A 72,089-nucleotide genomic window follows, 5' to 3' on the forward strand; every position below is an offset into this window, starting at 1 on the left:
TAGTATAATGATTGGCACATATAAGGTACTTAATAAATTCTAGTTGACTTAAAAATATGCTTAGTGGCTTAGTTTCATAGTTTTGAGGTAGATTTGACCCATGATTTCTACAAATTCTTTCTCCAAAGATTGATTATATGTTCCTGGTTCAGAAATTAATTACTGCTCCCATGTTGTTTAACCACTGTTTCCCAGATCAGATTTTTTCTTACTCTGAAAAGATTCTGAGAAATCTTCCCCAAATCTGTTTGGTTTTGACTCTATAAATGATGGGGTTCACCACGGGTGGAGCAAGGACATATATATATAAGCCACAAGGATATGGCTATGAGGAGAAATTTGGTGGCCAAATCTGTGATTGAGAAAAGAAGAGCATAATAAGTATATACATATATACACACATTTATATAAGTCTAAGAAATTAATATGACTCATACATGGGAGTCACAGGTGCATGGTGTCTTGAGTCTGACATCATTGGAGGCTAGGCAAAATGTAGTACAGAGAATGAGAACATAGAAACAGATAATTATTATGAAGTCAAGTCCTGCTGTTATAAAAGCAACAAATAGGTTGCAATCTCTGTGGATATGGTTAGGGGCATGGACCAACTTGATCAGTGACATGAACTCACAACAAGTATGGGGAATTATTTTATTTCTGTAGTAGGGAAGTCACCTAATTATGAAAGGGTGAACACCAAGTAACACAAATCCATGAAGGACAATGACCAAACCTAGTCTCCAGATTACTGCATTGGTCAATATAGTCAAGTGTTTAAATGTGTTGCAGATGCCCATAAAAAAAATAAATAAGTAAGGCCATGTCCAAGATGATCCCAGAGGCCACATTAGATAGTGAATGAATGAGAAATACCTTAATGAGATAGTCTTCAAAGTATATTTTCCTATCATTGAAACAGAGAAGGCTGGAAATCTTGGGCATAGTGCTGGTGGTAAAGATCAAGTCTGCCAAAAAGAGCATGGATAGGAATTTTGTGCTTCTATGTGTCAGTTTTGATAATGAAAAGGGCACAGTTCCCCAGTACAGTGAAGAAATACACCAGGAAAAAAGTGATGTATATTCATATTTGGGCATCTTCTAATCCTGAAATGTCAAGAAGGAAGAAGCTGGCAGGATATACTTTTGTTTCATTACTAACTAACATTTTGAGGAATTTGAATCTTGGTCATATTTTCCCCAACAGAAGCCCCAAATGCATTAAATTCTTACAATCCCAAAATATCTTCATTGTGATGAGTTTTGATTATGGTACTAATCCAATGTTTGAACTATACAAGTAGCCCTGGCTGTAAAATATAGTGTGTAGTATATCAGAAAGGTGATCAACACTGTCTTATATAGAACAAAAGCAAAATGTTCCTGCTTTAGCAAGGAGAAAAGACTAGAGTTTTGGGTGTATTAGAATTGTTAAGGGGAGTTTGTGATTTGGTTAATGTTATTTTTTTAAGGTTAAACCTGTGTTGCTGTTAAGAATTAGAATATAATATTACATATTTGGATCTTCAGCAGTCATCTAATTCAATCTAAGACCATGAAGTATCTCATCTATAATATCTTTGACAATCAGTAATTTGCATTTTGTTTACAGCATTGTTACTTTCCAAGAAACAATGCAAATCCAAGCATTCACTTTTTGTTGTCAGAATGTGGAGAAAAGATAGTAACATTTCTTGACCCTAAGATTTAATTCTGTGTCTCTCTGAACATCTTAGTCCTATCCATGAAAGTTTCCTCATTTTGTGTGGAGTCAAAATTCTTCGTGTAGAAAAAATAATGCTGTATCTTTGGATTCCTGGGGGTTGATGTCTTCTTATCCAGCATGCATTACAAGGCTTAAAATAGTAATACACAATGCATTCTTTTCTTCAGAAACCTGAAAAAACAAAAGTTTTTTCATTAGTCATTCTTCTACAGAAGCAGCTTTTTTTTTTTTAACACTGAAACAATCCTTTATAATTCATTTGTTTCTACCCTTAAAGATGCTCTCAATTCTCTTTGAGAGCCTCATCTCAGGAAGAAATTTGGAAAATGATATTATTCTTAGAGAGACTTTGTGAGAAAAATAATCAACAGGACAAGGTCTTGGATGATACTGCTAGGAACAGCTCTAAACATGAAACCATTGTCTGAACTTCAATTTCCTCAGGTGTAATTAGCTCATTCACCAATCTTCAATAAATAGTAAGCACTCCCTGCCCCCTCTGTCAGTCTGTCTGTCTCTGTCTCTCTCTATCTCTGTCTCTGTCTGACTCTCTCATTTCCTTCACTATTGCTTACAAATATGTAACATGTTTCTCATATTCTTTAAAAAAAGTGTTACCTGCTCCTACCATCCTTGCTGGTCATCTTACTACATCACTCCTTTTTTTTGTCAATTAAATGTTATGTTTATTTTTAGTTTACATCATTCATTTCCACAAGATTTTGTGTTAAAAATATTCTCTACATTTTCCCCTACCCACTACACCAAAATAATAATCCCACTGAATATCTTCTCACCCAATCTGCTCTCTCTCATATCTTTCCCCACAACCCCTCATGGTTTCTGGTAGGGCATGGTGGATCTCTATGCCCCAGTGCCTGTATATCTTATTTCCCAGTTACATGTAAAATAATTATATATATATATATATATATATATATATATGTATATATATATAAACATTTGATTTTAAAACTTTGAATTCCAGATTCTTTCCTTCCTCCCTCTTCACCCACACTTACTGGGAAGATAAGCAATTAAATATAGGTTATACATGTGTAGCTATGCAAAACATTTCCATAGTGGATGTATTTTGAAAGACTGACTATATTTCCCTTTCCCACCCTCAACTTGTTCTATTCTTCACTTTGATCCTGTCTCTTTTCAAAAGTGAGGGCTTCCAACTTCCCTCCCTCCCAGCCTGCTCTCCCTTCCATCACCCCCTCCCCTCATTCCCTTCCCTCCTACTCTCTTGTAGGGTGAGATACGCTTCTTAGTGTGTATGTCATTCCCTCCCTAAGACAAATTCAAAGAGAATAAAGTTGACTCATTCCCTTTTGCTTTGCTTTTCTTTCCCTCCATTGTAACAGTTTTCCCTTGCCTCTTCTATATGAAATAATTTATCCCATTCTGTCTCTCCCCAGCTCCTCTCATTATATTCCTCTCTCACTTCCTAATTTCACTTTTTGAGTATCATTCCTTCCTATTAATGTGGTCCTGTGCCCTCTGTCTATGTATACCTATAGACATATATACACACACTCACATATGTATTCACACACCCATATGCCCTCCTACATTGACATATATATGTATACACACATATGTATACATTTCTATTCTCTTCAACTATTCTCATACTGAAAAAAGTTTCATAAGTTACAATTATCATTTTTCCAAGTAGGAGTGTTAATAGTTCAACTTTGATAAGTTTCTTTTGATTTCTTTTCCCTGTTTACCTTCTCATGCTTCTCTTGCTTCTTGTATCTGAATGTCAATTTTTCTATACAACTCTTTTTTTTTTCCTCAAGAATGCTTGAAAGTCCTCTATTCCATTGAATGACAATATTTTCTCCTGAACCATTATACTCGGTTTTGCTGGGTAGGTGATTCTTGGTTTTAATCCCAGCTCATTTTACCTCCAGAATATCATATTTCAAGCCCTTCAATCCCCCAGTGTAGAAGCTGCCAGCTCCTGTGTTATCCTGATTGTGTTTGCACAATACTGAAATTATTTCTTCCTGGCTGCTTGTAATATTTTCTCCTTGATCTGGGAACTCCAGAACCTAGCTATAATATTACTAGGAGTTTTCTTTTTGGGATCTTTTTTAGGAGGTGATTGGTGGATTCTTTCAACCTCTATTTTGCCCTCTGGTTCTAAACATCAGGGCAATGATCCTTGAGAATTCCTTGAAGGATGATTTCTAGGTTCTTTTTTTGATCATGACTTTCAGGTAGTCCAATAATTTTTAAATTATCTCTCCTAGATTGCATCTCTAAGTTTTCAAAACGCTCTTTTCTCCTGTTTCTCCTCCTTAGCCATCTTTTTATTCCTCATTCTCTGTGGGGGTCCTATTGGGGAAAAGTTATAAAATACAGTAATAAGTGAAAAGCCATGCAACTTAAACTCTATGAAAGGTAGAAGCCTGGACATAATAGCCTATTAAAAATCATAACATATACTGAATCATAACTGTTAGAAACATAAACACAATTGATTCCAAAATTTGGGTATCAAAGGAAATTTTCTGAGGAGAAGTTCAGACGAATTAGACACCCCTGTCCAGAAGCAGACCCTACCCTTTGTCAGGAAGGAGGAGTCCAGAAAACAAAAACAGGAAGTGCTTTATACTGTTAGCATGGGAACCTTCCTTCTGAAGACAGATTGGTCCCTTCTCTTCAGGGTTTCAATTTCCCCCCTATGCCGAATGACCCCCTCCCTTCATCATACTCCTTATCCTGGTCTGAAGATCTCTCAAGGCTTTTGTCTGCCTTCTGATTGGTCAGGTCCACCTGCTCTGATAACTCCCTTAACTTACTTCAGTAATGGCTAGCAATTCAATGGAAACTTAACTCCTTACTGTTTACTCACAATTTATTATCAGTAGTTTTACTACAGTCATTTTTAGCAGTTCTGTGGAAATGTAACTCTTTGTTTACTCTCGCATAATTTAGATACTATGACCTATGAAAGCCATAACAAGAATATCATCACATATATGTTACTGGTACATGGTCAGTACATAAACTTACATTTGGGCATAACATTGGCTTAATGAACAAGCTCATTGTTTAGCAGAAAACCAAAAAATACACTAATCAGTAGTGATGCACTCTGTAACTCCTGCTTCCTTTGTCAGTTTTCTATAATAATCACTTAACTTTTCTGGGGCAGAAGGGGGGAGAGAATGTACCTTTTACTTTTTTAAAATGGTACATTAAAAAGTCAATGAGAAACTGGTGTAGATCATGGTGCATATGCAACTATAACTATACATTTATTACACATTCACACATAAATGTTACCATTTTAAAAAAGTAAAAGGTACATTCTCTACAGTCTGAAATGCAATGGCTATAACCATCAAAATCTCAAAAACCTGTCCAGAAATAGAGGTTCAACAAGTTGACCAGTAAATGATGAAAGATGACTGACAAGCACAGTAAGGCCTGGATTAAAGGTGGTGAGAATTGCCTCTGCAGGGGCAGGCCTCAAGACTGCAGTGCACATTGTGACTCGAAGAAAGTGCATCAGCGCCTCTCAACCACTGGCTAGGAAGAAAGCACTCCTTTGTAGGCTAGGGGTGGGGGGCTACTAGGACCTGACCCCTCCCCAAGTCAGTCCTTCCTGGCTCAGAGAGTTCTCTATAACTTATCCACAGTCACTGACTTATCCAAGTCCCAGAGCCTTGGTTCCCAAGGCATCCTGAGCCAGCTTTTCTAGAAAGATTCCATCGTGTTCTAATGTTTCTCAGTTCAAATTTTAGTAGAGAAGATATTTAAATACACAATTTAAAATCAGTCCATGGTACAGAATGAAAAATTTCTTTTCATTAAAAGATTAGCTCTGATCAGTAATTAAATCACACATCATAACTGCTTGCAATGAAAAGTCTGTTTCAAAACACTTGTTGTGGCTTGCTTTTTTAAGTATTAGCTTACAAATGTCATTGATTTATGCCTACTTCCTGGGTAATAGGGCACTTTTTACAAATGTAGTAAAATCCTCATTGCTCTCAGGATTATTATTTTTAAAAATGGGGGGGGGGGAGCCAAGATGGCAAAGTAGAAACACGACCTTCTGGCTTCCATCTTCCCCAATCCATGTAAAAAGGGGACTCTAAACAAACTTTGGAGCTGCAGAACCCACAAAATGACACAGAGAATCTAACCTCCCACTGAGGACAGCCCAGCAGTCCAGCAGAAATCGTCCAGCACAGCGCTCTGGGAGCCGAGCCCAGCCCCACGCTGAGGCTTTAGTCCCAGGGCAGGCCTGACTCCAGATCATCAGCAGCTGTGGCCTTTCCAGATTTATCAACAAATAGTGTGAAGAAGAAAGTGAGAGGTCAGTGCAGTTTGGACTCTGGGACCCAGAAAGTGGGAGTGCATGGCTTTCCCCCCTGAGGGGTAATCGCTCTTGCTTTAGCCTTCTTGGATCTGGATTGCAGTCTAGAGTAGAGTTCCTGGGGTGTGTGTCCAGCTTGCCAGAGCTGTGGAGACCTCAGAGAGGGCACGTATCTAATACCTCTGGAAGCTGAGAAAACCCCAGCGTTTGGGACGAAAGCTCCCCTGTCTGGTGGCAGAGTCATACTGTGGCAAAAAGCCCAGGGGTCAAGTGACATGACCAGGCAAAGGAAACAAAGCAGACATAAGATTCCAACATTACACCCCTATTTTGCGGACAAGAAGGAGCAAGGCATGGAACAGGAGGAAGACAGTGAAGTCAGAATTCCTGCACCAAAAGCTTCAAAGGAAAATACAAGCTGGTTATAGGCCATGGAGGACCTTAAGAAGCAGATAAGAGAAGTGGAGGAAAAATTGGGAAGAGAAATGGGAACTATATAGGAAAATTATGAAATGAGGGTCAACAGCCTGACTGAGGAAAATACTACCTTAAAAAAACTGACTGACTTCAAATGGCAAAGGAGACTCAAAAAGGCAATGAGGAGAAGAATGCCTTCAAAAGCCAAATTTGCCAGATGGAAAAAGAATCTCAAAAGCTCAATGAGGAGAATCACTCCTTCAGAACTAGATTGGAGCAAATGGAAGCTAATGACTTTATGAGAAATCAAGATGCTGTTAAACAGATCCAAACAAATGAAAGAATAGAAGGCAATGTGAAATATCTCATGGGAAAAACAAACTGACCTGGAAAATAGACCCAGGAGAGATAATTTAAAAATTACTGGACTGCCTGAAAGCCATGACCAAAGTAAGAACCTAGAAATCATCCTCCAGGAAGTTCTCAAAGAAATCGGACCTGATGTTTTAGTACCAGGGGGCAAAATAGAGGTTGAAAGAATCCACCGATCGCCTCCTGAAAAAGATCCCAAAAAGAAAGCTCCTAGGAATATTATAGCCAGGTTCTGGAATTCCCAGATTAAAGAGAGAATATTACAAGCAGCCAGGAAGAAACAATTTGAATATTGTGGAAACACAATCAGGATAACCCAGGATCTAGCAGCTTCTACACAGAGGGATTGAAGGGCTTGGAATATGATATTCTGGAGGTCAAAGGAGCTGGGATTAAAACCAAGAGTCACCTACCCAGCAAAACTGAGCATCATGTTTCAGGGGAAAATATGGTCATTCAGTGGAAAAGAGGACTTCCAAGCATTCTTGCTGAAAAAAAATACAGAGTTGAATAGATAATTTGACATTCAGATACAAGAAGCAAGCAAACCATGAGAAAGTAAACAGGGAAAAGAAATCATAAGGAACTTATCAAAATTGAACTATTTACATTCCTACATGGAAAAACAGTAATTGTAACTTATGAAACTTTTCTCAGTAGTTGAAGGGGATAGAAATATATATATATATATATATATATATATATATATATATGTTTGTGTGTTTGTATGTGTGTATATGTATATAAATATTTCTTTATATATATGTCTATATATGAGGGTATATGGGCATATGAATACATGTTAATATGTGTAGATATGTTTATAGGTATACATAGATAGAGGGCACAGGACCAATTTAACAGGAAGGGATTATACGTAAAAGGTGAAATTAAGAGGTGAGAGGAATATAATGAGAGGAGATGGGGAAAGACCGATTGGGGTAAACTATCTCATATAGAAGAGGCAAGGGAAAATGGTTACAATGGAGGGGAAGAATAGGAAGGCAAAAGGGAATGGGTCAATCTTATTCTCATTTTATTTGGCTTGGGGAGGGAATTAAATACACACCAAATAGGGTATCTCATCCTATAGAAGAGTAGGGGGGAAGGGAATGAGAGAGGGGATGATGGAAAGGAGGGCAAGCTGGGGGGGGGAGGGAAGTTGGAAGCACCCACTTTTGAAAAGGGATGGGGTCAAAGTGGAGAATATAACAAATGGGAGGTGGGATAGGAGGGAGGAAATATTGTCAGTCTTTTACACTATATCTACTATGTTATTGTTTTGCATTAGCCACACATGTACAACCTATACTGAACTGCTTATATTCCCAGTAAGGGTGGGTGACAAGGAAGGAAGGGAATGAATCTGGAATTGAAAGTTTTAAAATCAAATATATATATATATATATATATATATATACATACTATTATTAATACCATCTTACATGTCATTGGGAAATAATATATACGGGCACTGAGGCATAGAGATTCACTGGAAAAGTTGATAGGGGTATGGGAGAAAATATGGGAGAGAGCAGATTGGAGGAGGGGATATCCTGTGGGACTGCTATTTTGGGGTGGTGGTTAGGGGAAAAAGGGGGAGAAAATTTGTAACTCAAAATCTGGTTGTAATGAATGATGTAAATCAGAAGTTAATAAAGCATTAAAAAATTAAAAAATGATAATTACATCAACTGCATAATTTACAAAAAGCCCTATTTTCTCATAGGATTTATACTTACAAGTATTACAGTACATTCAGTTGACTACCTAATTAAATATAAGAACCTCATGAATTGATTGGAAAAGATATTTATAATCTGGATATAAATGAAAAATTAAAAATATATTTATAATCTGGATATATATGAAAAAAATAAGTAACTGTATAAATAAGGTCACATAAGTTTACATAAGTATTAGAAACATTTAATTCTAAAATATTTCTCCATGGTATTTATGATTTTATTTCTTACTAATTAAAAACTGTTATAAAATATCTCATTGTCCATATAACAAGTATTGACAGATTAAAGATCCACTCAGTTCTAAAATGTGGTCTTGGCTGAGTTCAGAAGGATGCATAACCATCTGTAGAAGTATTGTGGGCAGACAACAGAAGGCTTTAAAAGGAATAATTCCTTACAGTCCCAGAGTCCAGCCTCTGGCTTCCTGACAAGCAGCAGTCCATCTGCTTCTTCTTTGGCTGCATAGAGGGAGGAGACATAGACTAGGTGACCCTGAAATTTGCAGGGAGGGTCTCTGCCAATCCAGCAGCTAAACCTCAAATGCCCTTGAGTCTATTTTTTTTCCCTCTACTAAGGGGCTCTTCAAAAGCTTTTATCCTCATCTTCCTCAAACCTTCTGTCTATGCCCATAACTAAAAGGCTGTTGAATTCTCTTTCCAAGAAGGTGTGAGCCTGTGTCTTCTGAGTAGGGATCTGCATTAGAAGAACCTGGGTATTGAAGTCAAAGGTATCCTCTAAGGCCACCAGCGCGCCATGAACGCCACTTTCCACCAGGTTATTCGCATACTCTTTGAGGCTGATGAATAAGATCCAGCAGCTCTCCCGTTATTGCTCCAAACAAGCACCTCTTTGATTTCTTTCTGACTTTCTTCCTTTCTCAGTTCCAGTTCCTTCCTATCGTAATTCAATCTTCACAGACAAATGATTCCACACCGGAAGCTGTTTCTGTGAAAACTGTACACCATCTTGAGCTGTGCTCGCAGGTCTTTCTTGGTCAGATGGTCAAGCATCCACACGCACAAGGCACTCCATGAAGTAGCTGCGATACTGAGGTAGCTGTGATACTGGAGAAGCCCCAGGCTGGGCAGCCACTCATTGCCCATCCACAAATGATTCATGTCACCATAGGCCAACGTTGTTGGTGACATGGGTGGGGCAGATGGACTTGTCAAGGACATGATTTCCTGAATACAGCTTTAACCGGTGCAGAGGATTGCTGATTCCAATTTCACACCGTATTTCTGTATTTCAGGGCAGACATGATGTCCCCCCTTTTCACATTTGCAGTCACATACCACACAGGTATCTTGACCCACAGCTCAAGCCACACAACCATATTTGGCCCATCCCAATGGACAAAAGGCAGGCCTTGTGTGAGAGCTTCCTCCAGCAGTTTATGCTTTTTCTTAAGTTTTCGGTTATTTTCAGCCTGGCCTCCCAATTTGTTAATTCCTACAGCATCTTGAGATGAGCTGTCCATGTCGGTAACACCAGCTGGCCCCAGGGACTTCTTGCCAATGTATCCAGGCCGGCCCTTTTCTATCTTCCCAAACAAGCAACCTAAATAGTATTTGATGTCCTTCTTTTTGGGTACTTTATGAAGGGAATTCTGGCTGCTATTACTGCTTCTGGGGTTGCTGACCTGACCATCCTATGAACCTGTGGAATTCTGAATGTCCTGGATGTCCTCAGGGCTGTAGAGCCCATTTGTGGACTCTGTCTAGACCAAGGGACCTTGGGAAAGAGGGTGTGTGTGTGTGGGGGGGGGTGATGTTTCACATTTTATGGTTGTTTTGTCACCTTGCACCTCTTCTCTCGAAGGTGGCAATAGAGTCATGGCCAATCTGTCCCCCTCGCAGGCAGGGCTATGGGGGACCCACCATGGGGTGGGGTGGCCTCTCCCCAGAGGAGAGGAGCCAACGAGTTAGGAACCGGGATGGGGGGTAAGGGAGCTCAGGGACTGGAACCACCCGAGATTTCCCAAACCCGCGCTGCCCACATGGCTCTCAATTTCCTCTGCCTGCTACTCCGTATTTTCTTTTTCTTCCTGAATCAATCTGATCTCTTTGTTGATGGCATTCAGCTGCTCCTGAAGCATTATGGCTAGCATCTGGGCATCGGCCTGCCCACTGGGAGATAGGAGATCCACCAAGATGAAAATAGTATCTCTGTCATCCTCACTGTCAGACACCTTGATGTCACTCTCAAACGCTTGCACTACGTTAGCTAAAACAGTCGCCTTTTGGGCCTGTTCCAAATTCTGTTCATTCAGAGTGTGTACCTTGGAACGCTCATCCAGGAATGCTGCCAGACAGCTCTTCTGGGCCCGCCGCAATATTGATATGGTGCTACCGTGTTTCCCCGATAATAAGACACTGTCTTATTATTTTTTTTGGACAGAAAAACACCAGAGGGCTTATTTTCAGGGGAGGGCTTATTTTAATGAACATTGACAGCAATTTTAATAAACAGGTAAATGTGAACAAAAAAATGTTCCTTTATTCAATAATGATCATGTCATCTTCTTCAACAACATCGTCATAAGTGTCCATACCCTGAATTCCGTCCTGGATGTCTTGCGCCTCCATTTCCTTCAGAAGAAGTGGACCCAATCTGCCATGTCCAGCAATATAGCTCTCTTTAAATGAATATGTCTTGTTGTAATGTAATGCCAAGGAAAGGCAACTTCCCAGGTTCGAAATACCAGCATAGGTGCTCTCTATTTTATTCAGTGACAAACCCAGAACAGAGAAGATCAAAACATGACATCATTCAAAGTACAGCATTTACTAAGCGTGATTAAATAATCTCCAAGTACTACCCCACCCCAGGATCTTCCAATCATTCAATCAATTACAAAGTCCCTGTTCTAAATACTACTCCACCCCTAGGCTATACCTTAATTAAGTCCACCACAAAACCCCTCTTCTCAAATGGAGATTAGTTTCCAAACATAGGTAAAGTACCTTCATTTGTCAATCACAGAGCACAATAAGGTCAAAAGTTCCCCACCTCCTGGATCACAATTGAATCTACCCCAGAGTTACATCAAGTTTAAACACAGCACTTAAAACCCAAATGGAGGTCTTTTCTTCATCTTGACGCGAGGCAAGTTCTCAGCAATCTTAGTTCCTGGAGAGACAAGGCTTAGCAAGGCCATAAGATACATTGCCAGTCCCTTCATGAATTTATCCTCTGTCTGTAGAACAGCCCTAGAACCCCTGAACACATTAGCAAAGCCCTCTCCCAGGATTTCTGTAAACATACAACAAGAAAATCCTTCTTCAGGGCTTCTGAACCAACAGAAAGGCTCCCAGACCCCTGCAACAACAGTACTGTCCCTCACCAGAGGACAGTATTCATTCTGTCTGCAGGACAGTCTCCAGACCCCTGCAACAACAGTACTGTCCCTCACCAGTGGACAGTATTCACTCTCTGTCTGCAGGACAGTCTCAGGCCTTCTTAGCGAACAGCCAGGTTCCAGGACTTCTTCAACAAAAGGACAGTCTTTCACCAGTGGACAAATCTGGCAAAATAACATCAAAACAGACAGAAAAAGTACCAGCAAAACAGCCATGTCTCCTCAGTCCTTGGCAGCTCAGGGGGCAGGTCTCAAAAGTCCAGGGCAATTCAAAGCGGCCACCAGCAATTCTTTTAGTCTCTCTCTCTCCACGAGGTGCTGCTTCCAAAAAAAAAGATCTTCCGCCTCTCTCCAGTGTCTCTCCAAATCTACGTCACCAGCTCCTCCCACTTCAGGACTTTCTTTTCACATCAACAAGCCCATCCCACAGGTGGGATTAACAAACTCTGGGTTTTAATACAATCAATTTGAAAACCAAGCCAATACAGGGGAATCTTTAATTGCCATTACTATCATACTTGTCCAGGTAACCTGCTCGTAGTGCCTTGGCGACACAGCTGTCAGTAATTTTATCCCATGACTTCTTCACCCAAGTCACAACTTCTTGCAGACAGGACTTCACAAAGTTTCCATGCTGATTTCTTTCCATTCTATTTTCAATGTAGTCATTGACTTCCATGCGCAAATGGTCCTTGAATGACTTGTTTATTGCAATATCAAGGGTCTGGAGATAGGCAGTCATTCCTGCAGGAATCAGTACTTGATCTATTCTTCTCTCTGCAAGGAAGTTCTTCATTTCTTTAGCGTGGTGAGTGCTGGCTGAATCCCAGACTATCAGAACTCTTTGGTTACCTTGCATAACAAGTGGCAGCATTAAATCAACCCACTTTCTTATAATGGCTTGTGTACACCAGGCTTTTTCGGTTTCAAGAACGTAAATGCCAGATACACGTTCAATCTTATCTTTCTTGCCCTTACTGATGATTAGAGGTGTGGCTTTCTTTCCATCCAAACGAATTGCCAAAACACAGGTGACCCGTGCACTTTCATAGCCAGTAGTGGGAATGTAGATTGACGTTGCACCCCTGTGATGAACTGTTGTTTGAGATCCTTGTCCCATAAACACTGCAGTTTCATCCATAGCAATCATATTGCAGGTTTGGTACTTGGAAATGTTGATCCTATCAATAAAGGACTTGAATGCAAGTGCACGTTTAATAACTTCAGCATCTTCCAGCTTAAACAGTGTTGTTGATCTTCTTAGGGACAGTTCATACCATTGAAGGAAACCGTCCAACCAGTGTTGTGATGCTTTGCATCCTTTTGAGACCATTTCAAACTCTGGTGCCACTGAAAGGGCAAATGCTTGAATATCAGCCCTGCGCACAACCAAGGCCTTTGCTTTCCTGTCAGCAATCCATTCACCAATGAGGATCTCCAAGTCAGGATATAAGGGCTGCCGACCCGATCCAGACCTGTGCTTTTTCCCTTTTCCCTCATCCACCTGTTGATTGAGGTTATTATAATCTGCTCTCCATTTTCTGACCATTCGAAGATCCAAAAGTTTTTCTTTACAGAAAACTGCAAGATTCTTGCCATGTGACTCCTCTACAATTGCTTTCTTATACTCAACAGTATAGCTCTTCCTTTTTGTATTCATGTTTGGGGGTCAAAACAGACAGAATAATAAAATTATGACCATCAGTCCTTCTTTTCACTCCATCATGCCCCCTGAGTTCTTCTTTTTTCCTTCATCATGCCCTTTTTATCCTCCATCATGCCCCCTCATTCCCGCTTACATACCGGGTTTTTATGTTGTCCTGCCTCAGCTCTCCTCCATGGCACTGCTCTCAATGGCACCAGCAAGCAAATCACTGGGGAAGAACAGGATGACGCGCTCACTGCTGCAGCTCTGGTTGGATGCAGCTCGGAGCGCGGTATGCGTTTCATGGTGGGTTGGGGGGACGGTGCATACAGAGGGTACCGTAATGTAGCGTGTAGTGCAGGGGATCACCTTCACTACAGTAGCGATCTCAATAGGGCTTATTTTCGGGGGAGGGCTTATTTTAGAGGAATCTTACACAGTAAGGGGAGGGCTTATTTTCGGGATAGGTCTTATTATCGGGGAAACACGGGTATAAGGATCAGTGGGACTCTGCCACAGGATACTGGAAATCGGGTACACTGCCCGGGTGCGGGCGGCTGTGATTCATTGAGCCGCCACCATGCACCCTCATCTAGTCTATTTCAGCCCAAAAGGCTTCCAGGTTGAGCACCAGCTGGTCCTTATCATGTTGTGTTTCTTCTACTTTTTTTTTTTCACTTTGAACTTCTGGAAGCAGGGAATTCTTATCCTCCAGAACCGCCATCCTCTCCTTAAGGTGAATCTGGAGCCTCTCATTGGACTTGGAGAGGAGGTTTTCCAAGGTGTCTGACAAACGCTTATTATGCTCTTTGTTCATCTTTTCTCTCTGCCGAGCCCTCTGTAGTTCTTGGTTCTTCTCTTCCAAATGGTCCGCCATCTGCTGCAATCTTGACTCGATTTTAACCTGACTCTCCTCCACCTTGGAGAGTGCCACCAGTCTCTTGGGCAGCTCGGTTTCCACCTGAGACAGGGTCTCCACTTTCCTCAAGGTCTCTGCTCGGACAATTCGAAGCGTTCCCGTAACTGGTGGTTTTTTGTCTTCACTTTGCCGATGCAGAGAAACTTTATTAGCAATTTCGTTTTTCAGTTTGTCATTGAGATAATGCATGGACATAGCTTCCCGATGGGTGGCAAAGTAGCGCTCTCCCCATGTTCTCCTTTTGGGCCATGGATGGGCATGGTGTTGCAGCTTGGTGTTCATCTCTTCAGATTTGATGAGATCTTGATCATGAGAACTCAAATCCTTGGCCTCTCAAAGTTTCAAGTGAAATGGTTGAGGATGGGAATGAAGAAACCCAGGCTAACTGACTAATGGCAGCTGTTCTTTTCAGAACATCCCTCAAAAAAAGAGCTGTTAGACTTATCTCCCTTCCACAAGAGGGCATTATAGCCTTAACTTGATTCCATTTTTTTTTTCATCAAAAAAGAGGAAAATATATGGGTTCCCTCTTTAACCATAATCACACCTCCCTTGAACCAAAGCACAACCTGAATGCCTGCCTTGGCTGAACCTGACATAAAAGGACACTGCCTGGTTCCTTTCACAACTATCTTCCTGTTTAGGGGAGGACCTAAAGTAGATTGGCAGGGTCCCCATAGGACATCATCACCAGAGTGTTTGAGCATTAACATAAGAATTTATTCTCTCCTATCCTAAATTGTTTTTCTGGGGCCCACTCATGAGTAATTGCTAAGCATGGTGTCCTTGGGCTGGGGAGAAAACTGTCAGGGATAGTGTTTTGAAGCTAGGGAGAAATGTCATCTTGTAATTGAGGTCGAAGCATAAGTATCTGATCACCCCATCTGGGAGAAATTGGAAGTTATCAACCTACCTCTTCATTTATTGTCTAATTATCCACCAATCAGGTTTGCTTTTCTCTTGTTGGGAATTTTTCTTGTTCATTTTTTTTTTCTTTCAGTCTGACTTCATGATCTCCTTTGGAGTTTTCTTGGCAATGATACAGTAGTGGTTACCATTTCATTCTCTCTAGGTTTAAGGTGAAGAAGTGAGGTAAACAGAGTGAAGTGACTTGCGTGAGCTCTGATCCAGGTTCAGACATTAATCCTCTTTTATTTTTTCTGTTTTTCTGGTCTCTTGCAATTGGTTCTTAATGCCGTGGGTAATCTACACAGCTTAAGTTACTTCCCTGCCCCAGGGACTGGAGCTCCAGTAGATGGTGTTGTCCAGAAATGAGAAAAAGTGAAGCTTGGGCCTTGGTTGACTTTCTCAAACACTGAGATCCTTTAATGAGTCTGGTTGTGGGATCATTTGGTTAAAAGTTCCCTTCACTGAAGAGAAAGCTTGAGCCTCACTTTGTCTAAGTACTTTTGTTGTTGTTTAGTAATTTTTCAGTTATATCTAGCACCCCCTGACCAATTTGGGATTTTCTTGGAAGAGATACTAGAGTGGTTTGCAATATGTTTCTCTAGCTCAATTTAGATATGAAAAAAAATTGAGGCAATCAGAGTTAAGTGACTTGCTCAGGGTTACATAGCTAGTTAGTGTCTGAATCTAGATTTAAACTCATGAAGATGAGTCTTCCTAACTCCAGACATAGGTCTGGATCCATTCTGCCAACTAGCTACCTTGTACTTTACATTTATTAAAATATCTACACTTACTAAGTACTTTACACTTAGTAAATAATTAGAAGCCAGATATGATCAGTTGATAGAGGGAGTAAACTCCCTCTTCCTTGTTTATGAGGAGTGAACACGTTGATGCACTCAAAAATAGTTTCAGAGTTCAATGTAACTAACTGTTATTAGTAATTAACTAGTGACTACTAGTAACTAACTAAGGGGCTGAACTGGAATTATAAGTAACTACAGAGGGGGTGGTCCTAAGGAGCTGTTATGGTCGGGGCTCTGCCCACCCAAAAACTGTTTGGATTTCATGATATGTTGTGGTGGAACCATCTCAAAGAATTCAGAGTCAGCCCACCTCTAATCCAAGTATAGGCACTTATTGACATTGACACCTCTCAAGAAGCAGGCTAAGTTCCAAAAAGAACCAGCAACTTCAGAGAAAGAAAGATGGATTTTTATAGGGCAAAATGCTGATTACACTATCAAAATTTACATAGAATATAGGAATATGACACATATTAAAAAAGGCAGGAGGAGTTTATTAAAGGATTAGATACCTTCTATGGTTTGGTGGTTAATCATTCTGGTCGTGCTGCCCTCCAATTGGCTAGCTATTATGGTCCTGTCTGCTTAAGATAGATAGGTATTGTGGTCCTGTCTGGGGCTAAATGGATGATGTGACTTTGACTGAATAAAAGAACACATCTGTTTCTATGGGAATTGTCTGGGGGCAGTGACTCGGTGGAGGCAGTAGCTGGGTTCCCCTCACATGCTGCTTCTGTGGGAACTAAGAGTTCAGTGACACAACTGATATTCCAGTGAGCAGTGAGGCATATGTTAAGAAGTTAGGACATTGGTGGGACAGAGGGGAAGTGGTGGTGCTAGGTAGGTACAGTGGGGCCTATAATAAAGTTAAAATATTGGGCCTGGGGGCAGCTTTATTAGGATTCTATCAGAGGGACAAAGGAATTTTTCTACTCTACCACTCATTATGAAGATAGTAAAATTTACACATTCTTCAAGGAAAGGAATGGAGATATCAGGGAAAAGTTTATAAATACTAAGTTTGTTATGCTTAGTTTGAGAAATACCCCAGATTTCTATTATAGCTATTGAAGTTTAGAAGTAATTGAGACCCCCAAATACCAACACTCTGGTTCCTACTCAATGAATTTGACTCAAGTCTTCTCTCAGCCAAAGTAAGGCAAAGTTTATTAAAGATTTTCTTTAATGGGTAGACTCTGAAGGAGCCTAAGTGTATATAAAGCTTATATTGATAAGTGGGCCAGAATAATCTGATGCAGAATGAGTCTGGCTAGATTGAATTCTCAGGCCAGTCATGGAGGCCAAATGGGTCTTATATACAGAAAGAGTGTTGGAGGATTTAGGGGAGGACAAAAGGAGAGATTTGAGGAGGGTCTTGAGGAGGAGGATCTTGAGGGAACTGAGGTCAGATTCCAGAAATGGGATTAAAGGTGGGAAATAGCTGAAGGCTACCTGAACAGACAGACAATGGAGGGATAGGGTAGTTTAAGGGGAACAGATTTTGGTATAGATATTTTGATAGGATCAAGGGTGGGAAGTAGCTGGACAATGGAGGGCTAGGCTAAATTAAGAGTAACAGCAATTTGGGCCTAGCTATAATGAAAGACTAAGGCCTCAGGCAAAGCCTTGTCAAATGTGAAGATTCAATCAGAGTTCAAGGGGTTTCCCAGAACCTGCACCCCATCATAGCAAACTGGAGTTAGGGACATGATTGAGACTATTGTTGATCAGTAATGTCCAACTCTTCCTGACCTCAATTGGGGTTGCCTTGGCAAAGATACTAGAGTGGTTTTCCACTGCATTCTTCAGGTCATTTTACAAATGAGAAAATTGAGCCAAACAGTAATAAGTGTGAATTTCCCAGGGTAAAACAGCTAATAAGTGTCTGAAGCTGGATTTGCACTCAGGTTTTCCTGACTCAAGGTGCATTGCTCTATCCACCAAGCAAACAAGCTGCCCTATAAGTTCCTCTCCTTATATCCCCAGAGTCTTTTCATTCAGCAACTTGAAGAGAGGTTGACCTCATCCATTTTCACTCTTGAAGCTGAAAACCAAAAGTTCCTAAATTGACTCAAAGCTTCAAAAAGTACTCCTATAAAATTTGATTCTATCTTGATAACTATCTTTGATCTTGCCAACCTCACTCAGCTTCCCTCCCAACATATACATGGTGGGAAGGTGGGTTTGGAAGGGGGCCGATTCACCTTCATCAATAAAGGGAGCCCCAAACCAATGGATTTTGGGAGAGGGGTTACAAAAGCAAAATAGAATAAAAATATGACAGGCTTTCTCAATGCTTCAAAAATTGAAGTAGTCCAAAATTAATAATAGCTATATTTCATTACTATTCACAGTGACATTTTCCACATAATTATGTTCAAATTTTGAGATCAGTTGATTGTACCTTCTCCTCAGATTCCCCATCCTTGATTTCTTCTTTTTCATAGTCCAGCTTCTAGAAAAAGGAATGTACAGTGGTTGTTTTCTTTTTCTCACCTGTAATCTATGTTTGAGCTAACCCACAGGTTTAATGCAGAAACTGTGAAGTTTTATGTAACCTTGACTGCAACTCCTTGATATTTGAATTATTTCTTTTTGGCTGCTTCCATTTTTTCCCCCCCTTAACCTAATAATTATGGGATTTAGCTACAATATTCCTTGGAGTTTTTATTTTGGGATCTCTTTCAGGAGGTGATCTGTGGATTCTTTCAATGCCTATTTTACCCTCTAGTTCTAGGATATCAGGGAATTTTTCCTTAGTAATTTCTTGAAAAATGCTGTTCAGGCTCTTTTTTTGATCATGACCTTCAGGTAGTCCAAGAATTCTTAAATTATTTCTACTGGATCTATGTTCCATATCAGTGAGTTTTCCAATGAGATATTTTATATTTAAATTCTTTTTTTCAAGGGGAAGCTAGGTGACAAAGTGAATAGAGCACGGGTCCTGGAGTCAGAAGGACCTGAGTTCTAATCCTCATTCAGACACTTAATGCTTACTAGCCATGTGACCTTGGGCAAATCACTTAACCCAAATTGCCCTGCATTCCGCCCTCCAAAAAAGCAAAAAAAGCAACCAAAAATATTTTATTCATTTGATTGTGTTTGACTGATTCTTCATGTCTTGTACAGTCATTAGCTTTACTTACTCAATTCTAAATTTTTAAGGAATTGCTTTCTTCAGTTAGCTTTTGTATGCCCTTTTCAATTTGGTCAATTCTATTTTAAAGGAGTTGTTTTCCTCAATTGATTTTTTTCTTCCATTTGATCAGTTATATATTTTCTCTTTTTTTTTACTTTAATTTTATAACATTCAGTTCCACAGTCCCTTGAGTTTCAAATTTTCACCCCCTCCCTTTCTTCCTTCCCCCCCATCATGGCAGCATGGACTCAAATGTAGGATCTACATAGATCATTTTTTCCCCAAATGCCTTATTAACTTTTGATTTATATCATTCATTTCCCTCAGATTTTGAGTTACAAATTTTCTCCCTGTTTTTCTCCTACCCAACCCCCTAAGATAGCAGTCCCACAGGATATCCCTTCCTCCAATCTGCTATCTCTCATATTTTCTGCCATACCCCTTTCGACTTTTCCAGTGGATCTCTATGCCCCAGTGCCAGTATATCTTATTTCCCAATTACATGTAAAATAGTATTGATAATAGTATACACACACACACATATACATATACATATACATATTTGAATATTTGAATTTAAAACTTTGAATTAAAAATTTGATTCATTCACTTCCTCCCTTGTCACCCACCCTTACTGGGAAGATAAGCATGTCAGTATAGGATGTACATGTGTGGCTAATGGAAAACAATAACATAGTAGATATATTGTAAAAGACTGACTATATTTCCCTCCCTCCTATCCCACCTCCCACTTATTCTATTCTCCACTTTGATCCCGTCTCTTTTCAAAACTGGGTGCTTCCAACTTCCCTTCCCCCAGCTTTCCCTCCCTTCCATCATCTCCCCTCTCAACACCTCCCCCCCTACTCTTCTGGAGGGTGAGATACCCTATTTAGTGTGTATTTCATTCCCTCCTTAAGCCAAATTCAATGGGAATAAGGTTGACACATTCCCTCTTGCCTTCCTATTCTTCCTGTCCATTGTAACCATTTCCTTTTGCCCTTTCTGTATGAGATAGTTTACCCCATTCTGTCTCTCCCCAACTCCTCTCATTATATTCCTCTCTCACCTCTTAATTTCACCTTTTAAGTATCATCCCTTCCTGTTAAATTGGTCCTGTGCCCTCTATATATGTATACATGTAAACATATATACACACACTCACATATGTATTCATATGCCCGTATACCCTCATATATAGACATATATATATATATATAATGTATGTATGTATTTCTATACCCTTCAACTACTGAGAAAAGTTTCATAAGTTACAATTATTGTTTTTCCATGTAAACATGTTAATAGTTCAACTTTGATAAGTTCCTTATTATTTCTTTTCCCTGTTTACCTTCCCATGCTTCTCTTGCTTCTTGTATCTGAATGTCAAATTTTCTGTTCAACTCTGGTTTATTCAGCAAGAATGCTTGAAAGTACTCTATTCCACTGAATGACCACATTTTCCCCTGAAACATGATACTCAGTTTTGCTGGGTAGGTGACTCTGGGTTTTAATCCCAGCTCCTTTGCCCTCCAGAATATCATATTTCAAGCCCTTCAATCCCTCAGTGTAGAAGCTGACAGATCCTGGGTTATCCTGATTGTGTTTCCACAATATTCAAATGGTTTCTTCCTGGCTGCTTGTAATATTATCTCTTTAATCTGGGAATTCTGGAACCTGGCTATAACATTTCTAGGAGTTTTCTTTTGGGGATCTTTTTCAGGAGGTGATCAGAGGATTCTTTCAACCTCTATTCTGCCCTCTGATTCTAAAACATCAGGGCAGTTTTAATTGAGAACTTCCTGGAGGATGATTTCTAGGTTCTTACTTTGATCATGGCTTTCAGGTAGTCAAATAATTTTCAAATTATCTCTCCTGTATCTATTTTCCAGGTCAGTGGTTTTTCCCATGAGATATTTCACATTGCCTTCTATTCTTTCATTTGTTGGGATCTGTTTAACAGCATCTTGATTTTCTCATAGTCATTAGCTTCCATTTGCTCTAGTCTAATTCTGAGGAAATGATATTTCTCAGTGAGCTTTTGAAATTCTTTTTCCATCTGGAAAATTTGGCTTTTTAAGGCATTCTTCTCCTCATTGCCTTTTTGAGCCTCCTTTGCCATTTGAGTCAGTCAGTTTTTTGAAGGTAGTATTTTCCTCAGTCAGGCTGTTGACTCTCATTTCATAATTTTCTTGCATTGTTTTCGTTTCTCTTCCCAATTTTTCCTCCACTTCTCTTATCTGCTTCTTGGTATCTATCTTGGTTCCACCCCAGTTCTATTTTTTTTTTAAGGAATTGTTTTCTTTAGTCATTTTTTGTGCTTCCTTTTCTAATTCATAGACTTGTGTTTTCATAATTCTCTTTATAACTTTCATTCCTTTTCCAAGTTTTTCTTCTACTCTCTTACTTGATTTTAAAGTTCCTTTTTCAGCTCTTCCAAGAAGACTTTTGGGACTTGAGACAAATTCATTTTCCCATTTGAGGCTTCATATGTAGTTATTTTGATATTTTCCTCTTCTGAGTTTGTGTTTTGAGCTTCCCTGTTGCCATAGTACCTTCATATGGTCAAGTCTCTCTTCTGTTTCTTTCTAATTTTTTCAGCCTTTTTTCTGACTTTTAAAGTTGAACTCTGCTCCAGGGGCACAGAGGGCACTATCTCAAGTTTTATTATGCTGAGGGATAGAGGTCTGGACACTTGATTTCCAATACTATGGCCTGAAGTAATTTCAGCTTGCCCACTGCACAGGGGTGGCCCTGCTTAGTCACACCTGTTGTGCTGGGATTTGGGGGCTCACAATTTCCTTTCTTTGCTGAACTTGTGAGCCAAGATGGAGGGGACTCAGTTTCTGTTGTGTGTTGTAGTTAAGGGACTCTTGCTGGCTTTCCAGGACACTATTTCCTTTGGTCAGTGTTTTCCTTTTACTTAAATGAGACAGACATTTTCTGTACCCATTCTAAGTTATCTCAAGCTGGAAAATTTTTCACTCCATCTTTTTTTGGGTTCTGTCACTCCAGAATCCATTTTATTTTTTGATTATTTTATTGAATCTTTATTTAATTTTGTTTCCAGGGGAAACTGGGGAGAGCTCAGGCAACTTCCTGATTTCTTTCTGCCATCTTGGCTCCACCGCTTTATATAATAATATAATAGAATAAATGTTATTGATATTATCTGGTTCCTAATCTTACCACAATTATTCCAAGTATCCTTCCTCCTCTCCCTCCCTAATAGCCATCCTATATGACAGTTTTTTTTAAAGAAAAAATTATGTCATTTCAGTTGATTGATACATTAAAAACCTCTGAAAATATGTGCATTGTATAATAACTGTTGACCTCCCCAAAGGATAAAGAACATACTTAGGAGAGTAGTAGTCTTTTTCTAAAGTAAATTTTCGTTGATAACTTTTGTTTTTTCTGTCTGATGATTCCCCCAGCAGTTAGTTGGTTATTGATGACCTGACTGCTCTTCATGGTACATTTGACTACACTTCCCAAGGGCCTGAGGCTTCTGAGGAGCCTTTGACTCCCTCATCGTACATAATAGTTGTCTAGTCTAAATAGGAGAAAACATGGAGCTTGGACTTTGATTGGCTTATTCAGACATCGGGATCCTTTGTCAGTCCTTCAGTAACACTTAGGATCATTTGGTAAAAAGTTCTCTTCACTGCAAAGAAGATTGAAGCTTCTCTTTGTCTAAGTAGCTTAGTAGGTGCTTAGGAGACTGGTGTCATTAATTCATCCAGGTAAACTCCCTTTTCATTGTTTCTGAGGAGTGATACACTCAAAGGTTTTCAAGTAAAGTGTTAATTAAATGAGGGGGTAAGTAGAGAGCTGAGAAGGTAACCTAGAACTGAGGGATGGCTTTGGTGAGGGGGACAAAAGGATTTTTTCTACTTCATCACTGACAAGGAGGTTGGGATTCACACCTTTTATGTAAATGAAAAAAGAGAGGTGAACCTGAAGAGGAAAAGGAATATAAAAGGCCAGCAGGTTCAGTTTGAGAAGTCTCTGCTCAGAGTCTAGATTCCAGTTGCTGTTGTGTCCCTGACTAAGAAGCCTCCTAGAAGTATATCCCAGGTAAGTTGTTTTTTTTTCCCCTTTTTTTTTCTCCTGGGTAAATAAATTTTTCTTACAGATCTAAGAAAATGGAGAGTGGACATTTGAAAAGATTTAGAACCAGTAGGGATTTAGGGTTTATATCAGTGTTTATGACATGTCATAGTTCTATGACCCTGGTCAAGTTTTTTTTTTTTTAATTAATTTATTTACTTTTAGTTTATAACATTCAGGTCCACAAGTTTTTGAGTTCCAAATTTTCTCCCCCTTCCTCTCATCCTCCAGGGGGGGCATGCAGTCTGATATAGCTTCTACAAATCTGGTCAAGTTTTTAAAACTCAGTTTTCCTATCTGTGAAATAGGTATTTTAATAACTGCAATATCTTTTCTCAGTCTGTGAATATCAAATATCAAGAGACTGACAATAAGTTGGTTGTGATATTATCTCCATGATACCAGTAAGATCAGGCCCACTCAGAAGGGGATTGTTGATCCTTGATTATGTTGTTGTGGACTATCTTCATAGGGAAAAGAGGTAGAGTTCAATTCTTAGAGATGTCCTTGGAGATGTCGTAGTGAGCTAGAAACCAAAAGACTTTGAAATGATCCAATGCTGATTGCTTTCTTTAGTAGGACATATCTGTGTACTTAGTAGGCAATCAATTAACATTATTTAGCATTTACTATGGGCTAGGACAGGGGTGGGGAATCTTCTGGTCTTAGAGGTCACGTGTGGCCTTCTAGGTCCTTGGGTGTAGCCTTTTGACTGAGTTCAAATTTTACAGAACAAATGTTTTTATTAAGGGGATTTGATCTGTGAAGTTTGGATTCAGTCAGAGTTTGGATTGAGGACCTAGAAGGCCACATGTGGCCTCAAAGCCAAAGGTTCCCTGTCCTTGAGCTAGGCATTTTGCTATGTTGAGGGGACTTAGATGAGTAATCAGACAAGAAGAATGAGAAAGAGCAGTCAGACAGTCAAAGCAGAATTAGGAGAATGCATTGTTTTCCGAACATCAGGTAAGGTTTTTAGTTTTTTAAGGATGGGGAATTCATGGGTTGGTTTACAGGTAAAATACAGAGAGCCATTAGATAGATAGAATATGAAAATTAGAGAAAGTGGAGATAATAAAATGGGCCATCTACTATTGAAGGCGTAGCCTTGGTATCAAAAATGCAAGCAGAAGGATTTCCCTCAGGAAGAATGTGTGGGACAAAAGACCTTTGCCCAAAATAAATTCAATAACTCAGAGGTATCTTCAGAGAAAAATATATTTATTTCTTCTCATGAGAAGGGGGAATCATCTTCACCAGAAGCAGTCTGGGGAGAGAGGCCCAAAATACAGAATGTAAAGCTGTAAAGAAAGTTACGAAAAAGACCACCCCTTCCCCCGCCCTCATCCTGCTAAGTCTTTGGTAACTTACTACAAATCTGTCTAGATTTTAGAAAACTACCTAAGAAAGTTAATAGAAACTTAAGTCTGGGGTCCAGGCAATCTTATCCCACTCAAGAAGAATGGCCACTTCCTAATGGATGCCAGGTGATAGAGATAATGGGGAGGGTGGATCTAATTGATAGAAGATGAGAAGAAAAGAGAAACCTATCCAATGGCTTTTTTTTTCAGTTAAATGAGATAAAATCCTCAACTAATGAGATAGAGAGAAAGGGGTACTGTGGGAGGCTTTAAAGTGAATAAAATATTTATAATTTCTGCTGTGATCAGTGGGAAAGTAAATTAATTAGGGAAATTTAAAAGGATTGCCTTTCTGCAATAAGGGCCAAATTGAGATTATGTGACAACAAATTATAATAGACCCAGTAAACTCAGTTTTGTGACTTTCACTTCATTTAGCAGTATAAGAATAGGAGCAAAATTTGGAGCCTTAGTGAGCAAAACCCAAAGATGGGATTTGATAAAGCATGACTTGTAAAAGGACAGGTGGTGAGGCATTCAGACCTAAAGGATTAGGTACTGAATATGCTTGAACTTCTAATGTCCTTAAAGTATGCTGGCATTCTCCCACCCATTAAGTTATTAAGTCTCCCCAAGTTCATCTACAACTCCTTGTACCCAAATAGAAGACCTTTCACCATCACAGATGTGGTGTCTTCTTCTGTTGTTGCAGTCTAGAGCCTATGAAAGTCATCTTGGCTTCCTGGGGCTTCTTCTCCTAGCTGGGTCATGTCTGGACCCTTGAGATCAAGTAACTTGAACCAGGACACAGGGGAACTCAGGTGGCAAAGTTCCATATGTGTACAAGGGATCCTTTTACCATAAAAGCATGAGGATTGGTGTGATACTGACTCTCAAGATCAAAAGAAAATCATAAACTGGGAGTTCTTTTTTATGCTTTTTGGATGGGGGAAGACAGGGCAATTGGGGTTAAGTGACTTGCCCAAGGGCACACTGCTAGTAAAAAGTGTCTGAGGCCTGATTAGAACTCAGGTTCTTCTGACTCCAGGGCTGGTGCCCTATTCACTGTGCCACCTAGCTGCCCAAGACTGGGAGATTTAAGATCAAAAACATTTAGAGATACTTGAATAATAAAATTTAGAGGTACACAGAGAGATGAATTGCTCAAGTCCACATAGTAAATTGCAGAGCTAGGTTCAAATCCACTTCTTCTGTCTCCAAAGCTTTTTTTCTGATTATTACATTGCTTCTATTTACTAATTTAAGTGAATTCATAAGTAAGGAACCATTCCACAAAGCAAGGCATTCTCTACTGCTAACTGGCTTTTGGAGGCTTTTAGTCGGAGATAAAACATTTCTCCAACACTTTTCATGTTGACCTCTCTCAATTACTTTAAAGCAACACAAAAGGAAAATATAATGAAAGACTTTTTTAATGAATAAAGAACTTGAAAGTAATTCAACAGTAATGATAATTGCATTTAGTTCCATTAAACAATATTTTCCACAGAGTTTTAATAAAATTTTGAGACCATTGGCCTTTTATCTTCTCCTGAAATTATCTACTCTATTTTTTTTTCCTTTTTACAGTCCAGCTCCTGGAAAAAAGAAATACAAAGTGTTTGCTTACACTTTCTCAACCTGGAAACTGGAATCTGTGTTTGAGGTAACACCTAGAGAATCTATAGAAAGAAGTGAACAAGTTTTGGAAATGGCAGAGAAAAAGGAAAAACTACAGAAAAGGAGTGAATTAAGAAGCCAAACTAAATATAATGAAGCAACACCTTCAGACTTTCTTATGGACCAAGATTTTATATCATTTTCAAATGACACTGATAGCAGAGCATATGAATATAATTCTGAGAAAGAATCCATTGAGATTCTTTCCCCAGCTGAAATTACTCAAGGACAATTTAAAGGATTGGTAGACTTGTTTGTGTGTTCCACATTCCCATCTGCATGCCAGCCTGCTGAAGATGATGAAAGTGAAGACAATAGCAGTGATAATGGTGGTGAAATCATTGATGAAACCAACAGATGTAATCATAATTATGATGATGGTGATAACTTTGCTGACAACACTGAAGATCCTGATGATGGGTATGGCCAAGATAGCAAGGACCAAAACATTGATAATGACAATGGTGACCACAAGGTTACTGACAACAACAGTGACGATGAAGATGATGTCAAAAGTTTCAATGATAATAATAGCAATATTGATAATGACCATATTACCTGCAACAGTGTTAGACATAGGAATGATGACAATACTGAAGACAAAATTAGGAATGGTGACAACCTATTTGATAAAAGTAATGATAGAAGCAGCAATGAGGATAAAGACAATAACTCCAGGAATGGTGCCAGCCATGATGATGATGATGATGATGATGATGATGATGATATAAAAAGTTGGAAGATAGTGATAATCATTCTGATGATGACACTACTGATAGTGATGTCAATGATGATGCTAATGCCTTTTGTGAAAATTACACTGAAACTATAACAATACAACTGCCAGTGATAGTGACAGTGAAAGCATTGATAAATAACAATGCTATGATACCACTGACAATGCTAATATCCATGATTAGGACACTGCTAACAAAATTGTCACTGGCATGAGACATATAGAGAACTGAAGTAGATTAATAAAAATGGTGACAGACATAATATGCCATTGGTATGTCACTTTAGCTAGCCATCTAATGACAAGTTACTTACTTTTTTCTTTAGTATTTGGGTACCCTTTTAAAAATGCTTGTAGGCATTTTTTAGTAATAGGAGTATACTCCCTCTATCTTCAACTTCTTTGGAAGCATTTGCCTGGTTAGGGGTATTGATTCAACTTCATTTGGCAAGAAAACAAATGGGAAGAACAACTGCAAAACCATCAAAGTGAATGTTGCAAAATGACAAACAAAGATACTTTGAAGAAAAGAAATGAGAAGCCATACCAACCTCATTCCTTTGCAAAGGTAGAAGGACCACAGGTGTGGCAAATTGCATGTTCTTCCGATGTTTAAAATGAACTGATGAATTTTGCTGATTGTTAAAATCTTTCCATTTTTTTCACTTTGCAATAAATATTTGTTGTATGCTATGACTCTCTCAATGGATAGGGGAGAAATAGTGGGGTGGTGGTGGTGGAGTACAGGCTCTGGGAACCCTCTTGAATCTTCCCACTTGATGAGGAATTTGCTTGAAGCCTTTCATTTATAGCTAGGCCCAAATCTCTGTTACTCTTAACCTAGCCTAGCCCTCCATTGTCCAACTACCCGTGTTTCCCCGATAATAAGACCTATCCCGAAAATAAGCCCTCCCCTTACTGTGTAAGATTCCTCTAAAATAAGCCCTCCCCCGAAAATAAGCCCTATTGAGATTGCTTCTGTAGTGAAGGTGATCCCCTGCTCTACACGCTACATTACGATACCCTCTGTATGCACCCTTTGCCCCCCCCTCCCCGTGAGCTACATCCAATCAGAGCTGCAGCAGTGAGCACGTCATCCTGTTCTTCCCCAGTGATTTGCTTATTGAATAAAGGTACATTTTTTCGTTCACATTTACCTGTTTATTAAAATTGCTGTCAATGTTCATTAAAATAAGCCCTCCCCTGAAAATAAGCCCTCTGGTGTTTTTCTGTCCAAAAAAAAAATAATAAGACAGTGTCTTATTATCGGGGGAAACACAGTACTTCCCATCCTTGATCTTATCAAAATCTCTATACCCAAATCTGCTACCCTTAAACTAGCCTAGCCCTCCATTTGTCATGTCCAGGTAGCCTTCAGCTATTTCTCACCTTAATCCCCTTACTGGAGTCTGACCTAAGTACCATCAAAGATCCTCTTCACTCCTCCTCAGGACACTCAAAACCCCTCCTCTAGATCACCACTAGATCCCTCACACAGGCTTTCTATTTATAACATCCATGTTCCCTCCATGAAGGTGCTCAGATTAAATCTAATTCAGACTCATTCTGTTTCATATTGTTCTGCTTTTTCTTGAGGATACAAGTTCACAAAGACTTAGACTGCTTAAGAGTCTACCCATCAGGGTGGCTAGGTAGCACAGTAAATAGAGCACTGGCCTTGGAGTCAGGAGGACCTGAGTTCAAATCCAGCCTCAGACACTTATCACAAAAACTAGTCATGTGACCTTGGGTAAATCACTTATTCCCAATTGCCCTCCAAAAAAAAAAAGTCTACCCAATATGTCGAATCTTTAATAAACTTTGTTTTACTTTGGCTAGGAAAAGGCTTGAGTTTAATTCTTATGGGAATTTCAGGGAATTATACCTGTTAGCTCTCCTCCTCCCAGCTTGGAAAGTCCCTAATCTTCCAATTAGAAATCAAATAACCTAATTTTGCATCCTCATTGTTTTCTTTTAATTAAGGAGTCTTATTTGATTATTTGTTTTTAATCTATAAAAATCTGTCTCCTATATTCTGGGTACAGTGCCAAAGCTAGCTAAGGAAGGCCACCAGTGACAACTTGTTGTGAGAAACATGCTTGTTCTAGAAAGAAAAAACTCCTGAAACCAGGGAAAGTTCTGATTACATTTATTTTTGCATTTGTTTTACATCCATTGTGAATGGGTAACTCCCTAAAGGAGTATGCTTGCTCAGACAAATGCAAGGCTTTTTATTTCTTGTCCTGGATTCAAATCCTGCTCCCCCCCTCCATTGGTTAGATGTAAATTCCTGAACCACTCACTTCATGTTATCTTCCTTGATATGTTCTCCTCCCTCATCTTGTATGGAATGTGTATTCAAATTAGTTGCTCTGCCCTGGGGTGGGGCATTGAGGTGGGGGGAGGTGTTGTATAATATTAAATGGTTCCTTTAGCATGCATACAAGCTTCTGACCTTTCACTTGAACAGAAGCCTGGCTCTTATATGTCACAGCTCTGATTAGAACCAGTTACCATGATTTGTATCCTATTATCATTCAAAATTGGGAGTAGTTTTAATCCTGTTTTCACTCCTGTGGAAACAGAATTCCTTCCTCTGTTCCTCACATTGTAATGCAATCAGAATGCATTGCTTAATAATAAACTGATATTCTCAGAATTTCAACCTTTTGTTTCCTGTCGTTCCATCTTTTACCTGCCACAAATGTCCCATATGACTTCCCAATATGTGAGTAAGCTCAAGCCTGAAGCTTCAGTTTTTTTGTGTTGTTTTGTTTTGTTTTGTTTTTATCTCTGGAATATATAATCAGGATCCTTTTGTTTTGCCTCCTGGAACATATGCAGTCTTTTGGTAAAAAAAACCTCTTGACTCAAAGAAGACTTGAAGCTCCCTTTAAGTACATTATATTTAAAAGGTGCTTAGGAGAGTTGCTCAATTAATTGATTGAAAGAGTGAATGCCTGAGGAGGAATACTTTGATGTACCCAGAAATGTCTGAGTTAAATGTAACTAAATGAGGTGCTAAGGGGACAGCTGAGAGGGTACTCACTTTAATGAGCACTGAGGGGTGTTCCTTGAAAAGAGTACATAAAAGGATTTTTCTAGTCTGACATTCATGAGGATGGCCATTTATGCCTAATTTACACCAATGGGAAAGTGAGGTGGTGGGGAGGGGTGGAGGGGGGTGGTATATGTAAAAGCTCATTACTGGATCAGTTTGGAAGATCCCTGTTCAGTGCCCAGATTCCAACTGAAGCTGTATTCTTGATTGAGAAGCTTCCTAATAGGACAGCAAGGGTACATTTCCTCTTGGAGAAATGCCCTTTTCCCTGTAGACCTGTGAAAATTGAGAGCTAGCCTGTTTTTAGGGGACTTAGAATCAAGAGGGGTTTGAATCAGCATGTGTAACATGGTCACAGTTCTGTGAGTAGGGTTAAATTTCTTACTCTGCCTAAACTTAACATAGTCAACTCACATATATCTCTAATAACCTAATTCGTGCAGGTTGACTAATACCCAGGAATTGGTTGTATGTATGTAGAGAAGCAGTATCTTGATTCTAATTCATGGATGGCTATATAGGTATTGACTATCTTGGTTAGTGAGAACGGGTATAACCTGAATTCTTGGAGAAGTTCTGAGCAAGCACCCCTAAAGACAGTGGAATGATCCAGCACTGATTGTCTTCCTTTGCAGGACCTACCTGTGCACTCAGTAGGCAGTCAGTCAACAATCACTTGGGAAGTACTAAATATGTACCATGCATTGTGCCAAGAGAAGGGAACCTGGATAAAAAATCAAACAAGTGGCCTAAGAAAGAATGGTCAGACACATCAGAGAACTAGGAGAGAGCATTGCCACGAAAACCTAAGGAGGATCAAATGAGAGTCTTGTAAGGACGGAGGAGCCAGAGGCCTGTTTATAGGTAGGCTTCAAAGAGCCAATAGATAGGGAGAAGCTGTAGAGTAGAGAGAATGAGGAAAGTAGAGTGGACAATCTGCTGGAGAGGAAAGGATGGGTTGGGATCAAGGATGTGCGCAGAGGAATTTCCCTTGCCAAAGAGGAACTGGGAATGAATACTGTTCCCACTAGAGACCTGGGATGGGATGATCAGAAGAGTGAGGACAGGGAGAAGAGAGACCACATGGTGATTTGCCTGTTAGAAGGCCTAAAAACTGGATTTCAGAAGCAAATAAATTTGTTTAAAAAATAAGGAAATAACTCAGGGAGAAAAGGAAAACACTGTTTTTTTTTATTTTTTATTTCCTGAACTGGCTGGTAGAAACTATTGAGAAGTATACAGATTTAGATCTTGACTCTATAGAAGGGGCAGTAATCTTTGGCATAGATTTCATTAATCAGTCTGCCCCAGATATTAGGAGGAAACTGAAGAAATTGGTCATGAGACCCCAAACACTTCAGGCCCAATTATTGGACTCAGCCTCTGAAGTCTATAATAACAGTGACCTAGTTGCAGCAGAAGATAATGTAGGGATAAGGCTAGAGATGGAGAACAGGCTCAATTTTTGGCTGCTGTTATGACCAGGAAAAGACTGATGGCACTCCTGGTAACTAGTGTAGTGGGGAAGCCTGCTTTTGATGCTACAAGGAGGGCCACTGGTCCAAGGAGTGCCCCTCCAGGGCTCATCCCCTCCCCCAGGAAGCCCCCAGAACTGATGCTTCTGGGACTGTGCCCAAGATATAACCAGGAGGGACATTAGAGGAACTTGGAAAAGTGGTGAAGCTACCTTCTAGTGATGAGGTGCAGGCTCTGGGAACTCCCTTGATATCTCCTTGAATCTTTGAGGTATAGGCTCTAGAAACCCCCTTGAACTCTGATTGAATTGTTCCATTTAGATGAGGCATTTGCATGGGGCCATAAGCTTTACATTGTGGCTGGGTCCAGACCTCTGTTACTAGCTTAGCCCTCCATTGTCCATCTACTTCCCCCCTTGAGTCTAACAAAATATCAATCCACCCTTGAACTGGCCTAGCCCACCATTGTCCATAGTCTCCAGGCAGCCTCCAGCTATTTTCCACCCTTAATCACTAATTTACCTCATTAACTCCTTCTGAAGACCCTCCAAAATCTCCTCCCCTAGACCACCCCTAGATTTCTCCCACAACCTTCTGTATATAAGACCCCATCTCACACCATGTGGTTTGAGAGCACTATAGAATTTTCTAGCACAGACTTGCTGTGTCTAATACAAGAGACCTTTTAATAAACTTTGCTTTTCTTGGGCTGAGAGAAGAATTGAGTTGAATTCATTTGGCAGGACCCAGCATGTTGGTATTTTGGGGTCTCAAGCACCCTTAACCTCTTCAGCAGTATCCTTTCAGTCTTATCAAGACTTGGAATGATGGGAAAGCCTAGGGCTTGGCAGTGCTACCCCTTTCTCCATCTCTCTCACCTAGCAGTGGGCAAAAATTGAGTTTGATGTTAATGTTATCTGATTTATAATTGATACAGGGGCTACGTTCTCCCCTTAAACCAACTACTCTGGCCATACATGTCCTTCAACCCATCAGGTCATAGGTATCAAAGGGAAAATTAAGGGATATCTCAAGACATACCCCCTCCCCTGACTATTTGAGGATGGGTTGTTAGAATACCTTCTTTATCACTTCCTCTTGCTCTGCCCTCTTGTTGGGAAGGGAACTGATGGTGAAACTGGGGAGCCAACTTTTTCTAGTTAAGTCTCCCATCTCCCTTTTTCCTCTGTTCACCAAGCCTCTCCATATTCCCTCAGAAGTGTGAGAGACAGTTGAGTCAATTATTTGGGATAAGGGAATTCCTGGGCAAGCTACTTATGTCACTCCTGTCTGTTCCCCTCTGAGTCCCTAACGGTTTCCCCCATCACTGCCAATATCCAATTAATCCCAAAGTCTGGAAGGGACTGCAACTATCGATTGAAAAATTCCTTAAGTATAAAATTATTGTCCCTTAACAATTCCCATCTAATGCTCCTATCTTTCCTGTAAAAAAGAAAAAAGCCTAATGGAGAATAAGGAATTGTTCAAGATCTTAGGGCTGTTAATAAAGTTGTTATTCCAATACACTCCATAGTATCTGACCTATATACTATATTTACTCAGATCCCTGGGGGTACCCAATGTTCTCTTCCTTGGATCTCAAATGTTTTTTTCTGTATACCTCTTCACACAGACTCACACATTATTTTTGTTTTTGAATGGACATCCTTTGGGAAATCAAGCCCATGTCAATTATCATGGGCAGTGTTGTTTCAATTTTTTTGGGATAGCCCACATTTATTTGGCCAGGCTTTGGAAAGAGATTTAAGGTACCTAGAACAAGCATAAAGTTGCTTAATTCAGTATGTGAATGATATTCTCATTTGTAGCCCCACCTGGGAGACTTCTTTGGCTGCTGCCACCAGGAGCTCTTAATTTCTTGGGCATTTAAGGCTATAGGATCTCTTTGAACAAAGTCCAAATAGCATTCCAAACAATGAAATATCTGGGCCAGGAACTAACAGCTACCTCTTGCTCCTTAATCTCGGAGAGGAAAAGGGCAATCCTGTCTGTCCTTCTTCTAGCCACTAAGAAACAACTTCAAACTTTTCTAGGCATGGTTGGATTTCAAAGACTCTGAATCGATAATTTTGATCTTATTGCTAAGCCCTTTTAGGAGTCTGCTCAAGGCCCTAACTCACTCCTTTTAGAGTGGGACCTTGACCAGACTAAAGCTTTTGAGATTCTGAAAACTAAATTGGTTGCTACTCTAGCATTAGCTCTGCTCAATCTAGAAAAAAAAAAAAAACTTTTCACACTATATGTTGATGAAAGGAAAGGACAGGCTTTGGAAGTATTAACACAGTCCTTAGGACCTGTCCCTAGGCAGGTTTCCTACTTCTCAAAATACTTAGACTCTGTGGATGCTAGAGGGCCTTTATGCTTCTGGGCAATGGCTGCTACAGCCATTCTAATTGAAGAAATCTTTAAAATTTACACTTGGCCAACCCCTAGAAGTTCTAACTCACCACCTAGTCCAAAGCATCTTAGAAGCAAAGGGTCATCAGTAACTGGCTAGCAGCAGGCTCACCAAATATCAAACCTTGCTCTTAGATACCCACGACTTAATTCTTTGGGTGTGCCACACACTCAACCTGGCAAATCTCCTCCCAGACAGTGTCTACTCAGAAGCTCTGGTTCATCATTGGGAGGAGACCTTGGACTGCATTTATTCGAGTCTGATTGATCTAAAAGATTCTCCTCTCCAGAACCCTGAAGCAGTGTGGTACACAGATGGGTCAAGCTTTATTGAACAAGGGGTTAGGATAGTTGGGTATGCAGTCATAAGCCTCCACCATACCATAGAGGCCAAACTCTGCCCACTGGGCCTCTGCCCAGAAGGCAGAATTAATAACACTTACTAGAGTTAGGGGAAAATAAAAGAGTAAATATTTTTACTGACTCAGAATATGCCTTCCATGTTCTACATGTCTATGGAGCAATTTGGAAAGAAAGGGGATATCTGACAGCAAAAATACTTCCCTATTAAACATGCCTAGAAGATTTCATATGTCCTCCAAACTGTTCAAAAGTCATTCTAGACAGCCATTATCTTTTGCAAAGGCCACCAGAATGGGGAAACCAATCAGCCTATAGGAAATTGCCTGACAATGCAGCAAAGAATGATGCCTGCCTATTATTGTTACACTTCTATGAGAAGTTAGCTATACTGGCTCCTTTACTCCCACAGATCCCAGATCCTTCTGATGGGGTGCCTGGGGTCTAGATCAATTTTTGAAATCAACTTGTAAAACCAGTCTGTTCAATTGTAACTGCAATTTGTCCTTTCCTACCCTTGAGATCTGCCCCTTTTCCCTATCCCACACTCCACCTAGGCAACACCCTGTGACCCCTTTGTTCTTACTTAATCTCTTCATTTCTTCTGAGCCTGGCCCACACCCTCCTTTATCCTTGCCGTTTGTCTCCTTCAACCTGGCCCAAATCTTACCTAAACTATCTATTCACATGCTCCTCTTGGTCAGCTCTGACCTTTGTCTATGCATTGAGGCCCCTCCCTTCTGGTCAGCCCTGACAATGGCAGCCCTACCCTTTAAAGGTAAAAGCATGTACCCCTCTCTCTCGCAGGTCCCCTAAAGGACTCTTGCCCGCTTCTCATAGAAGCGTAAAAATAAACTTCTACAACTCTCACTCCAATTAAGTCTGAGACCTTGAATTCTTTCCAGATGATATTGCCAGTTTTCTGGTCTTAGGTAAGATCAGAATTCCTGCTGAACCTATTGGGATCCCGTCCTCCATCACTTCCACACCTTCCTACAGCCCCCAAGAACAGGCCCTTGTTAAACAAAGGGAATACTTTCTCTCCTTTTCTGGGTGGTTTCAGACAGCCTAAGATTAATTTCTTATCCCAAAGGAAAGCCAGTGGAAGCCTCTTTTTTTTGTTTTGTTTTGTTTACACCAGGCCACACAGCTGGGGAACAATGCCCTACAGTCTTTGATGAGGGCTATTTTGACAGACAGTAAAGTATGTCCAGCTTGCCCAACGTGTGCCCAAAGACACCAGAATATACCTGTGAACTCTTGGAGGACCTCAAGCTACTGTTCTGAAAGGCCCCAGCCCTCTCCAGTAGACAGGTGGACAAAAAGAGGTAAAATTATACATGCCCTTCTTTTTTGTTTTGACCTTGTCATAATCATCTTTAATTCCCTCCAGAGAAATTACCTTTTCTCTATATTACTTTTTGGCCTGTTTGATCCTTGTTTGCTTAACCTCCTTGCCAGGTTTGTCTCCTCCAGGATCTGAGCTATTGTAATGGTAGTGGAATTTAAAGATCCCCCTGTATTGGCTTGGTTTTGGGGTTGTGTTAAAACCCAGAGCTTGTAAATCCCTCTTGTGGGATGGACTTGTTGATGTGAAAAGAGAGGGCTAAACTGGGAAGAGCTGGTGCCATGGATTTAGAGAGGCACGAGAGGTGCCACCAGGATCTGCCAAGTACTGAAGAAACATGGCTGTGATGTTGGTACTTTGTCTGTTTTGATGTTGTTTTGCCACATTCATCTGCTGGAGAAAGACAGTGCTATTGTTGCAGAGCTCTTGAAACCTTGTCATTGGTTCAGAAGCCCTGAAGAAGAATTTTCTTGTTATATGTTTACAGAAATCCTGGAAGAGGGTCTCGCTGCTGTTTTCAGGGGTCCTAGGACTGTTCTGAAGGCAGAGAATGAATTAGTGAGGACACTGGCAACACATCTAGTGGCCTTGTTAGGCTTTGTCTCCCCAGGAACAGAGATTGCTGAGAACCTGCCTGGGGTCAAGATGAAGAAAAGACCTCTCTTTGGGTATTAAATGCTGTGATGATATCTTAACTCTGTTGTAGCTTAGGGGTAGATGGCCTTTGTGCTCTCTACTGCCTCTTATCTCTCCAAATCTACGTTACCAGCTCCTCCCAGTTCAGGACTTTCTTTTCACATCAAAAAGTCCATCCCACAGGTGGGATTAACAAGCTCTGGGTTTTAACACAATCAATTTGAAAACCAAGCCAATACAGGGGAATCTTTAATTGCCATTACTATCACAGCGTGGTGCTAAGTATCTGAGCCAGGATTCGATCCCCAGGTCATCCCGACACTGGAGCTGGTGCTCTTACTTGCTGAGTCACCTGGCCACCCCCGTCTGGTAATTTTTATCAGTAGTCTTGTTTCAGCAATTCTTGCAGTTCTATAGAAACTTAATCCTTACCTCTCAACTACCATTCCTTTCCCCAAACTAAAAACACCTCTAATTTGGTCTCAATAGTTAATGTAATCAATTGTATTAATACCCAATAACTCTTACATTGCCTTGAAATACACAATGACTTACATATATGTGGGGAAACAATGTTGAACTTAGTTACAAAACACAAGGAAGTAATAAGAATGTATATATGATATTCAGAAAGGGGAAACTTCATTGCAAGTCATTCCACATAGGTACTTTGTGATTAACTAAATGAATGTACTGTCCAAGGGTGGAGTAGTACTTGGAAATTATTGAATTACACTTGGTGAATGCCGTATTTTGAATTATGCTGCATTTTTATTTCCTTTGTTCTTAATTTGTTACTGAATAAAATGGAGAGCTGCTATGCTGGTATTTTAAACCTTGGACGTTGCCTTTACTTGGCATTACAGCTATCAACTTCCATATGACTGCTCAGGCCATATACCAAACTCTGACTGAGTCCAAGTTCTCTAGCCTACTGGACATTGAATCAGCCAGGTTCTAAAGTCTGACCACTTGAATAGGACCTGTCATCCAAGGAGTGACAGCTTTATGCCTCTTACTAGTAGGAAACAGTTTCAGAAGCCAAGACCATTGCCCTTACCCCAAAAGAATTTGGGTCCCATTCGTTTGAGGGGGAATTGATGGGGTATGGTACCTGGACCCCCCCAAAATACAAAGCAACTCCAGAACCTTCAGTAATAATAATGAAATTTGAAGACCCATTTGTATTTCTAATCTGACAAGTACTTAGCACCTAGTTTCAAATTAAGCCTCCGTTAAAGAAACAAGGTATGATCCTCTGTTGCTGACATAACAGGAAGGGGCTGAACAGGGAGGAGCTATACCATATATAAAGAAAAACCCTAGCTAGGAAAATCAAGACTTCTTGGGATGAGCATCTGAAGGCTGGGCTGCTGCTGCTGGACTGGAACTTCTGTGGAGAAAGTGATTTTGATTTTGATCTCCCCCTCAGACATTGGGAATGGACCAAAATTTGTTTAAGGCTGTTGGCAGAACTCTCATATTCTGGAACTACTTTAGGCTGACAAGGAGCATAGAGCTGTCTTTGTCTTAATGGGTCCATGGGGAGGAGGCTGACTGGAATCGAGTATTGGCCTTATTCAGGGGATGAGGAGTGGGTATAGGCTAGACTTCTTCAGACAGGGCCATCTAAAATTTGAATGAGGTTAGCCTGGAGGACACAAACTTGGTTATGTTGTGGTTTGGGGTTCTCAGAACTCCCAAATGTAAGGGTACGGGGGGGGGGGGGGTCTTCCTAGAAAGAATTCAATCACTCAAGCCTTCTTTCAGTCAAGGTTTCTTATAACACCAGTATGGTAGGCAAGATTCCTAGTAAATCTGTAACTTAATGGGGTAAGACTGATACTTACATACAAAAACGGGGGGGAAAGCATCAGTGAGAAGATATGTGTGGGATTAAGGAATGATAAGGAGCCTAAGGTGGGCCAGATGCAGACAAAGAAAGGGTCTAGATAATATTAATGAATGGTAAGTAGGTTGGGGTGGACCAGGTGCAGACAATGAAAGAATTAAGTGATCAGAAAGCCATAGTTAAAGTTGAGTTAAAAGGATTATTGAGTATCTAGGTGGGCTGAGGTGGGCCATAAGCCTCAGGTGAAATGCCAGGGACTGGGTTGTATGGGAAAGTTGAGGGACTTGGCTACTTTCAATGATATGGCCTTTTTCTTTAGGGGTCCAGGTCCCATCACCCTATCTTTAGAAGGTCCAAAAGGTAAGGTTTGAATATCAAAAGCAACAAGACTATTTTTTTTAAGTGGGAGAGGGGGTCAGGGGTGATGACAAGAGTTAAAAAGTTAAAAATCAGGAATCCCAGCTTGGTGATCCAGAAGGGAACAAATGACTATGGATTTCCTTCATCCATTTGACTTTTCTAGGCTGTTCACAACTAGTATCTCATGATGCTATAAATTATTGACATAAACATTGAAGAGGTTATCCACTAAGAGGGTTAGGGTTGCTCTGGAGACCCCCAAATACCAAAACACCAGGTCCTGTTGAATAAATTAGACTCGAGTCTTCTCAGCCAAAGAAAAGTAAAATTTATTAAAAGTTCGCTTGCATTAGACACAGAGTAAGTCTGTGCTAGAAAATTCTACAGAGCTCTCACAAACATGAAGACAGGATGGGGGCTTATATACAGAAGGTTGTGGGAGGAATCTAGGGGTGATATTGGGGAGGAGTTTAGGGAGGGTCTTCAGGAGGAGTTAATGAGGTCAATGGGTTATTAGGGGTGGGAGGTAGATGAACAATGGAGGGCTAGTGATTAAGGGTAGTATGTAGCTGCAGACTACAGACAGTGGTGGGCTAGTCCAGTTCAAGGGTGGATCTATATTTTTATAGGTGGGAAGTCTAATAACAGAGGCTTGGACTCAGCCACAATGTAAGGCTTATTGCCTCATGGAAATGACTTATCAAATGGGATGATTTAATGAAGAATCCAAGGGAGGTTCCCAGAGCCTGTACCTCAAGGACTCAAGGAGAGCTCTAGGGGACTTCCAGAGCCCATACTTCTTCAAACATAGCATGATATGTTAACAAGAGTACAGACTTTCCCTTTATAACTGTGAACAAGAGAGACTTGTTCATGGCTTGTTCTATGTCTTTTTCTCAGATACGATTATGTTGGTATTTTATTTCCTCTTATCTTAATATGGGTAATTTTTTTTTGTAAATATTCATCAATTTTTCTTAGATGGTCAGATTTCTTGGCATATAATTGGACAAAAGAGCTCCTAATGGTTGCTCTAATTTCATCTTCATTGCCGATGAATTTATCCTTTGTATTTTTGATACTAGTAATTTATTTGTTTTCTTTCTTTAACTGGATTAAAGCATTTTCTATCTATTTTATTGGTATGTTTCATAAAACCCAATCTTAACTTTATTAATCATTTAATGGCTTTCTTATTTTTGTGTTTTTAATCTCTACTTTCCAATCTGGTGTTTAATGGCTATTTTAATTTGTCTTTTTCTAGTTTTTTTTTAATTGCATGTTAAATTTTTTTGATCTACTCTTTTTCTATTTTATTGATGTAAGTATTTAGAGATAAAAAATTTCCCCTAAGTACTGCTTTGGCTGCATGTCATAAATTATGATATGTTATTTCTGGTCTTTTTTCAGCACTAAGTTCAGGTGTCATCTTTTCAAAATGGCAGTTTTTATTTTAACTAATTATATGGATGATGTACGGGCTTTGGAAACCCCCTTGAACTGTGATTGAATTTTCCCATTTGATGAGGCATTTGCCTGAGGCCATAAACCTTTCATAAGCCTTTGTTACTAGCTTGGCTCTCCATTATCCAGCTAGCCTCCACCCTTGATCCTTACCTGTTACACCACTGAAGTGGCCTAGCCCACCATTATCTGTCTGTCTCCAGGTAGCCTCCAGCAACTTCACTCATTTACTAGAGTCTGACCTCATCTGACTCCTCCTGAATACCCTCCCCAAACTCCTCCTCTAGACCACTCCTAGATTCTTCCCACAACCTTTCAGTATATAAGGCTTCATCTTGCTTCCATGTGGTGTGAGAGCTCCATAGAATTTTCTAGCTCAAGCTTGCTCTGTGTCAGCTGATTCTGGAACGCTTGCCCAATGCAAGCATCACAGATACCGAGGCTCCTTAAGAGTCTACCCAATATGGCAAACTTTTAATAAACTTTGCTTTTCTTTGGCTGAGAGAAGGCTTGAGTCAAATTCATTCAGTAGGACCCAATGTGTTGGTATTCTGGTGTCTTTAGGTCTTATTTTAGGGCCCCTAACCCTAGACACCAGCACCTCTAACCTCTTCAATATGAATTCCATTTATTATCATCTCAATCTCCTGCAAATGAGTTTCTTCATGAAAATAACCAGTGTCTTGATGGGGCACAGACTGTTGGAAACCCCTTGAACTCTGATTTCATCTTCCTACTGGATGAGACATTTTCCTGAGGCCATAAGCCCTGAAGGCACTGTGGAGACAGGGGCTTGGGAAGGGACATAGGAAGTTCCACTTCTTGTGAGGGAGGGGTTAGGAGGTGTTGGCTGAATTAGATCAGACTGCAAGACCAGGGAATCCAGCTGGCAAGAGGGGAGGTCAGCTGGTACCTGAGGAGGAGGAAAAGGGGTCAGAAGAGGAGATACCCCAAAGACTACTGTGGGGGTAGGGCCTGAGGGGGTGTCGCCTCAGGTTGAGGGATCACAGAAGGAGATGCAGGGTGTGTAATGGACAATGGAGAAAGCAAGATATCGAAAACAATTATAATTTGACAGGAGTGTTAATTAATCGGCTTGTGAGTGCCTCCCCAACAGGGAAGACAGCACTGAGTCTTCTGTAAGATACACTTATATAGAGTTAGGTGTTGCTAATCAACAAAATGTGGTTCCAAGGGGGGGTGTAACGCCATTTCTAGTGAAGCCTTGATTACCTAGCAAAGCCCTGGATACAAACATAAACAGACCCGAATCTGGGGCATGTTTCTAGCAACACAGGTGAAACGTTCGCTCACTATTATGGCTTATTAGGTGGTTTCCAGGGACCCTGTTAGGGGTCCCCTTCTAGCAGGCTGCAACTGGGAGGGGGCTTTGGTGTATAATTTCTGGTGGGTACTTTACTCCCCCCTTTTCTTGTTCATAGTTGAAACTCAGACTCAACTGAGTCCACGGGACTGTTCTCTTGCACTCAGGCTGTGGTACCCACTGCTACCAATCCTACCTTACCAAAGCCAACTAGGATAGGGACTAAAATGGGCGCTGCCAGCAAAAAGGTTTTCCTGCATACAAGCAGTCAGAAGTTAAGCTCGGGTCTGAGGCTACCACAGTGCTTCCAGAGTCTTCAGGGGTGATGGTAATGGGTGAAACAGGGGGGCCATCCGGGATTTGATCACCACCAGGAGGTGGGTTGAGGAACAAGGCCCCAGGGTCCCTTCCTGTGATTCCCAAGTTTTCCAGTTTTCCAATCCTGTTTGGTCCAATCCTAAACCCTGATGACAACTGGGTTACATGACTTAAGGGTATTACAATGAAATGGTTACACAATTCCAATTGACACAGTGATATTTCCCGAGAGACTCATCCTCAGGGCAGACATATGACTGGGTTGACCAAAGGCTACTTTTCTGCTCCACAAGCAGCACCATAGGTCCCCACAGAATACATGCCTGTATAGGGAAGCAACATGAATCTGGGGCACAGTGATCAAAGAAAAGGGTGGGCTGGCCATGAGTCACATTTTTTAAATTAGAGTCCCATCAATTGTCTTAGTAAGAGTCCAAGAGTACAAGGTGGGAGCATAGGAGTTGGAACCAGCCAATGGCAGGAATGCCAGGAACAGGAAAATCAGGACAGTCTCTTATCTTCTCTTCAGTTGTAAGTCCCCTGGGGCTGGCTCTGTTACCCACAGGTCTGGTGGGTCGGGAGGAGCAGTCACCTTGATGTGTGGCTTTTCTTCTGGCCACCTTAACAGCAGAGTGGTCTGGTACACCACTTGAACTTTGTCCTGGATGTCTCAGAGAGCTTGGAGGGACTTGAGAAGTAAATCATTAACAATCATACACATCAGCGTTCGTGACCCAAAATACAATAGAAGGTGGGGTGCCGAACAGAATTTCAAAAAAAAGGGGAATGAATTTTACATATATGCATTCAGTTACAAATATTAAAACTTGTTTAGATGATGGAATAACTACAAATTCAGATTAAAACATCAGTTCTTTTCTGCTTTACAGTTTGTTGCATCCATTCAGCAAGAAACATGTCTTGCAAATGGAGATTTTAGTGGGTCTCTTAAAATCACACTAGAGATTTTAAACATTTCTTCTAAAGGTATTTTCCTTCTTCAAAACAGTTTCAATAATCACTAAATCTTTATGAAGGAAGTTAATTGAAAACTTTTAAATGATCTTAAACAATTTACATAACTTTCTGTACATATTCTAATTTTAGATGAAAAATAATATTAGATTTTCTATTTTTAACATAAAAAAGCTCACATCTTTTATTGATTACTTGCTCTGAGCAAAGAAACCTGTTATAGAAGGGAGAAGGCAGGGACTTGTGACATTCCATATATGCCAGGAGAAAACGTCCTTATCTCTGTGTAAATTCAGGTACAGTTACAGATATTCCATCTCATGCAGCATTTGTTCCATCTCATAGCTAGACTCAGGAATAGGTGGGAAACATTCCTTTTCAAAGGAACCACATGGGTAAACTAAGACAGGAGGAATCCCATCCCAGACAGAGGCTAAGATTGTCCCTTCGGCCTTTACCAAATTTAGACTTTCACATGTTGACAGCACAGGATCACATTCCTCTGAGTAGCTAGTGGAATTTTCTCTCAGACACTGATTTAATGCAGACAACTATACCCAAATTCAAACTCAAAATAAAATTTAGTTATGGTCCCAAGTGTTTTTTACCTTAAACAACAAGCCTCACCAATCACAGCTTAGAGCCAGTTATAATTATTTCTATTGTCATGGGGCTGTGATAAGCAATAAAAATGTATCAGATCTTATAATGTAAGGAATTCTTTTTACCATCCTCCTAAAATATAAACACCAATTTATAAAAATCCTTTTTGATCTTTGCAACTTCTTAGCAAGTTAGGTTCATTTAAAACTTCCTTTCCCAGGATGAATGACTTTGCCTGGAAGTAGTTTCTAGAGGATTTAAGAGTTTTACAACATAAGGAAAATTTATATGAATTATAAGCAGGAAAGACTGCTCTGAATGGGCAGAACTAGTCAAACAAATTTTCATACAGTAATCAATAAACAATTTTAGGTTTTAACATTAAAACATTAGCCCAAAATAGCTTAGTTAACAGTTTTACAAGTTTTTTTCTAAATAGCAGATATACATATTTAAAGTAACATTACTAATCTTACACAATTTTCTCCTCACTCAGGCTTTACAAAATACAGTGTAGAAATACAACAATAATATAAACCGCAAGATGACATTACATTAATTACCTTTTCAAATTACATAGAAGATGACATTAATTGCATTTCCAAATTACATGTAAGAATGATTGATCTTACCCAGTAAAGAGACTAGTTGACTTCTGACCTCATTTTCTCCTCTCTTTTTCTCATATCCCCACTTTACAAATGAATTGAGACTCAGGGTTAAATTATCTATTCTAGGTCACACAACCAGTCAGTGTAGAGTTTCAAACACACTGCTTCTCACTGACAAGCTTTTTCTCACTTTTCTGATTTTCTCTCTTTCATCTTTCTCTTAGCTATATCTCTGTCTTTTTTTTCTTTTTGGTCTATATTCTGGGATGTTTTCTCCCTGCTCCATTTTTTTCCAGTAGTTCTTAGCAACCTTCTTTAATTCCTTGGCCCTGGCACAAGCAAAGTGATTATTTGCAGCAAGGGAGAGATCTCTTAGATGGTATCAAGTACCCTTTTACTAACTTAGAGAGGTGGGCTTCAGGGTACCTGGGGATCTACTAACTGTTCCCATGCCATTCAGAAAAAAAATATTCTATTCCAGGGATTTAACCTTTCAGTTAGGCAGATGACAAGCCCATGTAGCTCTGATGTAGCTACTGCACCTTCCCCCCTTTTTCTTTTTGGAGGAAGTTAACTCAAATTAATTTCACTGCAACCCTAGCTCGGTTATAGCCAGGACAACAGGGAGAAAAAAAAGTCTTAATGGTTCAAACCTCTTACTGTCTCCTCAGCTCTGTCAGAGCTGGATGACAGGGGAGGGCTCTGTAGCCCTATCTAAGAAGAACTGGTACCACAGGGAAGAAATCTCAGTGGATTTCTTTTTGAAATTTTGCTGAAATAAACTTTTCTTAGGTGCTCATTCCTTTAAAATTTCATATCTACTCCAAGACAATAAGAGAAACTGCTTCTCATACAACACAGATAATACAACTGTTTACCAGTAACAATCATGGTCTTAATTTTGAACTTTGAAATCAAAACAATTGAATAACCAAGGTGGTGACCTTAAACTTCAGTTTTTGTAGTGCCAAAGAGTAACCAGAATGAATTCAATTACCTGGATCTATATTCCCAATGATGTTGCACAGTTTTCTTTCTGTGACCCAGGAAAGGGTTAAGTGTTAGTCCTATTTCAAAGTGCAGCTTGCAAACCTACTTCTCTTTGATCATCGAAGTGACCCCTTTTCTCTTAGATGAATTTTAGGGGAGAAATATCCCATTCTCTCTCTGTCCATTTGTCTTTCTACTTCGAGAGCTTTGGCTGGAGTTCAAAAAGTAGAAAGAGAAATGGTTTTCTGCCAACTACCTGTCTTTGAGAGACTATCAATCTTTCTAGCACAGGTACAGCATTCTTACCATTTCGGTACTTTTGGCTTACAGGGTGGCAGATTTAGAAATTTCTTTACACAATCACCCAGAAAAATGCAGCAGGGCAAAAGAAAGAAGGCTTTATCCTTTCTACCTGCTGGTATCCCAGAGACAGGATGTACACAAAGCAACACAAGACACAGAATATACTCTAGCAGCGTTGTGTCTCTCTGGTGGCCCCTTGCACTGAGATTTTTGGATTTTGAAAGCTGTCAGTTAATGCCAAAGGCAATCTTGGTGGAACCTCCAAATGTAATTGACAACCGAGAAAGCAAGACATCGAAACCAATTATAATTTGATGGGAGTGTTTATTAATTGGCCTGTGACTGCAGGCTGCAAATGGGAGGGGGCTTTGGTGTATAATTTCTGGTGGGTACTTCAGGTAGAAGATGTGGATGGTCTTGGAGGCAGGAAATGAGGGGTGTTGGGCTAGAGGAAAAGGGAAGGGAAACCAAGGGGGAAAGGGTTGAGGTGCAGCAGGAGGGGCTGAGGGATCTGCCTCAGCAAGAGCTGTGACTAGGCCCTGAGCAGGAATTGCTGAGGGGGGAGGGGCTTCGGCTGAAGACCTGGGGGCCATAGGAAGGGGGTGGTTTAATTGGCCACCATTGCCCCTTTGTGAAGGGGCTCTAGCTTCAAGTATCTTACAATCTTTCCTGAGGACCATGTTCTGAGAGAGTTTGAAAAAGGCCATTATGTAGGCAACTTCTATCTATCTTCCTTCTTGGCAATAGTATAATTCTAATTGCAAGAGAGTATTATCTTTTAAAGTCCCCCAAACAGGACATGCTTTGTGGTCCTCTAGGTGACGCCAAGGTCAAACACTGTTGCAAAAGAACACCAGCTTTTTTTTTTAAGTTCTTTAGACAAACTAAATTTTTCCCAATGTTGTAAAAGACAACCCAAAGGTGAACTTTTGAGAACCAAAAGGTGAAGAGGGTACCCATTAAGAGGGTTAGGGTTGTTCTGGAGACCCTAAAATACTAACAGCGGTCCCGCCAAATGAATTCCAGTCAAGTCTTTTCAGCCAAAGAAAAGTAAAATTTATTAAAAGTTCACTTGCATCAGACACAGTGTAAGTCTGTGTCTATGTATATGTCATTCTATGGCACTCTCACTATTCTATGACATCCTATGGCACTCTAATTATTCTATGGTGCTCTCACACCACATGGTGTGAGATGGGGTCTTATACACAGAAGTTTGTGGGAGGAATCTAGGGGTGGTCTAGAGCAGGTGTTTGGGGAGGGTCTACAGGAGGCCTTAATGAGGCCAATGAGTGATTAAGGGTGGGAGGTAGATGAACAATGGAGGGCTAGATGGGTAACTAGTCTAGTAATTAGCTCTTAGTAAAATGCCTCATCAAATTTAATCAATTTAATCAAGAGTCCAAGGGAGGTTCACAGAGCCTATACCTCAAAGACTCAAGGAGTGCTCAAGGGGGCTCCCAGAGCCCACACCTCATCAAAGGGATGGACCCATTATAGGCTTGAGGCTGGAAGTCCCTTCCTCTATAAAGGAAGATTTGGGAGTAAGCCTGAAAAACACACAAAATAAACAAAATGAGACAACAAAAACTCACAAAAAAGTACCTAAAGTTTTCCCAATTCTCTAGCACCAAGAGAATTGAACACTTTCATATGGGGCATCTCTCCTTGTCCTCTATGCTTCAGAAGCTGTGCCCAGGTCCATGCCCTCCAACATAACCATACTGAACCTAGATCCTGAGTGTGTCAGGCTGAATACGAGACAGCCTCCTGGCTGTCTGACCTAATGGGACCTGAGAGGTTAGGCCAAAAAAAGGACCTCTAAGGTATTTGGAGGGCAAGAAGGGAATAGGGGAGAGGGAGAGGCTTACCTACCTTCTAGTCCCAGCTGGAGAAGAATTTGAGATTAGCAGTGATTCCCAGTCAGGAAAACATAAAATGTTGAGGTTTAGGGTTTAGATTAGGGGTGCTAGGGACCCCAAAATACCAACATGGTATTATAATACTGTGTCCTGCCAAATGAATTTCACTCAAGTCTTCTCTCAGCCAAGGGAAAGCAAAGTTTATTAAACATTTGCCATAATGGGTAGACTCTTAAAGAGCCTAAGTATCTGGAAACTTGTATTGACAAGTGGGCTAGAATAATCTGACACAGAGTGAGTCTGTACCAGATAATTCTCTACCCCATCAGGGAGGCAAGATGGATCTTAATTACAGAAATTGTGTTAGAGGATCTAGGGTGGTCTAGAGGAGGAGATTGGGAAGGGTTTTGAGGAGGAGTCAAATGAGTTCAGACTCCAGTAATGAGATTAAAGGTGGGAAATAGCTGGAGGCTACCTGGAGATGACAGACAATGGAGGACTAGGCTAGTTTAAGGGTAACATTTTGGTGTTTAAGGGTAACTTGATAGGAGCAAGTGTGGGAAGTAGCTGGACAATGGAGGGCTAGGCTAGTAAGAATAAAAGATTTGGGCCTAGCTATAATGAAAGGCTTAATGACCTCAGGCAAATGCCTCATCAAGTGGAAAGATTCAATCAGAGTTCAAGGGGTTTCCCAGAGCCTGTACCTCATCATTACTGAGCCAGTGTCTAACCTGAGAAAGATGAAACAGCAGGCCCGAGACAAAGTACCAATCATTAGGTAGTCATTTAATTAAGTGATTTCATTATGAACAGATATGCCAATCTGGAATTCTCCTGATCTGAATTCCACTTTGCTGAAGTGAAGAAAGAGATTATATACATAAATCACTAGTTGGAAGGGAGTAGAAATATGGATTACAATCATTCCCATGGTCAGAGTGGTTTCCCATGACAAACTCATAAATGGAAGATAATACAACAATTTTGGAATCCTGTGGGGACTGGGGGTGGTTACTTCGTGGATCATAGGATCAGAGTTTTGTGACAGGAACAGGTTCTAATATCTTTGATTTGCTTTACTTCAGGTACAAAGGGAGAAGGATGCCAGTGATTTTGAGCCTTGTCAAGGTTTGATTGATCAGTTCAAATTGCACTGTGAGTCTGACTCAGAAACTGGAAAAGACACTTCTGTAAAATTTAATCTATTGGTATATTCATTACACATATATTGATTATTATAAAAATCAGAATTCCCTCCACATCTGTATATAGTTTGTTTTCCCTCCACAGTACCTTTGTTTAGGGATTACTCTCCATTATGATTTAGATTCATTATACTGCTTTGTCACTTAACATCTATGACTTATTTTTTCCATTTAACCTGGGAATCCCTTATAGTTGAAACATTTACTTCTCCATATTTTTCCAAACCCTGGTAGTACTTTACATAAAATTGTTTTCCAATTGTTTTTTTTTAATTTTTTATCTCACTTTTATTTACACATTTGAACTTCAATAGCTATACTTCAAAGTCAAAACTTCAAATTACCTATACTAATTTTAAAATAGAAATTGTAAAAATCAAGAAGCTCAAGGAAAATGACCAAAACCAAGCCAGATTCTTAATACATCCAACCCTTTATGCTTCCTTTGAATTATGAATATAACCCCCTTTTGACTGATATCAACTACCTGATTCCCTGGAATCAGTCATCATTCAAGGACAAGATACATACTGTGTTAATGGTAATAGACAATGGTATTTTTTTTGTCAGTTACAATAACCAAGGAAGACCACTTATTAAAAAATAAAATACCAGCAATCATTAAGTATTGATATTATAATCTTAGTAGAATACTGTGTTTGCTACTGGGGAAAAGCAAAATTTTGCTAAAATGAGTTCCTTCCTTTTATCTATGAAGGTTATAATTAATTAAACCAGAAAAGGAATCAACCAAATTCATTTATGGAATACATGTCAATATCAAATCATCAAAATATTAAAATGTTTATACCAACAATTAAACCATGAGGAAAGGTATTCTTATCTCATTTACAAAGCATAAAAATAGAATCAGAAAAGTTAAGGGTTGTATCCATTTTGACATAGTTAGTAAATATCAGAGCCAAGACTAGAATTAAGTTCTTCTGACTCCTATTCCAATATTATTTTTTTGTTATATTATCTAACAGAGTCTTCTATCAATTCTGTATTCATTTTATGTGAACTTCTGTGTCATGTACATGAGTGTGGACAATGCACACTTTTGAATGTATATCTTGTATGTGCATGGTGCCACCTTCTGTAATGTAATGCCAAGGAAAGGCAACTTCCCAAGGTTCAGAATACCAGCATAGGCGCTCTCCATTTTATTCAGTGACAAATCAAGAACAGAGAAGATCAAAATATGACATCATTCAAAATACAGCATTTACTAAGTGTGATTAAATAATCTTCAAGTACTACCCCACCCCAGGACCTTACATTCATTCAATCAATTACAAAGTCCCTGTTCTAAATACTACTCCACCCCTAGGCTGTACCTTCATTTAGTCTATCACAAAGCCCCTCTTCTCAAATGGAGATTAGTTTCCAAACATAAGTAAAGTACATTCATTTGTTCAACCATAGAACACAAAAAGGTCAAAAGTTCCCCACCCCTGAATCACAATTGAATCTACCCCAGAGTTACATCAAGTATAAGCACAGCACTTAATACCCAAATGGAGGTCTTTTCTTCATCTTGACAAGTGGCAAGTTCTCAGCAATCTTAGTTCCTGGGGAGACAAGGCTTAGCAAGGCCACAAGATACATTGCCAATCTCTTCATTAATTCATCCTCTGTCTGCAGAACAGTCCTAGAACCCCTGAAAACATTAGCAAAACCCTCTTCCAGTATTTCTGTAAACATACAACAAGAAAATCCTTCTTCAGGGCTTCTGAACCAACAGAAAGGTTCCCAGACCCCTGAAACAACAGCACTGCCCTTCACCAGTGGACAGTATTCACTCTCTGTCTGCAGGACAGTCTCAGGAGCTCTGAACCAACAGAAAGGTTCCCGGACCCCTGAAACAACAGCACTGTCCTTCACCAGTGGATAGTATTCACTCTCTGTCTGCAGGACAGTCTCAGGAGCTCTTAGCCAACAGCCAGGTTCTAGGACTTCTTCAACAGGACTGTCTTTCACCAGTGGACAAATCTGTCAAAACAACATCAAAACAGACAGACAAAGTACCAGCAAAACAGCCATGTCTTCTCAGTCCTTCGCAGCTCTGGGGGCAGGTCTCAAAAGTTCAGGGCAATTCAAAGTAGCCCTCAGCAATCCTCTCAGTCTCTCTCTCTCTGCCTCCACGAGGGTGCTGCTTCCAAAAAAGTTCTTCTGCCTCTCTCTTGTCTCTCCAAATCTATGTCACCAGCTCCTCCCACTTCAGGACTCTCTTTTTACATTAACAAGTCCATCCCACAGGTGGGATTAACAAGCTCTGGGTTTTAACACAATCAATTTGAAAACCAAGCCAATACAGGGGAATCTTTATATTCCATTACTATCACACCTTCCCATTAGAATATAAGCTCCTTAAGGGCAGGGACTATTTTTTTTAAAGTTTTCTTTGTATCTGTGGAATTCATCATGTCTAGCTTGATATTTGTTAATTGTTACTGAAGAAAAAAAACTTTCATTGCAGTGGTTTGTTTTCAGATATGCTGGTATTTGGTCTATATTGGCAAGATTAAGATGGAGATAAGAAACTAGAAGAATACCTAGAGGAAGATTAAGAGATTCTAATAGCTGTAGAAGAATTTCTGATCATGTGTGATTAAGAATCTTGGATTACTCAGGAGAGGAATTCTACAAATATGTTAAATATACACAAATTATCAGTCATCTTCATTTCAACTGAGGTCAGGATCAAAGAAGAGACAATGAAATGGACTAATTGAGGTTAGACACAAAAATGAACTTTCTCACAATGTGAGTTGTTAAAACAACAACAACATGGTACACAAGAGAGACCATGGAATAATTTTCATTAGAATAAAGCAAAAATTGCCTCAGCTTGTTTATATTTTCTAACAGAGGCATGGCCATGGGCAATATGATTGTTCTTGGCCTACCCAGGCATAGGAGATCCACTTTCTAAAATCATGCCATTCCATTCCCACTGATGATCTCAAACTTCATTAGTACTCTGAGAAGGGACTGACATATGTGCTATTTTGAAATTCTCAGGTTCAGGGATGATATCAATCCATTAGAAATGAAGGTATTCTCTCATGCTGGGTCTCAAGGCTGTGCCTCAATCATTTCTAGGAGGATTGGATATTAAAGTTTTAATGACTCTTTCCAAGATCAAGGCTCCAATAATTGCCCTGGGAGCAGCTCACTCTTCAGGGAGGCTCAGGAATTCCAAGGAAAAGGCAAAAAGGCTGAGACACTATAACTTGTCTGATTAGGGATGATACTGCTGGCAAATCTGCCTCAACTCCTGTATTCTCCCTATGCTATCTGTCCCTTAGCTTCAGTTAGCACTTCAAATTCCTTCAGGTGAGTACCTTTACTTGTAGGAGAATAAGGACATGGAAAGAAAACATATATATGTTTTATATCTCCACTATAGGAGTTACTTATCTTCTATTTTGTTCTAGTCAGGGAACATCTGGAATATTTGTATCTAGTTCTGAACTCATAATGTTAGGAAAGAATTTTGAATGGTTGGATAGCAAAATAAGAAAGGAAAAGGTTGTGAGGGTGTTTGAGACCTTAGCAAGTCTTTCAGAGGAATTTGATGTGTTTAACATCCCAAAGAGCCTGTAAAGGGACTATTCAAGAGTGTGGATGAAGTATTCTATTTGTTCTCTCTTGTCCACAAGATCAGGATTGAGAAGAATGGGTAGGAGTTATAGAAAATTTCATTTTGATGTAATGGAACAGTTTCTAACAATTAGAAAGGTACACACCCTGATACAGACTGCTAATTGAAATCATGGGTTTTCCTTTACAAGAGTTCTTCACAACAATGGCAGCATGATTACTTGGTAAGGATAATAAAAGAGATTCTTGTTTATTGGTTAGACTGCTTGATGTCTCATTTCTCTTGCAATTCAGTGGTTGCCTGCTATATCACTTCTTTTGACTCAAGGTGAGGAGAGAAATAGACCAAATGGGAATTGTCTGAGGAAAGATCCTCATTTTGACAAGAGTATTAGAATTTATAGCACTTGCCCTTCAGAAACAAATGAAGTAAACATCAGTAAGTTTATGAACCTTGACCAAGAATCAACTTAAAGTGAGAATAATTCTAGGGAAACATTTTGAATTAAGCTTGTATTGAGTGTGCATTTAATTAACCTTTCATCTTTAAAATTATTTTAACGAATTCTTCAGGTTTTTATTAAATAGCTTCTATGATCAAAGCACTGTCATAGGCATACTGGTATTGAAAGGGGGAAAATGGAGTAGTCTCTGCCTTCAGAAATGTTATGTTAAAATTCTACTCTAGGAATACAATATGCATATAGATAATAAAGTCAATATATCTTTAATGTAAATACAAAAGCATTTAGGGAGAAGTAAGAACATTAACTAGGAAGGATTAGAAAAGTCATGTAGGAGGTTTTACCTGGGGTTGTTCTTGAAAGTAAATAAGGGTTATAAGAAGAGAAGATAAGGGAGAAGAGCATTGCAGGCATAAAGAAGGCATGTACAAATTTATATAGATACCAGATCGTATGGCAAGTCTCTGAAATATCAACTATGTCAGTTCAGCTGGTGCACCAAGGTGTGTGTAAGTGTGTGTGTGTGTGTTAGGGGATGGAAGTATAATGTGAAAATAATGTGGAAAGATATTGTGAAGGATATTAAATGCCAAATAGGTTACAAGTTCTGTGGATCTGTAAGGGTTATGGGATTTAAAGATCTTCCATGCCCCATTGGACTTGCTGACGTAGCAGGAAGGGGTGGAGCAAGAGGAAGCAGAAGCCAAGCTAGAGTTCCTGCGGTGGCTAGCAGTGGCAATGACAGCAACAGCAGCAGCAGAGGCAGCGGCAGCGTGAAGCCCTTTTTGAGTCAGCCAGAATTTCTGCTAAGGACTCCTGCTGAGGACTGCCAGGGGCTGGAGCTGCTGGGAGCACGCTTCCTGGACTCTGGGTGGTTGCTGTGAGTGGGGAGAGGAGGATCTTTGCCTGAGGTAGCCTGTTCTGTTTTAAAGGCTTGAGAATGTGGGTGCTTTCTACTTTATCTACCTGTGCCAATTTCATAACTACTCTGATGGCTTTCACTTTCTGGTTTGGGGACTCAGTCTTTTGGTATTTTAATAAATTTTCTAGCTTATTCTCCCATATAGCAAGCCTGATGTATTTTGTGATTGATAATTACATCAGCATATCTGTAATTTCCATAGGCATTGTGAATATGGCATTGCTGATACAGGATCCTGATCTGGGCACAGAGCAGATTATAATGAATAGGAAAGAAGTTTAAGGATGGTGCTGGTTTTCCATATGGGTAGCTACGAAAGAATGAAAAATTGAAGATGAAGCAAGGCAAGTCCTGAAGGAAAAATATCATTGGTAATCTCCAGTGTCCTTCATAGGTCAGGAGGTTTGAAAGCCTGAGATGCTTATAGGAGTTGTTATAACATTCAAGGCCATAGTCAAGATGATTTTAAATCAAAGGCTGGCCAGAGAGAAAATGGGAAATACCAGAATGATCCAGGGTCCAAAGTTCATTTCCCTTTCTTTGAATGAGATGAAACTGAATATCTTGGTACTATGATAGTAGTGATCATTGAGCCAACCATAGAGAGCTCAGAGATTAGCTACATGTATAGGTTCAGGTAGATGGGGATGGTTCTTGCTTATGGAGTGACTGCAGTGTCACAAGAAAACCAACATATGCACCACATAGAAGGGGATGAAGATTCAGATGTGGGTGACTTCCTGTCCCAGGGTGGCAAGTATGAAGAATGTGCTGGGATGTAGATTAACTTAGTTAATAGATTGCACATAGAGTTTGGGATTTTTGTCACATATATAAGAGAAAAAGACAAAGAGATCTGTTTGTTTTTATGGGGGAACCCACTTAAGTAAGTGAGACAATGCAATTCTTAAGATCTCTGCCCCCAAAATAACTCCCTAGGAAGCATTACCCCCAGGGATAGAGTTTGAATGTGATTGTTTGGGAATGGAAATCATGCAAAACTCTAACTATACCACCCTTGATTTCAGACGTCTCCCTATTCTAGCCTTATTTTCCTAATTCTTGAATTTTACTGTCTATTCAGTCTTTTACATTCATTTCTATCTCTCCTGTGCCCTCACTCTTCCTTGAATGCTTTCCTAACTACCATAGCAAGGCAAGGTTCTAATTCCCAGCCAGACTAAGATTTCACTTAATCTTTCATATCCATATTTCTTCCTGTATGTCCTTCTTTTCCAACCTAAAATTTTCTCTCTGTCATATGTGCTCTCTGGTGAGTTTACCCTTGGGTATTCCACTCATTGAAATAAATCACAGGACAGATACACCCTAGAACCAATGGGTAATGGATTCCTCAACCTAAAAGAAATGCTCTCCATTTGCCTCATCCTGTGGTCCTAAGCTTAAACCTTGAAGAGTAGACCTTCATTTCCTCTCCCTTCAGTAACAAACACAGATTTCTATCCTAGAAAGCTCTTTTACACATTAAGAGTCTGTAGTCTCTAATAATGAGTTACACTATTCTAATTTCCTGTTTCATCCCAACCTACTTAAACAGATCTGGATTTCAGCTTTACAAGGGAGGCAGCTACATACTCTTCAACCTTACTTCCCTACCTCAGAAACTTGTTATGACATTGGCGGTACTTAATAAGGTCTGGTACAAGAGAGGAAGATATAGCCATGATAGTTATAATCTAAGGTCTCCAGCAACCTCACATCTGATTTAGTTACACTTCATAATCTAAGGTCCCCAGCAACCTCACATCTGATTTAGTTACACTTCCTTCAATTCTACAGGGACGTGATATGACTGCATTAACTGATCTCAAAGATAACAAGAGTTTAGTAACTTAACTAGAGATAATATTCAGTCATTCAGTCAACAAACGTTTATTAAGCATATACTATATTCTAGGTCTGTGAATAAAATAAACAAATTGAACACATCTTATTCTCATGGAGCTTATGCACTAATGAGTGAAGCCATAAGGACAAATGTCTCTCTCTCTCTCTCTCTCTCTCTCTCTCTATATATATATATATATATATATATATATATATATATATATATACATATATAATTATGAATAGAATAAATATAAATAAATCACTTTGGAAGTAGTCTCTAGCATGCAGTGAAGTGGAGAAAAGGCAACCATGATACAAAAATACCAATGAGAAGAATGTTATGATAGGTAGGAGATGCTAAGAAAAGGTGACTCTCGAGTTAATTGATGTGTCTGTAGTGAATGTAATATCTATGCCACCCAATTTCACCCATCTTGACTGAAGCAGTATAACCTGGTAGAACATGCAGTTCACGTTTTTGTTGAGTAAATAGAATATGGAAACACTGGGAAAAGACACTGGGGCACGAAAAAATAAAGAGATTCCCACAGAGATAGGTGGGAGAGTGAAGGGTGTGAGCAGTGACAAATGTGAAATGAGATCACTGTTTTATTAGTTTTACCTAATTGGTTTACTTAGTTATAAAATAACTCTTCCAAAGTAGGAATAATCTGTAAATGCTTGTGATGTAAAACAAAATTACATGATTGAGTCTTATAGATTTTTTTAATAAAAGGATACTTGATAGAGGTCTTCAGTTAACAGCTAGTAAAGATATCTGTCCCTGCTTTGCATTATGATTTTCTCATGAAATTGGTAACATTTATTTTCTACTTGAAGCTTTGTGAAATCTTTTACATGCATTATCTCATATAATCCTCACTGCTATGCTGAGATGTTATGTGAAATTCTCCCATTTGATAGATAAAGGAGCTGAGCATCTGAGCTTAGTGATTGGTCCAGGGTCACACAGCTGTTAAATTCCTGAGGTAGAATGCAAACATAGTTCCTGTTACTTAGTGTTGTGTGCAGATTCCTTAAATGATATTCTCATTCTTCTACCCCCCACCCCCACCCTCTGGCACAGTTAAAGTATTCCACAGGTTTGTGAAGTACTCACCTACCGGTGTTGCTCATATGGTGTGGAAGATAGATCTGTGTACTTGAGTTTCCAAAGGAACACTGTGCTATGGACATAGCAGTAACTCCTAGAAGGATCAACTTATCCTGCCACAGCCTTAATGACCCATAAATAAATAGTTTACTCTAAGGAGAACTTAATCTCATATATCATCATACTCAACATGCACTGTTATTTTCATATTTTTGTTTCTTCAGAGAATGTGTGTACCTAGTATAAAAAAAATCTTTGTATATAAAATATCATAACAGTCAAAATTCAAGGAGGAAAAGGCTTTGATTTAAACATTATTCTCCCCCAGTGTGTGTGGAACAATGGCAAGGAGGAAAAAATATTCCCACATGTATTTCTTTTCATGTTAACTTGGATCATCACCACATTAAAAAAGTCTTGTTATCTCATCTGTCACACTGGTGTATTGCTCATCTGGGAGAAATGGTTCTCAAGGATGTAATACTAAACGTCTCATTTTTGTCATTCCACCAGTAATTCTACTACATTTTGTTTGAGTTTCTTTGATGCCAGTGTACAGAGACTTTAAAACATATGTCAGGGTTCCTGTAGTCATTTATGATCCTATTTCACTATGGCGGGAAAGAAGTTCACTTGATTTCAAAATTGAATCTTTTCTAGGGAATATTACCACCCTCATGACTGTAGAATACACTTCAAAGATTTTTCATCTGCTCCCATTTTACAAACTGCCGTTTGCATCTCAGATGATGAGGCATTTTTTAATGGAGATAATAAATTCTGCACACAAACACAAGGGGGAAAAGTTTACCTCATAGATCATGGAGACTTTCTTTTTTCAGAGATGTGACAGGAATATTGTTCTAGCAGAATATATCTTTTTTTAATAGTGGATGAGTTATGATATAATCATGTTTTATATAAAATACATATAATACTATAAGTCTGCAAGAACCAGAGCCAGGAGTTGGCAGAGATCAATGGGGTGAAGATAAATGGATGTAGAAGGCATAAATATTCTTTTCTTTGAGTATATCCATGAGATCTTTTGTAGAAAGAGAATATAGATGATCTTCACAAGCATATCACAAGTTTGGTACAGAGTAGGGTTTCTCAAACAATCTGTGTTTGTGTGATGGATGCTTTTGGCAGTCTGGTTAAGAGTATGGATCTTGGGGAGAGATAGCTAAAGAGACCAATATGGACACAAAGGAAACTTATCAACTAATTCAGATTTAAAAATAGAAGACTTGCATAGAAGATCAAAGTAAGAACAGGTAACAGGATAAATACACAAGGGTGAGAAAGATTTATTAGAATTATGTCAAGAGTACCAAATAGCAGAATGAGCTAAAGTTGGCAACGACTGCTGAGAATACAAAGAAGTTATATTAAGGAAAAGAGGAAGAACAAAAACAGGGTAGTTGTTGCTGCTTGTGATAGAATGATGACATGTCAGTCAATATCAACAAAGCACTTTTATGTTCCAAATATTGTGAGGAAAGTTAGGAATAAAAAGATAAAACTATAGTGGTGCCTAACCTTGACTAGTAGCATTCTATAGGAAGACACAACATGAATATATACAAGAATATTATAAATATATATCGATTAAGTGCAGCATAATTTTTTGAGGCAAGGAAATAACAGCTGGAATGATTAGGCTAGGTCTCCTTTAGGAGATCTTGTTCAATTTAGGAAGGTAGTGAATTGCAAACAAGTTGTATAGCTAATGCAAAAGCATGGAGATGGGTGTTAAGAGTGTTGTGTGTGAAGAACAAAGTCTAGTAGACTGGATTGTAAGGTGTGTAAAGGAGATTTGCAAACCTAGAATGTAGATTGCAGCCACAGTGTGAAGAGCTCTAAATGCCAAATATAAGCATTTGCTTTGCTCCTAGAGATAACGAGGAGACGTTAGAGATTGAATAGGGAAATGAAATCTGACCAGCATTTTAGTAAAATCATTTTGGAAGCTGTGTGAAGAATGAGTTGGAAAGGGGAGAAACTTAAGGGAAGGAGAACAATTAGGAGGCTATTGAAATAGTATACAGAAGATCTAATTAGACCCTAAACTGGCATGGAGGCTTGATGTTTGTAGAGAACAGGACAAATGTGAGAAATGCTATGAAGGTAAAAATTGGCAAGTGACTAGATATGAGATGAAGGAGAATGAAATCTTGAGGATGAGTCCAAGGTTTAACCTGTATTATTAGAAGGAATACAGTACTCTTGACCAAAAAAAGTGAAATCTGGAAGAGAGGTGGGTTTGTACAGGCTGAGGTATAAATGGTTATGGTTATCCAGTTAAAATACCTTCTAAAGAGTTGGTAGTGTTATTCTGGAGCTTAGGAGAGAGATTGTGGCTGAATGTGAAGATTTCAAATTAATTTCCCTGGATAGAATAATTAAGAATGGCTAAATATTGAGTAAAAGAGAGAATGAAAAGATGCTCAAGTATTTTTGTTTTTTATTTTTCTTCCACAGAGATATTTGGATTAAAAGGACAAAACAGAAATGTCTAGAAGGGACTTTCTGCTTAGTTTAAATAGGAAGACAGCAAGAGAAGACCTTGAAATTCAACTGTTGAGGCCCAAATGAACTGCTTTGTACATTCTATGAGAATGTGGTTTGACCAGCGGCATATAGTTATATCCTTCTTGATTAAAAAAAAAATCTTCCATTAATCCAGCCTAAGGTCACATAAACTTTTCTTTAGCTATTATTTCACACTCTTACTTCATAAGTTTTTTTTTTTTGTTTTGTTTTGTTTTGTTTTCCCTTATATGTACTTGAGCCCTGACATTACGGCAACAAATCTCCCCAGAAATTTTGTCAGAATGTATCCCTTCCCTTTCCAAGGCAAACAGTGCCATTATTGGATACCTTGTACTAAACTCATTAGACAATATACATCATTCCTTACTTTACTTGCTCTTCCTAAGTCTTAAATACAAGGGCTTCTCTAATTTTTCCCTTCTCCACCTCAACATCACCTTGGATAAACATCCTGCCAGTCATGGTTTTTCAGTCTTAGTTTATTTTTCTTTTCTTTTTTTCCTTCCTTCCTCCCTCCTTTCTTCCACCTTCTCTCCTTTCCTTCTCCCCCCTTTCTTCCTTCTTTTTTTCTTTTCTTGTCTGTTTCTTCACATACATCCCATGAATTTGATTAATTCACAAAAAAAAAAGCAATAGGGAAGAAAATTAGAAAGACAATAAGACAGGTATGTTAGTAAATAGCAGGAGAGTGGAACCAACAATGTGCTGTATGTTTTATCAGGCAAGAAAGATATGCCAAATTTTCTGCCCTCAGCACAGTGGTATTCAATATTTTCATTGATGACTTGGGGAAAGGCACACATACCAGTTTCTCAAATTTATATGGTACATAAACCTGAGTGGAGAGATCTAATTATTGAATAACATTCATCAGGATTTGAAAGCCTAGAAAAATTGCTAAATCTAATAACATACAACTGAATGGGAAAAAATGTAAAGTCATAAACTAGGAGATGGATATGGAGGATAGGACATGGGAATTGATGAATTTAATGCTTCTCCCATTTTATGAAATCCTATAGCCATTTTTATCCAGTAATTTTAATGGGGTGTTCATTAATAAAGCAAACAGAATATTTAATTTAAAAAGTAACAGTTTTGTTGTTGGCTCTAATGGGCTTTGTTCATGGTTTTCCTTGACTTCTTTTTTGAATATTTTCCAGTTTCAGATTGCCTTTGAGCCTTGAAAACACAAAACAATCATTCCCTGAGAAGAGAAAATAGCATCATGATGACCCTGGTCAATGCCTCCCAGTTTTCACCATCCACATTCTTCCTGATGGGCATCCCTGGTTTGGAGCACCTGCACACTTGGATAGGAATTCCCTTCTGCTCCATGTATATAGTGGCTGTAGTTGGGAATGTGACCATCTTGGCTGTGGTTCGAGCAGAGCAAAGTCTACATGAGCCCATGTTTCTCTTCCTGTGTATGCTTTCTGTCACTGACCTGGTACTGTCAACTTCCACAATGCCCCGTATGCTCTGTCTTTTCTGGTTTGGTTCCCATGAAATTGCTTTTGATGCCTGCCTAGCTCAGATGTTCTTCATCCATAGTTTCACAGCCATGGAATCTGGCTTCTTCTTAGCAATGGCCTTTGACCGCTATGTGGCCATTTGCAACCCATTGCACCATACAACTGTCCTTACCCACATCCGCATTGCCAAGATAGGTGTTGCCATGGTCCTTCGAGGTGTGGTCTTTTTCTCACCACACCCTATTCTGCTTAAGCAACTGCCCTACTGTCAAACTCGAATAATTGCACATACCTACTGTGAGTTCATGGCATTGGTCAAACTTGCATGTGCAGATGCAGGTGCTGCCAAGGGCTACAGTATCACCATGGCTGGTCTCTTTGGCTGCTGTGATGCCTCCTTTATTGCCATCTCCTATATTCTCATTCTTCGTGCTGTTTTCCATCTCCCATCTCGTGAGGCCAGACTTAAAGCCTTGGGCACATGTGGCTCCCATGTTTGTGTCATCCTTGTTTTCTATTCCACAGCTGGTTTTACCTTCCTGACTCATCGCTTTGGCTTCAACGTGCCCCCCCATGTCCACATTTGTATTGCTAATATGTACTTGCTAGTGCCTCCCTTCCTTAACCCCATTGTTTATGGAGTCAGGACTAAAAAGATCAGGGATTATGTTCTAGGGGCATTGAGGATAAAGGTTGTCTGAATATGATTTCAGTAATATCAGAAATAGAACTAGAGATAAAGAAAGGAATCCATGTTCTTCTCACTCATGGTGAACTTTTCCAGGAAGTCCTGATATTTCATGACAAGCTGGATAACATAAAAAAGGGAGCTATGCTGTATAATATGTATTCATCATTTTTATACAATTGAGTTTTAAATCTCCCCTAAGGAAAACTTGGATTAGCTTTCCTAGTGAAATACAGCACAGGTGAGATATTTCCCTGTCTTCCTGCTCCTTCTGTTTTTCCCTTTATAAAGCATATCAGATAACGAGGGAACAGTAGAGAGAAGAAAGTGAAGCTGAAGGTGCTGCCCCAATCTCTTCACTGAGATTTGGGTGCTAGAAAGGTCAACTGTGTGAATTTGACAGCAAAGCGATTGTAAGTAAGTAAAGAGATGGAGTCCTTGCCCTCTGTGATCACATTTTCTAAGACACATGACAAGTCAGTAAGAAGAGATACAAAAAGAGATTTTTGAATTAAATTGTGATGGGTTTGTGAATGAGTCAAGCACACATTTGCATATATAAAGACACATAAATAATAACACCCACATGTTTGGTTGCATATTTGTTCTCTAGAGTGCAAGCACTCACTCACACACACACACACACACACACACACACACACACATAATTTTCTCCTCCCAGGGTTAATAACTCTGTGAGTGCTAGAGAACCGTTTGCTGATAATTATAGTGAAGGAAGGATGAACTGATTATGATGATGATAGTGTTAATAGTGATGTTGCTGATAATGGCAATTATGGAGATGATAGGGATGAAAATATGATATATGTGCCAGTGATAATTTATGATGTGGTGAAGAAGAAGATGATGATGGTATTGATGTCTGGCACATAATATTTCTGATGTTTCTATTGATTCTGTCAATGGTGTTGGTAACAATCATAGTGTTTATTCAAAGATGTGAGATGATTCCTCTTCCATCTGCATATCCCCCCTCACCAATTTATCTTTTATTACCTTACTTTTTAATAATTAATTAATTAAATCACTCCTCATGATAGAATTAATAAGTTATTTAATACCACCTTAATTAAATTGAAATATTGGTAGGTAATGTCTGTTTCCTTATTATTAATGTAACTTTTGTGCTTCTTGTATGACCTTTCATACAAATGCCTACCTCATCTTAAGAGATACCTGAAAACATGGAATGAGTCTCTTATACACCCAATGTATGTTTCACCCAATGCAACTAAATAATAATAACAACAATAACAGTACTAACAGCAATAATAATACATGTCATAAATATGTACCAATTAAAGGTTTACAAAGCATTTTACATATGAGATCTCATTTAATTGAGTCTTCATAATTGAAGCTTGTTAACAAGGATGAGGAGGAGTAGAGGAAATAGATGAGCAAGACAAAGTGAAGGTCACTTATCTCTCACTTGGCTGAGATATTACCCTCAGAGTTCCTTACATGTTTCCACAAAGACACAGTACAGAAGTTAATTTCCCTTAAGATGTAGTCCTAGAGAAGTGAATAGACAAGACACAAATAGATCTACCTGAAGTCTGATCGGCATAGAAAAAAAGATTATGAAAAGAAAACCTCAAAAAGTGTCTAAAATTGAATTTGTGTTAAAGACTTCCATGGAGTCAGCTGCAGATGGTAGCTTTGGTTTCCTTTAGATATGAGCATAAATATTTACAAATAAATATAAAATCACATTGAAAGAAAAGGCAGGCAACCTCCCAGAAAAAAAGTAAGCAAAATTTCCCATGTCTCATATTTGCTATTTTCTAATGATAGTACAATATTTCATAATTTTCTTGCCCCTCTGATTGAAGGGTCAAAGGGTGGAGTGCCAAACTCCTCCCAATGCCTTCTTTTATAGAGAAAAGAAACTGGGATTTGGTTCATTCCACTCTGCATTTGTTGTTGTATTTGGTTTCAGCTACATAGAACAAGATGCCTTCATATTTGGTACTCCTTGATCTCACCATCCCCTATTTTTTTTAAACATTTTTGTGATATTCTCTCCCTCCCCCATTAAAATATTATTTATTTTTAGCATACTTTTTAAAAAGCCTTGAGTCCCACATTTGTTTCCCTTTTCCAACCCTTCCCCCACCCACTGATAAAGACAAGCATTATACCAATTATAAATATGAAATCATGCAAAATTTATTTTCACATTAGCTCTGTTGCAAAAAAGAATCAAGAAAAATAAACTGAAATGTTATACTTCAGTTTGTGCTCAGAACTCATCAGTTCTCATTCTGGTGATAGATAACATTTTTCATCATGAGTCCATCAGAACTGTCTTAGATCATTGTGTTGCTGATCACAGCAGCTAACAATTTCAGAATTGATCACTATTAAAATATTGCTATTTTGTGTATAATTTAGAAGCTGCTAAATCAAGTGTGATCCTGGCTATGTCTCCATGATATTTTCATTGATTCTTTTTGGCTGCTTGTAATATTTTTCTTCTTGACCTAGGAACACTGGAAGTTGTCTATAATATTCCTAGTTGTTTTCATTTTGAGATCTTTTTTTAGCAAATGACGGATGTATTCTTTCAAAGTCTACTTTACCCTCTTGTTCTAAGTTATTGGGGAAAGTCTCTTTAGAGTTTCTTTAAATATGAGCCTTATGCTCTCTCTCTATTTTTTTATATATTTATCTCATTTATTTATTTTGCTTTTTGGAGAGGGGAAGGTAGGGCAAATGGGGTTAAGTGACTTGCCCAAGGTCACAGTCTACTTTTGTGTTATGTGTCTGAGGCCAGATTTGAACTCAGGTCCTTCTGACTCCAGGGCCAGTGCTCTACTCACTGTGCCACTTAGCTGCCACTATCCTCTTTTTTTTTTTTATCATGGCTTTTAGGTGTACAATAACTGTGAAATCGTTCTTTCCTGATCTATTTTCCAGGTCAGTTCTTTTTCCAATGAGGTATGTTACATTTTCTTTTATCCTTTTTCATTCCTTTGATCTTCTGTTATTGTTTCTTGGTGGCTTGTGAAATCATTCACTTCCAGGTGCCCAATTTTAATTTTTGAAAATTATTTTCTTCAGTGAACTTTTCCACTTTTTCCATTGGTCAGTTCTGTTTTTTTTTTTTTAGTCTTTTTCTTTAGCAATCTTTTTATACCTCTTTACTATGCTGTTAATTCTCTTCCTAATTTTCTCCCCAGTTTTTCCTCTACCATTCTTATCACTTAATTCTTCCAGGAATTCTTGTTCAGCTTCTGTCCAATTTGCATTACCCCCCAGCTTGATGTTTTGTTTTAGCTGTTTTCATGTTCTTGTCTTTTGAGTTTGTGTCTTGATCTTCCCTGTCATCATAGTAGTTTTTATTTTTATTTTGTTATTATTTTTACTTATTTTGCCTATTTCTTGACATTGAAAAAAATGTGTGTGGGAAAAAAGTAGTCACTGTACCAAGCTTCACACTTTTCAGAGCTAGTTCCCGGTATCTGTAAGTTTTCAGTGTTTCCAAGATATTTTGATATGGGGAAAGGTGTGATCCCTGTTCTCTTCGTCTACATTATGGTGTTTTCTCAGTAAGACTCTCTGATCCCTTGAAGCCACAAGTACTATTAGTCCTTTTAACCCTTGAACTGAAACCAGGTCCCTGTTCCCTCCAATCACAAGCACTAGTGCTCCTCTCTGTCCCGCCACTAGGAGAAGAGTTCCAAAAGCTGATGCTACATCTGCGACAGTTACCTCCAAAAGCCACTGATAATATTGTTGCCATGTGCACTTCAGCCTGGCCCTTATCCTGGTGTTACACACCTCTCATTTCAACTTCCTAATTTATCTTGGGCTGGAAAAATGTCTCACCCTGGTCTTTCCTTGCCTGCATCAGTCCAGAATTTTATTTGAAGGAATATTTTAAAGTTGATTTTTGGTGGGGAATTTGGAGAGAGTTCAGTTGGGTTGCTACCTCTATTCTATCATTTAGGTCTCCCCCTTCCCCAGTCCTGTTAGATTGTAAGGTCCTTAAGAAAAGAAACTGTCTTCTTTTTAATATTAAGAGAATCCATAGTACTTAGTTCAATGTCTGACATAAAATAGATACTTAATATATGATTATTGAATTGAATTGGCTATTCATATTCCACAATTTGTTAAGCCATTACCCAAACAACTGATGAGTGCCTATTTAGTTTTCAGTTTTTTGATAATACCAAAAAAATCGCTACTGACAATATTTTTGTACTTTTTTTTGTTCTTTTGGATATATGCTTAATCATAAAAATAAAGTGAACCCCAGCAATACTTCTTATAGATCTATTCCCAAAGATGATTAGAAAAAAAGGAAAAGAATCTATATGTTCTAAAATGTTTATAGTAGCTCTATTTGTGTTTACAAAGAAGTAGAAATTGTGAGGATACCCATCATTGGGAGACTGACTGAACAAGTTGTGCTATATGATTCTGATGAAATACTACTATGCTATATAAAAAATGATGAACTTAATGATCTTATAAAAACATAGATTGACTTGCATAATGAAGATTGAAATGAACATAACAAAGATAACATTGTATACAGTAACAGCCTTATTGTTTTAAGAACAACTGAGTTAATAAGTCACTTTGACTGTTATAAATACTCAAATTAACTTCAAAGGACATATAAAGGAAAACACTATTTGCAGCTACAGGAAGAAATTATAAATAGGAAATTGTTATAGAATTCAAAAACACGTATATACATACACATGTATATGCTAATATATATGTATACATATATAATATATAAATAAATATATATAAAATAAAAATATATGTATATTTATTTCTTTGTATCTAATGGTAGCTATTTCTTGGGCAAGGGGAGGGAAGAAAGGGGGAAAAAATCATGATAACCTTATTAAATATTTAAAAGGCTGTAAAGCCAAGCAGGGGCAGCTTTACAGAAGAATGCTGCTGTGAACAGCTTTCGAGGTTCTGATTTTTTTAAGTGCTTTGCAAATTCAAGGTTCTGATTACATAGTATAGTGAACACTCTATTTATTCAATAACAAATCAGAGCAAAACCTTCACAGAAAATCAAGGTACAGCATTCAGAATGATTCTACTTATCACAGAAAATCAAAATATGGCATTCATAACAACTTAACACTAAAATGGCCACATAGTTTTCACCAAAGTGGTCACATAGTTTCGAACAAAGTAAAATCATTTAGTCAATCAATCACTTAATAACTCAATCATTCAATCATAAAGTACAACAGGTCAAAGTCCTCCACCTATGGCACACACCAAGTTACAGATCAGTCACCAGTCACTATTCAATCATCAGTCATTACTCAGTACCCTCTTAAGGGGTAGTGGGAAATATACAAGCCATCTACCCCTAGGTCACTAGTAAATTACAATTTCAGTCAGTACTCAGTACCCATGGAGAGGTCTTTTCATCTTGACTCTGGGCAGGAAGCACCTAATTGAATCCACCAAACTGTCACCTCGGTTCAAAGGCAGACAGCTTCCAGTTCCTTGTCCAGCTCTCCATGCAGTTCTTGTTCCACACTGAAGCTTGAAGTGTCCAGTGTACCTTAAATCCTTCATAGTCTCTATTCCTGGGAAGTCAAGGCTTAACAAAGCCACAAATAGAGAAAGTGCTGACACCACAATCATGCTTCCTCTGGCAGCTCCAGCTGGCCCTCAGAAATCCTCAGCAGCTACTCAGCAGAAGTTCCCCAAAGAAAAGTCTCAGCAGAAGCTCTGTTCTCAAAATCAAAATCACTTTCTCCATGGAAATTCCAGTCCAGTAGCAGCAGTCTTCAGGTGCTCATCCCAAGAAATTCTTCAAGAAATTCCACAAGAAGTTCTGACCTTCCCAGCTGGGGTTTTTCCTTATATACTGTATTGCTCCTCCCTGTTCAACCCCTTCCTGTTATGTCAGCAACAGCGGTTCATACCTTCTGTTTCTTTAACAGAGATTTAATTTGAAAATAGGTAATAAAGTACCTCTTAGCTTAGCGATACAAAGGGATCTTCAAATTTCATTACTATTACAAAGGTACAGCAAGTTGTACATAATAGAGTTGCAGTTTCATGTGCAATCTTCTTCTTCCTATAGTACTATGTTATGAAAATATTCATTTTATTCCATAAAGTAAATATATATATATATATATACATACATGTATGTATTATACATACATATATACATACACACATATATGAATATAAGAATTACCAAGGCAGTTTATTGTAAAAAATCACCACAATAACTTCCAGAAAGAGTAGTAAAGATCAAAGGACCTTAATTTCAGCAGGTACTTAAAAGGGTTTTTGTAGCACTTTGTGCTATAACAATGTGTATACACACACATATATTTACACATAATGAAGGTTAACTTCACTACAAGCAAAAATCTGGAGAAAGATGTTTTTACTTTGGCTTCTTAGGAAGAATAAATTGTTTCTTAAAAGTATGGAAGAAAAAGAGAAAGAAAAAATAGAAAAAGTGCAAAGATTGGACTAAAAATTAAAAAAAGAAGGAAATCAGAACTTTCGAAAGTATTTAGAGGTATTGTATTTCAGAATGGCACTGAACCCACTGAGTGCTCTTCTATGTTCACAAGCAAATTCTTCTGCCTCTATGAATATTGATAAGTATACTTAAGTGCCACTGAGATTGTCTAATAGCTAATCCCACGAAGATGAAATGCTAAGGCAACATCTGATCAACACCTGCCATATACAATAATAGACTTGCTGTTATTCTTTGAGTACATGTCTGGGATGTGACAACCTCTCCTAATGTTTCATCTGATTCCATGATTTATTTACTTGAAGATATATTCATAGTATGGCATAGTAACCTTAACCTGATTCCCATCTCTCTTACTTTCTGTATTTTGTAAGTAAACCATACCCTTCTAGAGCTATATTCCAACTAAATATATGTAGTAATTGCTTAAAATTTAACCTCTAACATTTGGTTCCTTACATACTTGTACTCCATACTTTGTAGGTGCATACACATACAATATACATTATTTATACACATACATATGAGGAGATGCAGGCTCTGGGAACCCCCTTGTGTTCTCCTTGAATCTTTGAGGTACAGGCTCTGGGAAGCCCCCTTGAACTCTGATTAAACCAGTCCATGATGCATTTGCATGACGCCATAAGCCTTACATTGTGGCTCGGCCCAGACCTCTGTTATTAGCCTAGCCCTTCATTGTCCATCTACTTCCCACCCTTGAGCCTATCAAAATATCAATCCACCCTCAACTGGCCTAGTCCATCATTGTCTGTAGTCTCCTGCAACTTCCCACCCTTAATCACTCATTGATCTCATCACATACACATTCATGCACACATATATCCATACATATGCACATTTCTGTCTTCACCTTTTTCCTCTCTGTTTCTCTCCATCTCTCTGTCTTTGTCTCTCTCAATCTCTGAACCATGGGATTTAGTATTGATATCTGGGATTTTGACATGAATTATTTAGTGTCAGTAGCCAAGATGGCAGAATAGAGGAAACACTCAGCTAATCTCTCTCAATATTCCATTCCAAAACAGCTTTAAAGCAACACCTCAAATCAAATGCTGAGTTGCAGAGACAACAAAAGTTTGATTCCAAACATTCCTCTAGCCTAAGGAGGCTGGAAGGTGAGAGAAATAATTTGAGGAGATCTAGAGACCCTTCCTCCCATTTTTTTTATTTCTAGTTTTGATTTTTAAAGTTCAGTTTCTTCAAGACATTGCTGATAATGAGATTGGACTCACTTTCTAGTTCAAATCCCACCCAGGTAGGGTAGCTTTTGTGTTCTGCTCAGGCTTGGGTGGGGCATAAATTCTTTGAATGGATCAGGGAAGGTTGAGGTTAACTTCAGAAGCAAATGACTTGTGGCAGCTAGGGGATAGAGACTCTGCTCTTGAGTCAGGAAGATGTGAGTTCAAATCTGGCCTCAAACACTTCACACTAGCTGTGTCACCCTGACCAAGTCATTTAACCCCATTGATTTGAAAAAAAATTAAAAAAAAAGGAAATGAAAATTATATTTCAGGTCCAACCCTTCATTGTAATATCCATTCTGTCATTAACTGTGAGCCAATTGGCATTGATGACCACCCTAGGGAAACACCTACTCTTTGAAGGGTATATAAACTATGAGTTTTCCACCATGGTTGTCTTTGGTTTAAGAGAGAGATAACCAAATTACCACACAATTATTAAAGTTCTGGCATTAAAAAAAACTATTTTAATTTTTTGGAGGGCAATTGGGATTAAGTGACTTGCCCAAGGTCATACGGCTATTAGGTTTTAAGTGTCTGAGGCCAGATTTGAACTCAGGTCCTCCTGACTCCAGGGCCGGTGTTCTATTCAGTGTGCAACCTAGCCACCCCAAAAAATTCTGGCATTATTAATAAAGCAATTACATTACCCAGAAATTAATGTCTCTCTAACTTGTTTTATATATATACCACAAAGGAGAAATCTATGCCACAAAGGAGAAATCTGTGACATGGCAGTAGAGGATGGCTTAGAGGCCACATGGATGAAACACCAGTAGTGGGCCTAGATTTGGTGACAGAAGCAGTAGCAGCTTCAGGAACTCCTAATCCAGAGATAGTAAAAGGACCTGGAAATTGGTCAGAAAGACATAATAGGGGACTCCTCTGCTAGCACTGAATACAAGACTGAGCACCATTTGGAAACTCCATTGCCTGCATCAACTTCTGGGTCACAGTTCAAGAGTGGAGAGGAGCACTTTCATTTATGAATAAGGAGAGACCATCAGAAACAGTATCACTTTCAATCACAAGAAATCAGGGACCTTGAGGAGCAATATTACTTCTGGTCCCAATGGAATAGGAACCTTAAGGAGCAATATGGATTGAAATCCAAAGGATCAGGGCCCCTTTCAGGGTAAGAATCAGAGTGCAGACCAGGAGAGCAGTAACCACACCTCTTCCCAAATCACACACCTCAGAAGCACTAGAACCTTCCAAAACCAAGAACTGACTCTGAAAGCAGTGATACAAAAAGCCTGAAGTTTGAGAAAGTGCCCCTACCACTCCTTATTATTATAAATTTCAAAATCAAGAAATAAAATGGATAAATGAGGAAACAACAATGATAACAACAAAAACTTGACCATGAAAAAGTTACTATGTTGTCATTGAAGACAAAGACAGAAACTCAGAAAAAAACGATTTTTTTCTTGTTCTTTTTTTTTTCTTGTGTGTGTGTTTTATTTTGCAACATGGCAAATATGGCAATACATTTTTCATGTCTTCATGTGCATAATTGTTATATTACTTGCTTTCTTAAGGTGTGAGGATAAAGAGGGAGAAAATTTGGAATTGAAAATTTTTAAGACATGAATGATTAAAAAATGCATGTACTTGTGAAATATTTAATGAAATAAATAAAATACATTTGCAAAGAAATTAATTACTGAGTGCCTGCACTGCCTTTTATTGTTTTGTAATGTAGAAATTCTCAATGAAATCTACTTTGGTAAGTAAAAGCAGTTTTTGACCACTTCATTATCATTTTAAACTAATTTTACTGTATTTAGAAGACTCTAAGAAAATATCATTTACAATACCTTTTTACATATACTTGTTGTTCAGGTGTTCAGTCATGTCCAAATCTTCATGATCCCATTTACCATAGCTCTCCTGGCCTTTATATACTTCACTATCTCAGGTGGTTTGTCCAAGCTCATATTCATTGCTTCCATGACACCATCTATCCATCTCATCCTCTCTGTTGCCCCCTTTTCCTTTTGCCTTCAATCTTTTCCAGCATCTGAGTTTTTCCAATGAGTCCCTGTGATAGTAATGAAAGATTCCCCTGTATTGGCTTGGTTTTCAAACTGATTGTGTTAAAACCAAGCCAATACAGGGGAATCTTTATATTCCATTACTATCACAGTCCCATATTATTATTATGAGGCCAAAGTATTTAAGCCTGTTCTTCAGTATTTGACCTTTAAATACATTTCCTCAATTAATTTAAGTATTGACTGATATGATCTCTTTGCTATCCAAGGGACTCTCAAAAGTTTTCCCTAGCACTATAATTTGAAAGTAATGATTCTATGGCACTCACATTTCCTTATAATCCAACTCTCATCACCAAAGTTGTGGAAAAACCACAACTTTGACTATACAGACCGTTGTAAGCAAGATGATGTCTCTGCTTTTCAGAATGCTATGCAGATTTACCATAGATTTCCTTCTAAGGATCAATAGTGTTTTTTTTAATAATTTCATGGCTGCAATTGCCATCTACAGTGACCTTTGAGCCCAAAAATATAAAATCTGACACTGATTACATTTCTTCTCCCTCTATTTACCATAAAGTAATAGGACCAGTTACCAAGATCTTAATTTTTTGATGTTAAGTTTCACTCCAGGTTTTACTGTCTTCTCTTTCACCTTCATCAGGAAGCTTCTTAAATCTTTTTCACTTTCTGCCATTAGAGTGGTATCATCTGCCCATCTGAGATTATTGATATTTCTCCTGGTAACCTTAATTCTGGCTTTTGATTTGCCCAGTCTAACATTTTGCATGATGTATTCTACATATGAGTTAAATAAGTTCGGTGACAAAATACATCTTTGTCGTACATCTTTTCTGATCTTAAGCTAATTTGTTTTTTCATGTTGCTTCTTGACCTACGTAAAGTTTCCTCAAGGGACAAGTAAGATGACCTGGTAGTCCCATCTCTTTGAAGACCTTCCACATTTTGTTGTGATCCACACAAAGGCTTCAGTGCTGTCTTCAGTGAAGCAGAAGCAGATCCACCTCCCAACTACCCTAACCCCGCCATTTTCTCTATAAACTAGTGAACATTGGCAATTTGGTCTCTAATTCCTCTGCCTTTTCAAGAACAAGCCTGCTCTTCTGGTGATTCTTGGTTCACATACTGCTGAAGTCTATTTTGAATAATTTTAAGCATAACCTGGCTG

At 39.0% G+C, this 72,089-nt stretch overlaps 1 protein-coding gene and 1 pseudogene across 1 annotated transcript; one reads left to right on the plus strand and one right to left on the minus strand.

Annotated features, from left to right (window-relative positions):
* Positions 1-9,190: 9,190 nt before the first annotated feature.
* LOC138177785 (liprin-alpha-1 pseudogene) lies at positions 9,191-14,815 on the minus strand (annotated as a pseudogene).
* Positions 14,816-60,183: 45,368 nt separating this feature from the next.
* On the plus strand, positions 60,184-61,131 carry LOC138177654 (olfactory receptor 52M1-like). Its single transcript, XM_069108865.1, has one exon. The coding sequence runs from the start codon at positions 60,184-60,186 to the stop codon at positions 61,129-61,131; it is 948 nt and encodes a 315-aa protein (XP_068964966.1).
* The last annotated feature ends 10,958 nt before the right edge of the window (positions 61,132-72,089 follow it).

Source organism: Petaurus breviceps, unplaced genomic scaffold, assembly GCF_028583685.1.
Source record: "Petaurus breviceps papuanus isolate PSGF00001 unplaced genomic scaffold, PetGlider_PUasm1.0 90444, whole genome shotgun sequence".
In the NCBI taxonomy this organism is placed as follows: domain Eukaryota; kingdom Metazoa; phylum Chordata; class Mammalia; order Diprotodontia; family Petauridae; genus Petaurus; species Petaurus breviceps.

What these genes read in the sequence shown, in the direction of transcription:
- LOC138177654 (XM_069108865.1), top strand. Translation starts at nt 60,184, where the DNA reads ATGATGACCCTGGTCAATGCCTCCCAGTTTTCACCATCCACATTCTTC.